Source organism: Schistocerca nitens, chromosome 1, assembly GCF_023898315.1.
Source record: "Schistocerca nitens isolate TAMUIC-IGC-003100 chromosome 1, iqSchNite1.1, whole genome shotgun sequence".
Classification (NCBI taxonomy): Eukaryota; Metazoa; Arthropoda; class Insecta; order Orthoptera; family Acrididae; genus Schistocerca; species Schistocerca nitens.
In genome coordinates this window covers 1,234,851,079-1,234,923,167 of record NC_064614.1, presented here as the reverse complement: position 1 = coordinate 1,234,923,167, position 72,089 = coordinate 1,234,851,079, and the positions used below count along the sequence as shown (strand labels likewise).

The 72,089-nt window shown below is 44.2% G+C and overlaps 1 protein-coding gene across 1 annotated transcript; it reads left to right on the top strand.

Moving 5' to 3' along the window:
- Positions 1–27,637: 27,637 nt before the first annotated feature.
- On the top strand, positions 27,638–55,114 carry LOC126233762 (snake venom serine protease pallase-like). The gene is made up of 4 exons (XM_049942883.1): positions 27,638–27,883; positions 39,725–40,020; positions 47,145–47,337; positions 55,058–55,114. Exons 1-4 carry the CDS (start codon positions 27,638–27,640, stop codon positions 55,112–55,114), a joined length of 792 nt encoding a protein of 263 aa, XP_049798840.1.
- Positions 55,115–72,089: the final 16,975 nt, after the last annotated feature.

Here is a 72,089-nt window from a genome sequence, read left to right as displayed (position 1 = left end):
AACAAATTGCGCGAGAATCGGGAATCTCAAAAACGTTGGTGTTGAGAATGCTACATCAACATCGATTGCACCCGTACCATATATCTATGCACCAGAAATTGCACGGCGACGTCTTTGAACGTCGTGTACAATTCTGCCACTGGGCACAAGAGAAATTACGGGACGATGACAGATTTTTTGCACGCGTTCTATTTAGTGACGAAGCGTCATTCACCAACAGCGGTAACGTAAACCGACATAATATGCACTATTGGGCAACGGAAAACCCACGATGGCTGTGACAAGTGGAACTTCAGCGACCTTGGCGGGTTGTATGGTGCGGCATTATGGGAGGAAGGATAACTGGCCCTCATTTTATCGATGGCAATCTAAATGGTGCAATTTATGCTGATTCCCTACGTAATGTTCTACCGATGTTACTACAAGATGTTTCACTGCATGACAGAATGGCGTTGTACTTCCAACATGACGAATATCCGGCACATAGCTCGCGTGCGGTTCAAGCGGTATTGAATAGTATATTTCATGACAGATGGATTGGTCGTCGAAGCACCATGCCATGGCCCCCACGTTCACCGAATCTGACGTCCCCGGATTTCTTTCTGGGGGAAAGTTGAAGGATATGTGCTATCGTGATCCACCGACAATGCCTGACAACATGCGTCAGCACATTGTCAATGCATGTGCGAACATTACGGAAGGCGAACTACTCGCTGTTGAGAGAAATGTCGCTACACGTTTTGCCAAATGCATTGAGGTTGACGGACATCATTTTGAGCATTTATTGCATTAATGTGGTATTCCCAGGTAATCACGCTGTAACAGTATGCGTTCTCAGAAATGATAAGTTGACAAAGGTACATGTATCACATTGGAAGAACCGAAATAAAATGTTCAAACGTACCTACGTTCTGTATTTTAATTTAGAAAACGTATCTGTTACCAACTGTTCGTCTAAAATTGTGAGCCATATGTTTGTGACTATTACAGCGCCATCTAGCACAAAGCGAAAAAAGTGGTCCAACTAAAACATTCATATTTCTTTACGTACTACACGAATATGTAATAAAAATGGGGGTTCCTACTTTAAAAAACACAGTTAATATCCGTTTGACCTATGGCAGCGCCATGTAGCGGGCCAACCATAGCGCTATCTGGTTTTCCCCTTCAAGCTACACAAGTTTCGTTCGTTGTAGTTTTTTCGTTTGACGCTTATTTCGTGAGATATTTGGCCCGGTGAAGATCAATGGACTACCCTGTATAATGTAGGTGACACAATTCATAAATGAGAACATATTCACAAAGTGTCTGTCAGAAACAGAATAAACATGTCTCACACAAATTTAGTAACTGTACCGTAAAGTTATTGTCAAAAACAGTCATTACATGTGCAGGCACCATTACTTAAAGTCATATAGATTGTACTTAAAATTTTGGGACTTGAAAATGACGAAAGGCCACAATTCTGAATGAAAAATAGAATGCCGGCCGGAGTGACCGAGCGGTTCTAGGCGGCTACAGTCTGGAACCGCGCGACCGCTACTGTCGCAGGTTCGAATCCTGCCTCGGGCATGGATGTGTGTGATATCCTTAGGTTAATTAGGTTTAAGTAGTTCTAAGTTCTAGGGGACTGATGACCTCAGATGTTAAGTCCCATAGCGCTCAGAGCATTTGAACCATTTTTTAAAAATAGAATAAACAATCTATACGGGCAAATGGCGCAACTTTTATTTAAACAGTGTTTTATGACTGTCGCCGGAAGTATACGGAAAGGTTGTGAAGAGAAGTATGATCGGGAGCGGATTGCCGAAGCACACTAAGGTCAAAATGAGGACGCAGGAGGGACTACAAATTCATTAGAAGCTTGAACCTGGGAGGAACGATGTGAATAGGCCCAAGCTTTGCATTTCCTTTCATTAAAAAAGGAAAACGCAATAAGTACCCCTGAAAGACAACAAGTGTGAATATACATCTATTAGGCTGATAAAAGGTAAAATTACGCGAAAGAGCTAGTGGTCCCCGTTGCTTACTTTCACGGTAGCGGTAATAAAAAGGTTGATTTATCACTGTTATTTTGGTAGTTTTCGTTAGTAAAAAATAGTTTGACCTCTAAGAAAGTATGTAGCATATTTCGTTAAGTAGCCTGTATGACAGGCCAGATGGATATTTCACACTTAATAAATCATATTTTATTGGTATTATTGTCTTATACGTATTTCAATAAAATTCTTGAAATGCTTGCCTTATATTACTGCAGATGTCAGAAACTATCTGCGATATAGCAGCTACTGAAACTGCAAAACAGCCACTAACGCAAATGTCTCTAGTTCGTGATAACCAGAGTGTAAACGGTGCCCTTCTTAAAGGTTTTGTAGGTTGTCTCTTAATCGATGTACCGCTTTTAAATTTTCTCCTCAGTTGCAGTGAAAAGCTAGCGCATAGCATCAATCGTCATATGGTTCAAAATGGCTCTGAGCGCTATGGGACTTAACATCTGAGGTTATCAGCCCCCTAGAACTTAAAAATACTTAAACCTAACTAACCTAAGGACATCACACACATCCATGCCCGAGGCAGGATTCGAACCTGCGACCGTAGCGGTCGCGCGGTTCCAGACTAAAGCGCCTAGAACCGCTCGGCCACATCGGCCGGCTCAACCGCCATATGTGAAAAGTTTCGGAATAACGCTAAGCGAAATCGGAGCTGTATTTAGTGAACGACATCAACGCATTTCACATATGCGTATAAATTCAGACACGTAAATTCTTCTCTTCTTTTCCGCGCAGTGGCTAGCACACTGACTCGCATTCGGGAGGACGACGGTTCAATCCCGCGTCCGGTCATCCTTATTTAGGTTTTCCGTGATTTCCCTAAATCGCTCCAGGCAAATGCCGGGATGGCTCCTTTGAAAGGGCACGACCGACTTCCTTCCCCGTCCTTCCCGAATCCTATGAGACCGATGACCTCGCTATCTGGTCTCCTGCCACAAAGAACCCAACCCAACACCTCTTCTTTTCCTATGGCATATTGCTTACTCCGTCATAAACAGTGCGCTCGTCATGCACAACTTTTATCTCTGAATATCAGAGATTAGTATCGTGACTATAAGTATATAGTTTTCTGTGTGCCAGTGTTAGCGCCAAAAATTGAAAAAATAGTGTTCATAGGCTGCGCTTGTTACCTCAACGTATTCTCTTCCGTTTCCTCTAGTGCAAACGCTTGTGTTCACTATGGAATAAACCGGGTTTAACAGATCACTCTACTTGTTTCGCGTGTGGCACAGATAAACGCACATGATCATTAACAAATGCACATACCAACAGTAGCTTAAAAATAATAGAGTTATGAGACATTACGTTAGAAATAAATACACGGGGGTCACAAAGTGACCGTCAGGCTTTTACATATTTCATTGTCCCTTCGGTCACAGTGTGGAAGAAAGATCGGTGATGGGAGTGAGACCATGCTGCTGTAGTATGTACAGTGACACTCAAGGGAAACTCCCTTTCCCCATCGGTGTAGCAAATCTGCGTATCTACGGTGGTTTCATTTTTATTCTGTTACAATTCGTCCAGCTTTTCCAGTGGCAGAGGCTGTTTTATTTTTATTTTTTTTTTTTCTTGTGATACAGGAAATGTTGGAGTGTACTAGCAAGATCATAACAGGTCACCATACTTCCCAAACCGATAAGCCAATAAGTATCTGCAACTGAGCTTAACTGCTCATAAGGTTGGCTATGCGGCTTTTTGTACTGTCTGTCCGCTAGGTGGCACCATTATCTTAGCCCGTAGCAGGTTGCAGCGTTATCAAGGGAGCCCACTTTGCCCTGTGGCGGCGTCAAGAAGACTGCGCCACTCGCCGTTTGCGTCATAGGAGAACAGCGTTACGTAAACAATTTTTTTGCGGTCTGGAGCTGTACTGGGAGCTGCAATTGACTTAAGACTTTCAGCGCTGTATGGGGACAATGTTTTGTCACAGCTAAGTTTTTATCGTCGATTGAGTAGTTCCAAAGTGGACGAACGCTCGCAATGGTTGAGGACGTCCAATTACAGCGACAACTGATTTCAATAGTCAGTGCCTTGATTCTGAATAACAGACGAGTGTCTGTTGATGATGTGGCAAACCATGTGTAGGTTAGTCACAGTTCAGCATGTGAAATTGTGCATCACAGAGTCAACTCTCACAAAGTCTGACCAAGATGGGTCTCAAAATAATTCGAGGAGGAGCACAGGCGTAACCGTGAGAAAATCTGTCAGCACCTACCGGATCGTCATGCTGACGAAAGTGAAACTGTTCCGAAACGAATCATCACTGGAGATGGTCCACTTAAAGATGATTTAAGAGGCCGTCGATTCATTTCCGATCAATAGGTGAAGGAAGTGCATACGTAGCTTGCTGCACAAGCAAAAGATTTTTTTTTTCATAGCTATCTGAGAAACTTATGCAACGGTGAGCCAAGTGCATTGGAAATCATTTTGGCTACATTGAAAAATTATTTAAATGAAAATTCAATCAAAATCGTCCAGAATTGTAATAAATTATAAAAATTTATTGCAAATAAGATCATGTAAAAAATAAATGCTTACTTAATGGCTTACCCTTATATATGTGATTTAGTGTTGCCACAGGTGTAAGGATCGTTACATGTCGGTATTTCCCATACGAAAGGGTAACACAGAGGATCAGGTAACTTAAATGGGATCCTTGACAGAAATCTCTTTAGTAGACCTGTTACATTTTCTAAGTGTTCTGCCAATAAAACGCAGTCTTTCGTTCGCCCTTTTCACTATTTAGTCGAATCTATGGCCTTTAGTTTTGACTAATTGATAGTCTAAACGAAGTTTAAGGGATTCCATTTAGCACTCATGTGGATGACCCCTCACGTTTCGTTATTTGGGGTCAGTTGCCAATTTTCGCACCATACAGTAATCTTTTCTAAATGCTTTTGCCATTTGTTTTGATCTTCTGATGACTTTCTAGACGATCAACGACAACATCATCCGTACACAAGCTAAGACGGCTGCTCAGGTTGTCTCCCAAATCGTTTTTATAGAAAAGGAACAGCAAAGGCCTCTAACACCACCTTGGGGAATGCCAGAAATCATTTCCGTTTTATTCGACAACTTACCGCCAATTACTACGAATGTGTCCTCTCTGAAAGGAAATCACGAAACCAGTCACACAACTTAGACGATTTCTGTAAGCAAGCAGTCTGGTTACAAGCCGATTGTTAGGTACAGTGTTAAAAGCCTTCTGGAATCTACAAATACGGAATCAATTTGAAATCCCTTGTCGATAGCACTCCACATTTCGTGTGAGTAAGGAGCTAATTGTGTGGTGTCACCGCCAGACACCACACTTGCTAGGTGGTAGCCTTTAAATCGGCCGCGGTCCGCTAGTATACGTCGGAACCGCGTGTCGCCACTGTCAGTGATTGCAGACCGAGCGCCACCACACGGCAGGTCTAGAGAGACGTCCTGGCACTCGCCCCAGTTGTACAGCCGACGTTCATAGCAATGGTTCACTGACAAATTACGCTCTCATTTGCCGAGACGATAGTTAGCATAGCCTTCAGCTACGTCATTTGCTACGACCTAGCAAGGCGCCGTATTCAATTGATATTTATATTGTGAAGCATGTACAGTCAAGAGCGATGTTCTACGATTATGGATTAAAGTTAAGTATTACAGCAACTGCGTCCGTTTTTCTAAGTTCTCATTTCTCTGACCTGTTCCAGACCTCACGCCAGTCTGCGTGTAATTAAACGCGTGCATTTCGGCCTCATCTAGCAACATGGTGTTGGCTCTTCTGCCAACACAGCAAATTGTGTTTCACAAGAACGGTCTTTTCTAAATCCGTGTTGACTGTGTGTCAATAGGCCGTTCTTTTCGTGGTAATTCATAACGTTCTGGCACAATATATGTTCCAAACTCCTGCTGCGTATCGACGTTAACGATATGGACCTGCAATTTAAGGGATTTCTCCTACTGCCGTTCTTGAATATTGGCGTGACTTATGCAACTTTCCAGTCTTTGGGTATGGACCCGTAGTTGAGCGAGTGGTTGTATATGATTGTTAAGTATGGGGCTATTGCATCAGCATACTCTGAAAGGAACGTAATTGGTACACAGTTTGAGCGGTAAGACTCGCTTTTATTAAGTGATTTAAGTTGCTTCACTACTGTACGTTACTCATGATGGCAGCTGCTGGGAGTGGGCAGGCCTCCGACCTAGACGTTCTGTCACGAGGCGCGACTCTCCAACACCTTGTAGGCTACTCGTAGTTCCATCGTCCTTCAACCACTTTCGGCTGGCAGACCATCCTCGACGTTCCCGAGACGTTCATTCGCAAGCGGTAGGTCATACCAGAGTGATTTTTGTCAAAGTCGCTTACGTCGGGCTATTTTGCTACTTGTCGCACGTGTAATCGCTGGAATGATTCCCCATTTATCTCTGCTCCGCTTACGTGCTTTCCTTGTCACATCAGATGCTGAGCGGCATTCAGTCTCTCTATGCTAACGTATAATAACGGGAAACCCTATCTTGACGCATTATAGCAGGAAACTTGTGTCACTGCGGAAGTTATAAATTTTGTAATAAGTAAAGCCAAAGACCTTACTGCAGTGGTAACACCGGTTCCCGCCAGACCACCGAAGTTAAGTCCTATCGGGCTTGGATAGCACCTGGATCGGTCACCGTCCAAGTGTACATCTACATGACAACTCTGCAATTCACATTTAAGTGCTTGGCAGAGGGTTCGTCGAACCACAATCATACTATCTCTCTACCATTCCACTCCCGAACAGCGCGCGGGAAAAACGAACACCTAAACCTTTCAGTTCGAGCTCTGATTTCTCTTATTTTATTTTGATGATCATTCCTACCTATGTAGGTTGGGCTCAACAAAATATTTTCGCTTTCGGAAGAGAAAGTTGGTGACCGAAATTTCGTAAGTAGATCTCGCCGCGACGAAAAACGTCTTTGCTGTAATGACTTCCAACCCAATTCGCGTATCATATCTGCCACACTCTCTCCCCTACTACGTGATAATACAAAACGAGCTGCACTTTTTTGCACCCTTTCGATGTCCTCCGTCAATCCCACCTGGTAAGGATCCCACACCGCGCAGCAATATTCTAACAGAGGACGAACGAGTGTAGTGTAAGCTGTCTCTTTAGTGGACTTGTTGCATCTTCTAAGTGTCCTGACAATGAAACGCAACCTTTGGCTCGCCTTCCCCACAATATTATCTATGTGGTCTTTCCAACTGAAGTTGTTCGTAATTTTAACACCCGGGTACTTACTTGAATTGACAGCCTTGAGAATTGTACTACTTATCGAGTAATCGAACTCCAACGGATTTCTTTTGGAACTCATGTGGATCACCTCACACTTTTCTTTATTAAGCGTCAACTGCCACCTGCCGCACCATACAGCAATCTTTTCTAAATCGCTTTGCAACTGATAGTGGTCTTAGGATGACCTTACTAGACGGTAAATTACAGCATCATCTGCAAACAACCTAAGAGAACTGCTCAGATTGTCACCCAGGTCATTTATATAGATCAGGAACAGCAGAGGTCCCAGGGCGCTTCCCTGGGGAACACCTGTTATCACTTCTGTTTTACTCGATGATTTGCCGTCTATTACTACGAACTGCGACCTTCCTGACAGGAAATCACGAATCCAGTCGCACAACTGAGACGATACCCCATAGGCCCGCAGCTTGATTAGAAGTCGCTTGTGAGGAACGGTGTCAAAAGCTTTCCGGAAATCTAGAAATACGGAATCAACTTGAGATCCCTTGTCGATAACGGCCATTACTTCGTGCGAATAAAGAGCTAGCTGCGTTGCACAAGAACGATGTTTTCTGAAACCATGCTGATTACGTATCAATAAATTGTTCCCTTCGAGGTGATTCATAATGTTTGAATACAATATATTCTCCAAAACCCTACTGCAAACCGACGTCAATGATATAGGTCTGTAGTTAGATGGATTACTCCTACTACCCTTCTTAAACACTGGTGCGACCTGCGCAATTTTCCATTCTGTAGGTACACATCTATCGGTGAGCGAGCGGTTGTATATGAGTGCTAAGTAGGGAGCTATTGTATCAGCGTAATCTGAAAGGAACCTAATCGGTATACGATCTGGACCTGAAGACTTGCCCGTATCAAGCGATTTGAGTTGCTTCGCAGCCCCTAAGGTATGTACTTCTAAGAAAGCTGGGAAGCGGGGTGAACTGAGCCCTTGTGAGGCCAATTGAGGAGTTACTTGGCTGAGAAGTAGCGCCACCATCACGAAAACTGATAAGGGCCGGGAGAGCGGTGTGCTGACCACGTGCTCCTCCGTGTCCGAATCCGGTGACGCCTAAGGGCTGAGGATGACAGTGAGGCCGGTCGGTATTGCTGGGCCTTCAAGGCCTGTTGGGACGGTCTTTGTTGTTGGTATTAAGGGCCGCTGGATATCTCTTTCGTCAGTCTGGTTCTGCAACGCTCGGTCGTAGTGGAACTAAAAAATGGCTCTGAGCACTATGGGACTCAACATCTTAGGTCATCAGTCCCCTAGAACTTAGAACTACTTAAACCTAACTAAGCTAAGGACATCACAAACATCCATGCCCGTGGCAGGATTCGAACCTGCGACCGTAGCAGTCCCGCGGTTCCGGACTGCAGCGCCTAGAACCGCACGACCACCGCGGCCGGCGTAATGGAACTAGAGGCTGTCTTAGCGAGGGGGGATCAAACTTTATATGTGCTGTTTGCACCAAGAATATGCTCCTAGATGTGTGTTTCGAACTGGGCCCAGAATATACATTATACGAGGTGACGTATTACGTCCCACACTGGATACGTATTGGAATGGCGCAAAAAAGTTTTTGTAGCTACTTTTGACTAACGTTGGTGTCCGTAAATCACTTTATGTGAATGCCATTACAGCTGTTGGACAGGGTGGCATAGCCACTAACAGTCATTGTCCAACTGTCACATGACACTTCTACAGATCTTTGAATTAACAGCGAGTTAAAATATATTATATATAGCTGAGACGTCTTAGCATGTTACTTAGAGCCGTTTTTTGCCTGAACCATTTGAGAGTGAGGCCAGTTAAGCCAGCGATTTGTGCTAATTCTGATCATGCGCTACACGTGAAACTGAGTGGCAAAGTGAGCCTCAAAATGGTTAACCAGAGCGTAGTCATGAGGAGCCCATACAGCGCCATCATATTGCAGTTTTTTAGTGGAGTGGGGAGTCATTACCCTTCTGACTAGTTCGATGCTGCCCACCACGAATTCCTCTCTTGTGCCAACCTCTTCATCTCTTGCACCCAACGTCCTCAATTATTTGTTGGGTACTTTCCAATATCTGTCTTCCTATACAGTTTCTACCTTCTACAGTTCCCTTTAGTACTGTGGAAGTCATTCTCTGATGTGTTAACACAAGGCCTACCATCTTGTCCCTTCCTGTCAGTGTTTTCCATGTTTTCCATTTCTCGACGTTTCCGCTGAGAACCTCCTCATGCGTTACCTTACCAGTCCACCTAATTTTTAACATTCTTCCATAACACCACACATCATACGCTTTCACTCTCTTCTCTCGCGATTTCGCCACAGTCCACGATTACCTATCATGGATTTCTGTGTTCAAAAAGCACAATCTCAGAAATTTCTTCCACAGATTAAGACCGATTTGTATACTAAGAGACTTCAGTTGATCAGGATTGCACTTCTTGGCTGCACTTATCTCCTTTTTATTCCTCCTTTCTTGATCTATCATGTGTCATTTTGCTCCCAATGTAACAGAGTTCCTTAAAATCGTCAACTTCGTGATCCCCAATTTTGCTGTTTGTCGCTAATTTCGTTTCTGCTACAACTAATTACTTCCATTTTTCTATAGTTTACGCAGTACTCCTTACTCATTAGACTGTGTATTCCATTCAACACGTCTTGTATTATTCTTTATCACTTTCAGTGTGGAGAGTAACGTCATCAGTAACTCTTATCATTGATACGCTTTCATCCCGATTTTTAGACTTCTTGGCTACCGACAGTACGTATTCTATGTCTAGATTTGACCCTAGGGACGAAAGAATAGGTCCCTATGTTACACCCTTTTTCATCTGAGCACTTTTTTCTTGGTCTTCCACTCTTAATATTTCCTCTTCGTTCTTGTAGATATTGTACAGTACACATCTATCTTGTTTACTGAAGACGAAACGATTATGCAAAAACATAACAGGTCATTCACCATTAGCTCTTATTAAGATGTCAATAACGCACCAAATATCTTTGATGTATATGTGTGGGACGATAAGCAAGTACCAAAACAAAATAAAAAATTTCAATATTTTTCTGTTCCTTTACATATTCCTAGAATTTAGAGAGAACTAGTGAACTGTCTGATTTTCAGAGTTATTCTTGCATCTACATGTACACGAACTTTCGTAGCCTGAAAACCACAGTGAAGACAGAGGGATTCAATGTAGCACAGAAAAGGGTTCTAGGGTTCCTTCCCGTTCTATTCGCGTGTGTAGCGTGTGAATAATGCTTTACTGCCTCAGTGCGCTCTGTAATTAGTTCAATGTTGTCTTTTCGGTCCACACAGGAGCGATATTTAAGTGGCTGAGGCGTGTTGCTAGGTCTTCACTTAATGATGGTTATTGAAAATTTGTAAGCAGACTTATACTTAATAGACGGCGTCTACCCTCAGGCGTCACACGTGACTCACTCAAAAGTTTGGCTATTCGTGATGCCCTTCTTAGTAAACATTTAACAAATTAGATACTCCTATTTTGTTCAGATTGAATACAACTGAGCATTGTTGCGGAATGGGTCACACAGACAGTTTGTAAGCAATATCCTTTGTAGGCTAACAGCGTTTTCTTAGCCCCCTACGAATGAACCGCAGTCTATGAATGAACGTGCAGCAAAGCATATGTAGTCATTCCATTGCATATCTCCAAAAACTGTTACATTCAGATGTTGGCTCGTCGACTGACTATAGTTGTGGCTCGTTAATATTGTAGTCGTAGGATACTATGTTTTTCGTCTTGTGAAATGTATAGTTTTACGTTTCCCGACGTTTTAAGCAATTTGGCGGTCTTCGTATTACTCTGAAATTTTATACAGTTATGTCAGGATACTTGTGCAGGTCTTTTTTCAGAAAATTCTTCAATATAGGTAACTGTACAACCTGCAAAATGCCTGAGCCCATTATTAATACAGAGTGATTAAAAAATGCGTGGACAAAAGAAAGTAGTCCTATGATTGCAGCAGTGACTTTATTTCAGAAATACACATATAGACTGAAAGGTTACCTCCCACAGTTTACGTTTATAGCAATGAAACAGTGGAAACTCGCCCGCCGCGCGGGATTAGCCAAGCGGTCTCAGGCACTGCAGTCATGGGCTGTGCGCTGCTCCTGGCGGAGGTTCGAGTCCTCTCTCGGGCATGGGTGTGTGTATGTTTGTCTTTAGGATAATTTAGGTTAAGTAGTGTGTAAGCGTAGGGACTGATGACCTTAGCAGTTAAGTCCTACAAGATTTCACACACATTTGAACATTTTTTGAAAATCACCGTTGTTTTTCGTCACTGATGTTAGTATTCAGAATAGTGGCATCCGCAATAGAAAAGCTGTATTGCGTCATAGAAAATGCAAAAAAACCTCATCAATAATCGTTGTTCAAAGACATTTTCGGCCCAAGTTTAATGAAGTGGCACCACACCCTCCCAACGTTGCTAGATGAGCAAAGCAGTACGAAGCGACAGGATACACATGCAAGACGAAAACCACAGAATGACCATCCATCGAGGCTGAAGTAATGGAAAACATACGTACCATCAACGAAAGAAAACCCAGTAAATCCACAATTCCTTCCAGCGGAGAACTGAATGGGGCGTACTCAGCAATGTGGCATTGTGTACCACATGCGTTTGCAGTTCAAGGCTTACAGAATTAAATTGTTGCAGGTCTTAAGACAAGCCGATAAACCGAAACGGAGAAAATAATGCATTTATTTTCAAGCTTGGGTGGAGGTGGGTGGTTTCGCGTACAGACTTGAGTTCTCTGACGAAGCCACATTTCACTTACAAGGCAAAGCGAAGAAGCATAACATGAGAATGTAGGGTACAGAAAACCCAAATGGCTCTATGAAACAGGAATGTGATTCTCCAAACTTATCGTTTTCTCAGTAATAGGCAACCACAGAATCTTCGCTCCTTTCTTCTCCGTGGAATCTATCGTTACAGGCATAACCTGTCATGATATGAGCAAAACAAAAAGGTAGTGTGAGAAAAGAGAGAGACACTCTGGCAGCGGAACATAGTTGCCAGTGACAGAACGGTGTTGGGAAAAGATTGAAGGAGGTAGTGGCACTAGGAAAGAAATAAAGAGAAGGAGAAAATGGAAGTGGGAGAGAGCCAGTGATAGTGAGAGACAGAGTCTGTAACAGAGTCAAGGGCGAAGAGAGAGATGTGACAGTGAGAAGAGACAGTGGGAATGAATGAATGAGATGGTAGCAGTAAGAGAGAGCAAGTGGGAGACAATGCCATTGAAAGGAGAAAGGAGACAGCAGTAGTAGGACAAAACGAAGGAAACTGTGGTTGTGAGACGGGGGACAGTGACAGAAAGACACAAACAAACAATGACAACGAGTCGGGCTGAATGAGTGAGTGAGAATGGGCAAGAGGGAGTGGAAGGGTATGGACAACTTACAGAGATGGACTGTTGGGTGTGAGCAAGTTACAGTTAGAGGCGCTTGTTGGAGTGAGATGTGAGTAGCGTGTTAAACAGAGCATGAATACGTTCTCACGCCACAATTTTTGGCAAGACGTTTAAAGGTGATGAGGAAGATAGAATGAGGCAGCTGGTGCACTACTTTTGAAACAGGATCATATTCGCTTTTTTTTGTTCTGATGCGAGAGTTTTCCTGCTGGTAAGGAATATGAACCTAAAATTAGAGGAATTTCAGCTCATACTTAGACTTGCTAAGAGTTGTTCTTCCCAAGGCTAGGACACTGAAACCTGGAATGGGTTAGGGGGAAGGGAGGGGGTAGTGGCAATAATATTTAATGCGCACTTTCAGATTGTAGAGGGTGACGCAGTTAAGGACAACGCAGCAAATTCTCTGATGTAAGCAAGTTATATTCAAGGTTTATGGGTGCCGATTGTGATACCGGCATTTCCTTAAATGAAACTACAGCTTTCTTCTAGCGAACAGGAAAGAGCTCTGAATAAGGAGCTCAGCACCATAACGTGTGCCGAAGTTAGACGGTGGCACGAACCACTGCTCCTCCGTCAGCAGATGATGTTGCACAAACATCTACTCCCACATTACCGACTGAAAGCAAAAGCGTAAGTCAGATACGGTTCGTGTATACACCTGAAAAATGGTTCAAATGGCTCTGAGCACTATGGGACTCAACTGCTGTGGTCATTAGTCCCCTATAACTTAGAACTACTTAAACCTAACTAACCTAAGGACATCACACACATCCATGCCCGAGGCAGGATTCGAACCTGCGACCGTAGCAGTCGCACGGTTCCGGACTGCGCGCCTAGAACCGCGAGACCACCGCGGCCGGCTATCCACCTGAACACTTGAAGCCCATTAGTATGTGATTTGCTGTGTAGCGATTAGATAACATTTTATAGTGTTTTGCAAAGACAGAGCATAGGCGCTTGAGCTGTCAGGAAACCTTTACACTGCTATTCTAACAGTTTGGTGCCATCTGCCATAGACAAAAAGAATATCTACTTTCCTTGACAGTCGTACACATTGTGAAAATCTGTCTGTCTTCAAGAGCAGATTGTCTGATGGCTATAACTGCAGAGCACACGCTGATGAACTTCAAGCACACAGGTTACAACACGAACAGTACATCTTTCCTCACACTTAGTACACTACGGCAGGCGTCTGTGGCGGCACTTCTTCCAACGGCGGGATAGTGGTCTTCGACGCTGAAATCTTGTTATTGTTGTTGTTATGCTCTTCAGTATGAAGACTGTTTTGATGGTGCTGTCCGTGCTACTCTATCCTGTGCAAGCCTTTTCCTCTCTGAATAACAACTGCAACCTACATCCTTTATTCCTTCTATGATTTTTACCCCCTAAATTTCCCTCCAGTACTAAAATGTTGATCTCTTGATGTCTCAGAATGTTTCCTATCATCCGATTCCTTCTTCTAGTCAGGTTGTGCCACAAATTTCTTGTTTCCCAGATTCTGTTCTGTACCTCCTCACTAGTTACGCGATCTACCCATCTGATGTTTAGCATTCATCTGTGGCATCACATTTGAAAAACTTCTATTCCGTTCCTGTCTAAACTGTTTATCGTCCATGTTTCAGTTCCATATATGGATACAGGTTCGAATCCTGCCTCGGGCATGGATATCTGCTACCAGTTTTCCCATTCATCCATAAAGAATTCGTTTTAATATTTTGTTAACATTATTTATCAGTCTTTTAGTTCCGTAATATCCACATCTGTCGACAACGCCTTTGTCTCGAATTTCGAATTACATTCCTTTTCAAGTTCGAGGGTATTTCCCCTGTGTCATATAACTTGCATGCGAGATGGAAGGCTGTCGTAGTTCTGAAGAAATGTCGTCTACTCGAGGGACCTTTTCTCGATTTAGGTCTTTTAGTACTCTGTCGAATACATCTCGCAGTATCATATCTCCCTTTCTGCAATACTGCTTTCATCTCCCCTGTGTAGACCCACTGTATACTTTTTCCACATTTCAAGTTTTTCTTCTTTGCTTAGCGCTGATCTCTTGATGTCCATACAGCTGCTTCTCATTTCTCCAAAGCCCTCTTCAATTTTCCTGTAGGCGATAACTATCGTTTTCTAACGAATTATTTTTCTAAATCCTTACATCTGTCCTGTAGCCATTCCTGCTTACAAATTTTGCACTTCCCGTCAGTCTCGTTATTTAGACGACTGTATTCCCTTTCGCCCCCTTTATTTACTGCGCTTTTACCTTTTCTCCCTTCATCAATTAAATTCAGGATCTCCTGTGATATGCTAGGATTCCTACTAGGCCTCGTCTTTTTACCTACTTGATCCTCTGCTGATTTCAATGATTCATCTCTCAAAGTTACTATTCGTATACTACTGCATTCCTTTCCTCTCTTCTAGCCAATCCTTGCCTAGTGCTTCCTCTGAAACTCTGAACAAACTTTCGTTCTATCACCTTATCCAGGTCCCATCTACTTCATTGCCGAGCTTCTTGCAATTTATTCAGTTTCAGTCTACACTTCATAACCATTAAATCGTAGTCAGAGTCCACATCCGTTCCTGGAAACGTCTTACAATTTACAATCTCGTTCCGTATCTCTGTCTTACTATTATATAACCTGCATTAAAACTTCCACTATACCCATATCTCTTCCACGTATAAAATCTTCTTACGTAATTCTTGAACCAAGTGTTTGCAATGATTAAATTATGATTTGTGCAAAAATTCTACCAGGCGGCTTCCTCTTTCATCCCCTTCCCCGAGTCAACATGCAGCCAATTTTTTCTTCCTCAGCCTTTCCCTACTATCGAATTCCAATCCTCTATCAGAATTAAATTTTCGTCTCCCTTAATTGTCTGAATGTTTTTTTTTTTTTTTTTTATCTCATACATTTCTTCAGTGTCTGCGGAGCTAGTTGGAACAGGTAGGTGTGGACTACTATAATGTGATCTAACATTCTACGCTTGTTATTGTTTGATCAGATTCTACTCATTTTATGTTGTTCAATTTGTTTTCGGAGGTTCTTCCCAATACCACAGCAAAAAGTACGTAATTCCATCGAAAGATAATAACATCGGTGTCAGTGAACTGCTATGGAAGTTAAAAATTAATTACGTTCGTCAGAAAACTCACCACGTTCCCGTTACTACTTAGTGAATACACCAACTGCATGTAATGTAGTATGCAAAACGTAATGAGGAAAGTTACATTCGCATGACATGACACTGCCAAGAAATATAGTTGGATGAAACTTGGACCATACATAGAAAGAAATGCTACCGTGTAGTACAGAAGGTAACTGAAAGAAATGGGCACTGATGCTAACAGAAATGACACTTTTATTCAAAGTCCCCAGGACATTACAAAAGGCGGGACATGGTTGTTAATAGGGTGTGTGATCACCACGGATGGCAATGCACGCTGACCACAACGTTGGCAAGGAGTTCTTGCGATAGGGCTTTCTAGTCACTCACTAGAGCGTTTGACAAGTGGTGCATGTTTTCTTTATATGTAGACGCGCTGTAGTACGTCTCCCCAACACATCTGATACGTACTCCGTGGGGTGGGTATAAGTCGGGGAAACGAACAGGCCGGACAATCCGCCAAAAATAGTCTCGTTTCAAAAGCTCCACCATCTGCACTGTTGGATGTGATCGCTCATTGTCAGAGCCGAGTGCATCCCTGAAAGGATGCACATGCGGAAGTAGCACAATGTCATAATAACGAAGGAGTACAGTGTCAAGATGACCATGCGGAAGGAGTACAATGTCATAATAACGAAGGAGTACTGTGTCATAATAACGTTGGCCGGTGGGTGTGCCATGTTCACAAAGAGCTGGAGGTTAGTACGCTAATGCAACATTATTCCTCACCACACCATAACACTGACTGCCCCTGTAAGTGAATGGTCAGTGGGACTAACTACCATGTAGGGGTCCCGAGTTCGATTCTCGGTGCTGCTAGGGATTTTGCCTTGGTGCGGGGACTGTTACAGGGTGCAGCACTCACCTTCCTGAGGCTAAAAGAGGAGCTACTCGACCGATCAGTGGCAGTTTCAAAATCAAGAAACCCGACGACAATCGGGAGAGTGGTGAGCTGACCACAAGACCCTCCATACCGCATCCGATGAAGCTAGTGGCACACAATGTCACATCAGTCCGTTGCGCCACATGGGCAGTTGACGCGATTGGGCCGTCTAGGGTCAGAAAGACGTGGATCGCCAAAACGATCATTTTCGACGGGTTTCCTGGGTGTATTACTCGTTCCCTCTTCTCACCACATGAGGGTCCGTCCAGGATCTCTACTGAGACAATCTTTTCACGTCCGAGAAGAGCACGTGAACTAACTCTTCACTGGTCCAGTCCCTGCGCTTTTGACACCTCGTAAACGGTTCCGCCAGTGAGCGGTTGTCAACGCGTAACAAAACGTACTGGTCGGCAGACAAAGAGACCTTCGCCATACAGTTGCCGTGCGTGCGGCGTAGCAGTGCTGTTGAATGAGAATGCACCTACAATTTGACGTGAGTCCCTCCTAGCCTACTGCACCACGCAGCAGTCATCTGCTTGTGTAGTTGAGCTTGGTCGATCAGCTCGTCTCCCTCTGGCACCAGCGCCTCTGCTACGGAAAGCACCTGATGCACCTTGAACAGTGTTGTGTGCAGTACCAAACTCCTATGCTACACCCGACAGAGTTTGTCGTTCTTCCAGTTTCCTGATGATTCTGCCCCATGTGAAGTTGTGCAAATATTGTCTCTGGGCCATGCTGTCATGAAGATCATCACCTCAGTGCCCTCTAACTATTCGCTGATTAACGAAGAGTATGTTTTTCCGTTCTTTCAGCTGCCTCGTGTTGGGATGGCAGCTCCATTTAGCGCTATAGTCGCGCTGATTTCAAACCTTTTGTGCACGACTGGGAGTAATTAATATTTTACGTTAATTTATCTACAGAGTATTCAGTGTATTTACTCGTTCTGGATGTATCTGTGTATCTGTCCCTCTATACAGGCTTAACTTCGAGTACCGAGTGGTTATATTTAAAGTGCAGTATGAGCTGTAATTATCGTATGGCAGCAAAATTCCGTATATATGCTAATGCGTCAATGTGGAATCGATTGAAGATGAAAAAAGTTCCAGTTTTGGCCACCAGGTACAAATCTGGCGCTGTGCACTATTTCTATGAGTGGATGACATCCACGCTGTCATTTGACAACCCTTAACGTGAGTAAACAGTGCGGCTATCTCGAAGGGAGACCACACGCTATTAGTGAACCATTTATGTGAACGGCAGCAGTTATAGCGGTGCATTCAGAATCGCCGACTGAAAGGCCTCAGGAAGGTCCGATGTCACTAAATGGTTAAAGAAGAAGGTAATGAAATTCGAAACCACGAGTGAGCTTGGTGAGGCACTTTGGAGAGGAAGGCATTCCATCCCGGTGGAAGTAATTGACTAAACTGCCATTGCTGTTGTGAGCAATCAACAAGTGTCCAGGACACTGCTAGTGCTCGTGAACGAAAATGGTCCATCCCATCGTCGGCTGTATGGAAAGTGTAGCGATCTAGTTTATACTGGTAGCCGATCAGTGGTGCAGAAATGAAAACTCGTGATTCGCAGCAACGTTCTGAAATTGCTCTTCGGTATGTGGCACGGATCGTAGTTGATAGCAAGTGGCCGGTCAATATCGTATGGAGTGACGAGGGACATTTTACACTAAGGGAGATGGGGGTATAGGACTGCCGAATATGGGGCTTTGTTCAGCAGCCTGTTCTGCACGAAGAGCCACTGCAGTCGCCGTATGTGACTGTGCGGTGTGGATCCCCGAGCACCTTTATTGTCGGTCCATTCTTATTTCAAGAGAATACACCCAGAGGTGAACCGTGACGGCTGCATGTTATCGAGACTTTCTTGTAAAGCATGTGATTCCTGCGTTGGAGAAGAGCAACTGTGTGGAATCACCGATTTCACGCAAGACGCGGCAAGAATTGATGTCGCTCGCTCACTGAAAGATCTGCTTAATCCATCCTTCTACGAACGTGTTATCTCCAGAGTTTTTCTAAACTCATGGCCTGCAACATCACCGGAGCTTTTGGCTCTGGCGATATCTAAAAAGAACGTGTTTACCAGGGACACGTTCGGTCTCTTGCTGATCTGAAGGCCAATATACAGGAAAACACTGCTCAGTTTGAACCAGAAGTGCTGTGAGCAACTGTTGATCAATTCGTTTTATGAATGCGGCATCTCGTTGACGTCTCCAGTGGTCATACCGAACAAATTATGTCATCGGCAGTTAATAATAAAATTATCATTATGTCTTTCTCACTTCTTTGACCTTTTCTGCTCATGTCCCGTTTCAAATCCATGATATATGGAAACATTTGTATAAGACTGTCTTGCATTCACAGTACAAGATTTGCACTTGGTACCTAGCATTGGAACTAATTTTTTTCCGTTGCAAATCAGTTGCGCATTAACGCATAAGCGTATCTGCCAAGTTCTTCTGCCGCACCACAGTTACAGTCCACACTGGACTCAGTGACTAGCTGCACTTTCATTATAACCATCGACATGTGCTCCCCATATGTAGACAGTAATGTTGTTCATAATTAGGACATGTGTCCGGAAATGCTTGATTCTAAATTACGTTCTTCAAAACAGCGATATTCACCGGAACTTTTTCCTCACTTCAGACCACAACTGCGAAACCAAGCGTTTCCGAACACCTTTTGTAATGAATGTTTTGCTGTCTACATATGGGGAATAAACACCTGAAATTAAGCCATCTATTTTGGAAAAGCCTTCATGTCTTCCGAAAAGACCACGAAGAAAGGTAAAAAAAAAAAGCCTGAGTTACAGGTCATACAGATATTTGCAAACAGTTGCTCGTCGCTCGAACCATTCACAATTACAACGGGCTTGTGGAGTATAAGTGCAGATGTATACATAACATATGCTCAGTGTGGTTCGGCTTGCTATCATGACAGATCGTCGTTCAGCTACCGAAAGAAACGCAGAGAAGGAAAAGCGAGTTTAGGGTTTATCGTCTCGAGAAGATCGAGGTGATTAGAGACGGAGCACAAGCATGGAATGTTTCAGGGATAGGGGAGGAAATCAGCCGTATTCTTTCTAAGGAATCAACCCTGCCTGCCGCTGTGGCCGAGCGGTTCTAGGTGCTTCAGTCTGGAACCGCGCTACTGCTATGGTCGCAGGTTCGAATCCTGCCACGGGCATGGTTGTGTGTGATGTCCTTAGATTAGTTAGTTTTAAGTTGTTCTAAGTCTAGGGGACTGATCACCTCAGATGTTAAGTCCCATAGTGCTTAGAGCCATTTGAATCAACCCTGCGATTTAGAGAAATTGCGGAAAACCTGAATCTAGATAGCCGTAGGCGGATTTTAACAATCGTCTTCGAGAATGCGAGTCCAATAGGCTAACCATTGAGCCACCTCGCTCATTACGCAGAACAAGGAGACTGCATGGAGCTGGGTTCCCACGTTTCGCCCATTGGTGTTTTAAATGCATCCAGTGGGACACAAGTCACGTGACTGCGTGGTACGGGGTCGGCAAGGCAATACAAGCACTATAATCCTCGTACACTGTTCGTAAAACTCTTCTGGCCTAGTTAGCGATGATGTGTTCGTGTGCGCTACATGCTGCCAGCTGGGTGCTATCGACAAAGAGGCGGACGCACGCGACCGCACAGTAGGTTGCTGTACCGCACAACATTGACAATGGGACCTGCAGAGCTGTTAATCACGGATTTTGATGAGTCTTACGTATGTTGTAGATGAACCCCTGAGTACCTGGCTAGCGGCTTCTCATGTGACGACCCTCATTCCCGACATAATTGATGTCGAAGTTTTGTGGGTACCCCCTACACCCGTAACGTTAGTCATGTTTCGACCAAGCGAGTGTAGTGCAGCAGCTAAAGTTCGCCGTAGGCGTGTTGGCGGTACGGGTTGAAGTCGTACGCATGTCATTAAATAGTATATTCCAAGCAAAATTTGTTCAGAAACAGTCATTTTCGCCGTCGTACCTCCATTAATTAATCAATCACTACAGCACACGTTCTGCAAATGTGTATTCTGTTTGCGGTTCGTACCTAAAATTCTAAATATCTGGACACCTCCAAGGAATTCACAACGATGGACGAAGAATTAGCGGCTATGGAACGATCCCACATAGAGATGAAAGTACTCACCCTCATTTTAACCTCCATTACGTAATTAATACCCAACAGTTCCAAATCCATTTCCAGTCAAAGTACAATAGATCCTCTGCAGAACAAGAAGCGAAACTCGTTTATGTCCACAAAAAAGATTTTACCTACATTTGTCATTCCTTTACAAAACAATGCACTATAACTGCGTCAGGAAAGATATTCCCATACGTTTTCTTAAGTATGCGAGAACCATCCGGAAAGTTTGGTTGGAGTGGACGAGTTGTCTCACAAATTGTTGTTGTTGTTGTTGTTGTGGTCTTCAGTCCTGAGACTGGTTTGATGCAGCTCTCCATGCTGCTCTATCCTGTGCAAGCTTCTTTATCTCCCAGTACACAAATTAATAAATAAAATTGTGAACTGCATGAAATTAGGGAATTTCACGAAAGTGCTGTGCGAAAATCTCTCATTCTTCCGTACGTGGCACAATAAAAGTTTCTTTACGTTACTGATTCGTGGGTAGAGCATACTGATGAGATATTTTGTGATCACATCTTTCTTGCACAGTAAAAATTACTCCACCAAAATGTACTCCGCTTTACCAACTCTTGATGTTTATTTTTACAGGCGGGTTAAAATTTTCATAACACTGGTTTTCTACTTGCTAAAGATACATAGAGAAACCGTTTCGAGGGAAGAGTCCATAATAGTACATTACTTAATTCAGCGCCGGCCGCTGGTGGCCGAGCTGTTCTAGGCGCTTCAGTCTGGAACCGCGCGACCGCTACGGTCGCAGGTTCGAATCCTGCCTCGGGCATGGATGTGTGTGATGTTCTTAGGTTAGTTAGGTTTAAGTAGTTCTAAGTTCTAGGGGACTGATGACCTGAGATGTTAAGTCCCATAGTGCTCAGAGCCATTTGAACCATTTGAATTTAATTCAGAAGCTATTTTGTAAACCTGCATTCACGGGAATAACGATATACGCGTGGTTCGCATCGAAGTTGGTCGAGGAAAGAACAGTCTTTTGGAATTCAAACGAGTTGCATTGTCAATAATAGGTGTTGAAAAATCCGTTTGCCTGCAAGGCAGTAGCTTTCATGCTCTACTAATTTGCGTTTCGGTTGCTTCTACGACAAAAGATCCGTTCTATCATAGCAAGCGATGCAAGCAATAGCGAATAAGTCGATTGTGTAATCTATTCGGTAACAAATGGAATACACATTTTAAGACAATATACTGTAATGGCAGATTTATTAATGGAATTACTGCGGTAAAGACGACTATTTTTGAAAAATTTTGCTCGACATAAATTATTTAATTACTATATCCTGTACGCTCAAACTGAAAAAAGAAGGAATACGTGAAAAATTTTAAACCGTACTAACAGCATGGCAGTTGTTAACCTTAACCTTGGTGCTGCGCTCACTGGGTTGAAAGGTAACTAACGTTAAGATACAGAAGGTACGGATAAAATATTCACATCGGTTTTCGTGGAAACTAGAACAGGCATGAAAATTTGCTAGCTAGGCATTGAGGACCAGTCCCTCTACAAAGTACCTAAGAATCATTAAAATCCTTGATTAAGAGATGTGATGGTACGCTGAATACGTTGGCTGATGAGGTTTATGATGTACCCATGGCACAACTTTGACCTTACAGGGAGAGTTATACGTAGTCAGAAAGTATAAGTCTGTTAGTAAAGGGTTTGCTACACGAGACGCTGCATCCACCGCACTCGTGTGTCACTTAGCATACATTTCCAGAGATGGAACAGTAACCTGCTTCCCCTTCCCTTCGCTATCGTTTCGGAGACAAGAGACGTTAGAAGGGAAATGTTTATTGTTGCACGTCGTAGGCGTTTCCCCGGCAACAGACGGGAAGGGACGATTGTATCGCAAGCTCTTGCAGTGGCAGCTCCGCCAGTCAGGTCTGCTCGACTATGGTTCTATGGTGAGTTTGGCTCATCTTGGTTGGTTGGAAGTGACGCTTACGTAAGTGAAGGTTATGTAAGTGACGGTTAAAGGGAGTTACGCTGATTATCTGCTCCGAACGTTTTCGGCAGTAACGCCGACGGCCCCGTATGTTTGTGGCATGTTATTATATTGCCAACTTGTGACGAGCGGATGCAGCTTTTTCTGTAAGGTAAGTGAATTACCTGGACAACTACTATTATGTGCTACAACTTCTGAGAGACAGGCTATTTCGGTTGGTAATAATTATATCTGGAGGAAATAAACCCCTGAAATATACATGCTCGGCTGGTTCCGGCGGAGGTTCGAGTCCTCCCTCGGGCATCGGGGTGTGTGTTTGTCATTAGTTTAATTTAGGTTAAGTAGTGTGTCAGCTTAGGGAGTGATGACCTTAGCAGTTAAGTCCCATAAGATTTCACACACATTTGAATATTTTTTGAAATATACATACTGTTGCTTTGTACAACCTGCATATCTGGAAATATGTGTGGGCAAAGATTCGAATGGAGGAGGGGCGTTAGGAATTTAAAAAAATAACTTCATTTGGAGATGAAACCAAAACGATACTCAAAACAATGTCAGTATACCAATCAAAATCGTGATGCTCCATCCTGAGCGTTGTCACTTGTCCACAAGTTTCTACATCTACATCTACACTCCTGGAAATTGAAATAAGAACACCGTGAATTCATTGTCCCAGGAAGGGGAAACTTTATTGACACATTCCTGGGGTCAGATACATCACATGATCACACTAACAGAACCACAGGCACATAGACACAGGCAACAGAGCATGCACAATGTCGGCACTAGCACAGTGTATATCCACCTTTCGCAGCAATGCAGGCTGCTATTCTCCCATGGAGACGATCGTAGAGATGCTGGATGTAGTCCTGTGGAACGGCTTGCCATGCCATTTCCACCTGGCGCCTCAGTTGGACCAGCGTTCGTGCTGGACGTGCAGACCGCGTGAGACGACGCTTCATCCAGTCCCAAACATGCTCAATGGGGGACAGATCCGGAGATCTTGCTGGCCAGGGTAGTTGACTTACACCTTCTAGAGCACGTTGGGTGGCACGGGATACATGCGGACGTGCATTGTCCTGTTGGAACAGCAAGTTCCCTTGCCGGTCTAGGAATGGTAGAACGATGGGTTCGATGACGGTTTGGATGTACCGTGCACTATTCAGTGTCCCCTCGACGATCACCAGTGGTGTACGGCCAGTGTAGGAGATCGCTCCCCACACCATGATGCCGGGTGTTGGCCCTGTGTGCCTCGGTCGTATGCAGTCCTGATTGTGGCGCTCACCTGCACGGCGCCAAACACGCATACGACCATCATTGGCACCAACGCAGAAGCGACTCTCATCGCTGAAGACGACACGTCTCCATTCGTCCCTCCATTCACGCCTGTCGCGACACCACTGGAGGCGGGCTGCACGATGTTGGGGCGTGAGCGGAAGACGGCCTAACGGTGTGCGGGACCGTAGCCCAGCTTCATGGAGACGGTTGCGAATGGTCCTCGCCGATACCCCAGGAGCAACAGTGTCCCTAATTTGCTGGGAAGTGGCGGTGCGGTCCCCTACGGCACTGCGTAGGATCCTACGGTCTTGGCGTGCATCCGTGCGTCGCTGCGGTCCGGTCCCAGGTCGACGGGCACGTGCACCTTCCGCCGACCACTGGCGACAACATCGGTGTACTGTGGAGACCTCACGCCCCACGTGTTGAGCAATTCGGCGGTACGTCCACCCGGCCTCCCGCATGCCCACTATACGCCCTCGCTCAAAGTCCGTCTACTGCACGTACGGTTCACGTCCACGCTGTCGCGGCATGCTACCAGTGTTAAAGACTGCGATGGAGCTCCGTATGCCACGGCAAACTGGCTGACACTGACGGCGGCGGTGCACAAATGCTGCGCAGCTAGCGCCATTCGACGGCCAACACCGCGGTTCCTGGTGTGTCCGCTGTGCCGTGCGTGTGATCATTGCTTGTACAGCCCTCTCGCAGTGTCCGGAGCAAGTATGGTGGGTCTGACACACCGGTGTCAATGTGTTCTTTTTTCCATTTCCAGGAGTGTATATGGCTACTCTACAAGTCACATTTAAGTGCCATGCAGAGGGTTCATTGATCCACATTTACAATAACTCTCAATTATTCCACTCTCGAACAGCTCGCGGAAGAAAATAACACCTATATCTATCCGTACGAGCTCTGATTTCCCTTATTTTATCGTGGTGATCGTTTCTCCCTATGTAGGTCGGCGCAACAAAATATTTTCGTATTCGGAGGAGAAATTTGGTTATTGGAATTTCGTGAGAAGATTCCTTCACAACGACAAACGCCTTTCTTTTAACGATGTCCAGCCCAAATCCTATATCATTTCAGTGACACTCTCTCCCATATTTCGCAATGATACAAAACGTGCTGCCTTTCTTTGAACTTTTTCGATGTACTCCGTCATTCCTATCTGGCGAGGATCCCACACCGCGCAGCAGTATCCTAAAAGTGGACAGACAAGCATAGTGTAGGCAGTCTCCTTAGTAGATCTGTTACATTTTCTAAGAGTCCTGCAAATAAAACGCAGTCTTTGGTTAGTCTTCCTCACAACATTTTCTATGTGTTTGCTCAAAGTTGGCTCACTCCGCTCTTCATTGGTGGCCCAGGGTGTAAGGAGGCTCCCTGTGACGAAGTACCGCAAATTTAAACTGCTCAGTGGTGTTCTTGTCAGCTGATAGTCCAGAACATCCTATTGGGATGAATGAACCTTCTTGGAGTTAGTGTTCACACAGCGGCAAAGAGCGCTTGCTCATACCGTCCTGAAAGATGGACTTATCGCCGAAATGTTGACTGTAGGGTTGATGGTTCAAATGGCTCTGAGCACTATGGGACTCGACTGCTGAGGTCATTAGTCCCCTAGAACTTAGAACTAGTTAAACCTAACTAACCTAAGGACATCACAAACATCCATGCCCGAGGCAGGATTCGAACCTGCGACCGTAGCGGTCTTGCGGTTCCAGACTGCAGCGCCTTTAACCGCACGGCCACTTCGGCCGGCTGTAGGGTTGAACTATAGTGGCAGTCTCCTGTCTCGATAATGCAAACTCGCCAATTAGCCCCGATCGCTGAACCATCTGCATATGATATCAACCCAAAACAAAAGCGGCCTTGCTGTCTGGGGCTGAATACTTGCACTGGTAGCCTACTTCTCCGACTCCACCCCTTTCTACGACGATCACCAGGTGTCTGGCAAAACCTCCCCTAGTTTGTGAAGCGAAACCGACACTACTGAGTCAAGCTGCATTCCAGGTGTTCTCTTGGCCACCTTCTTCGACTGCCAAGCTGCTGAGGGTTCCTCTGTTGTTCGTAATTGACCCCTACAGCCCAAACTGATAGTGTGGAGAAGTTATGCGGTGTCTGGATGAACATAAACCTCCCAGCGGCCTCCAAAAAGGCAGTGCGCAATTATGTGACGTTTTCCTTAGCTAAGCTACAAACTTTAATTTGTAGATAGCGAACATAACCTGGTGTTGTTGACCTCACTCGATCAGTACGAGGCGGATGTTCAACCTGTTGTGCTTCACAAAAGTGGTTGAATATTCACATGACGTAGCTGGCGGGTATATCAATTTGACGTGCAACTTCTTCTGCTAGAGTAACAATGAGACTTAACTTGAAATGACCCAACGCCTGGTGGCTGCTGCTTCAGTGAGGTACTTCTGGAATGTTTCCTCTGTATCCCCTCGAAAACAAAAGAAAACTTCGGAGTAGGTATTAAAATCCATGCAGAAGAAATAAAAACTTTGAGTTTCACCGATGACATTGTAATTCTGTCAGAGACAGCAAAAGACTTGGAAGAGCAGTTGAACGGAATGGATAGTGTCTTGAAAGGAGGATGCAAGATGAAAAATCAACAAAAGCAAAATGAGGTTAATGGAATGTAGTCGAACTAAGTCGGGTGATGCTGAGGGAATTAGATTAGAAAATGAGACACTTAAAGTAGCGAAGGAGTTTTGCTATTTGGGGAGCAAAATAACTGATGATGGTCGAAGTAGTGAGGATATAAAATGTAGACTGGCAATGGCAAGAAAAGAGTTTCTGAAGAAGAGAAATTTGTTAACATCGAGTACAGATTTAAGTGTCAGGAAGTAGTTTCTGAAAGTATTTGTGTGGTGTGTAGCCATGTATGGAAGTGAAACATGGACGATAAACAGTTTGGACAAGAAGAGAATAGAAGCTTTCGAAATGTGGTGCTACAGAAGAATGCTGAAGATTAGATGGGTAGATCACATAACTAATGAGGAGGTATTGAACAGAATTGGGGAGAAGAGGAGTTTGTGGCACAACTTGACAAGAAGAACGGACCGGTTGGTAGGACATGTTCTGAGGTATCAAGGGATCACCAATTTAGTATTGGAGGGCAGCGTGGAGGGTAAAAATCGTAGAGGGAGACCAAGAGATGAATACACTAAGCAGATTCAGAAGGATGTAGGTTGCGGTAGGTACTGGGAGATGAAGAAGCTTGCACAGGATAGAGTAGCATGGAGACCTGCATCAAACCAGTCTCACGACTGAAGACCACAACAACAACATCCCCTCGAATTTGTTTATAGTCTGAGTCCCCCTCCAGCCACCCAGTGCCACCCCTCTCGGCCCCCATCTCCGCCATTTCACCCAAAATTCCCAATTAAATTCGTAGAATGAAACTTTCTCGATGGAAGTGATGTTACGGTGTGCTAGAATCTGGTTTCTAAACTGATGACGTGAAAGCCATACCGAATGACTGCAGTGAGTGCTGAGGCGTCCTGGTGTGCCGACAGTGGGGGCAGTCGGCTAGTGGGTGGCCAGCTGGGGAACCTGCCCTTCATGGTGCTGCTGGTGGTGCGGCGGGTCGGCGTCTGCAGCGGCTCGCTGGTCTCCATGCAGTGGGTGGTCACGGTGGCCCACTGCATCGAGCACTCGCGGCGCTCCGACATCCAGCTGAAGGCCGGTTACCGCGAGCCCACGGACAACGACGAACAACAGGTGCGTGGTCGCTACGCTGCTGTACTACTGCCTGTATACTCAGCAAAATATGGGACGCATGAGTTCAGCGAGACAAATGTACTACCAGGTAATGGGAGAACAGGGTCACAGCAGCGTGTCAGCAAAATAATGAGACTGCAAATACTGTGAACGAACCAAAGAAGCTGTTTAATACCCTGTTCGTACATGAGTTACGTTGAATCCTTCTCTTGACTCTGTAGTAGTTACAGCTTGCTGCAGTTGCTTCGCGAGTGTTCAGGGTATTTGAAGTGCTTTGTCAAGTACACTACTGGCCATTAAAAATGCTACACCACGAAGATGACGTGCTACAGACGCGAAATGTAACCGACAGGAAGAAGATGCTGTGATATGCAAATGACTAGCTTTTCAGAGCATTCACACAACGTTGGCGCCGGTGGTGACACCTACAACGTGCTGACATGAGCAAAGTTTCCAATAGATTTCTCATATACAAACAGCAGTTGACCGACGTTGCCTGGTGAAACGTTGTCGTGATGCCTCGTGTAAGGAGGAGAAATGCATACCACCACGTTTCCGCCTTTGATACAGGTCGGATTGTAGCCTATCGCGATTGCGGTTATCGTATCGCGACATTGCTGCTCGCGTTGGTCGAGATCCAATGACTGTTAGCAGAATATGGAATCGGTGGGTTCAGGAGGGTAATACGGAACGCCGTGCTGGATACCAACGGCCTCGTATCACTAGCAGTCGAGACGACAGGCATCTTATCCACATGGTTGTAACGGATCGTGCAGCCACGTCTCGATCCCTGAGTCAACAGATGGGGACGTTTGCAAGACAACAACCATATGCACGAACAGTTCGACGACGTTTGCAGCACCATGGACTATCAGCTCGGAGACCATGGCTGCGGTTACCCTTGACGCTGCATCACAGACAGGAGCGCCTGCGATGGTGTACTCAATGAGGAACATTGGTGAACGAATGGCAAAACGTCTTATTTCCGATAAATCCAGGTTTTGTTTATAGCATCATGATGGTCGCATCCGTGTTTGGCGACATCGCGGTGAACGCACATTGGAAGTGTGTGTTTGTCATCGCCATGCTGGTGTATCACCTGGCGTGATGGTATGGGGTGCCATTAGTTACACGTCTCGGTCACCTCTTGTTCACATTGACGGCCCTTTGAACAGTGGATCTTACATTTCAGATGTGTTACGACCCGTGGCTCTACCCTTTATTCGATCCCTGCGAAACGCTACATTTCAGCACGATAATGCACGGCCGCATGTTGCAGGTCCTGTAAGGGCCTTTCTGGATACACAAAATGTTCGACTGCTGCCCTGGTCAGCACATCCTCCAGATCTCTCACCAATTGAAAACGTCTGGTCAATGGTGGCCGAGCAACTGGCTCGTCACAATACGCCAGTCACTACTCTTGATGAACTGTGGTATCGTGTTGAAGCTGCATGGGCAGCTGTACCTGTACACGCCATCCAAGCTCTGTTTGACTCAATGCCCAAGCGTATCAAGGCCGTTATTAGAACCAGAGTTGGTTGTTCTGGGTTTTCTCAGGATGTGTGCACCCAAATTGCGTGAAAATGTAATCACATGTCAGTTCTAGTATAATATATTTGTCCAATGAATACCCGTTTATCATCTGGATTTCTGCTTGGTGTAGCAATTTTAATGGCCAGTAGTGTACTTGGCGAACATGCGCTGAAGGGAATTCGGAGAACGCTAAGGCATTAAGATTTTGGATGGACCTTGACGAAACCACTACTGTGACTTATGAGAAGTTCCAGGGCTTATGGAGAACGTTACCTACACATAGTACAAGTAATCAAGCGGCACTATTCCTGTTTAGCAGATCGAGAAGAGATAGAAAACTAAGCTTGTTGCTGAAGACATCTACATCTGCATCTACATACATACTCTGCAAGCTAGCATATGGTGCATGGCGAAGGTTACCTTACACCACTACTGATCTTTCCTTCCCTTTTTCACTCGCAGATAGAATGAAGGGAAGACGACTGTTCATATGCCTACCTAAGAACCGTAATTTCTACAATCTATGTTCGTGGTTCTTGCGTGAAATGTACGTTGGCGGCCGCAGAATCGTTTAGGAGTCAGCTTCAAGTGCCCTTTCCCTAAATTACGACAATAGCGTATCGCGAAAAGAACGCCATCTTCCTTCCAGCTATTCCCATGTGAACGGTAATAGTACAAGTAATCAAGCGGCACTATTCCTGTTTAGCAGATCGAGAAGAGATAGAAAACTAAGCTTGTTGCTGAAGACATCTACATCTGCATCTACATACATAATTTCTATAATCTATGTTCGTGGTTCTTGCGTGAAATGTACGTTGGCGGCCGCAGAATCGTTTAGGAGTCAGCTTCAAGTGCCCTTTCCCTAAATTACGACAATAGCGTATCGCGAAAAGAACGCCATCTTCCTTCCTGCTATTCCCATGCGAACGGTAACAGCTAATAGCGTATCGCGAAAAGAACGCCATCTTCCTTCCTGCTATTCCCATGCGAACGGTAACAGCTACATCGTCCGGCAGTCACGGACCGTGAGTGCGGTAGTTATTCTAAACGTGTCCTAACAATCGCTGCGAGAGCGATACATAAGAGGTTCTAGTACAGTCCTGTTATCATCATTTAACGCCGATTCTTGAAACATTGTAGGCAGGATTTTATGGGACCTCTTCTTCGAGAGCCCGCCAGTTCAGTGTCTTCAGCTTCTGTGACTCTCTCCCACGGAACCTGTGACCATTCGTGCTGCCCTTTCCCGTATGCAGTCAATATCGCCCGTTAGCCTTGCTTTGTACGGATGCCACACGTCTGAGCAGTATCTAAGGATGGGTCACGCGGCTTGTTTGTAAGCAATCTCCTTTGTAGAATGAGTGCATTTCCCCAGTATTCTAGCAATAAATCTAAGTCTGTTTTACTCACAACTGAGCCTAAGTGCTCATTCCGTTTCACATCCCTACAAACTGTTACACTTAAGTATATGTATGATTAACTGATTCCAACTGGAACGTTGATATCATAGCCATACGACACTACTTTATTTTGTTTTGCGAAGTGAGCAATGTTACCTTTTTGAATACTGAAAGCAAGTTACCAATATTCGTATGACTGAAATCTTTTCAAGGTCTGACAGTACTTATGCAGCTCCTTTCATCGTATATAATTGCATTATATGCAAAAATCTATTAATGTTATCGGTTAATACACAACGTGAACAGCAGGGGTCCCAAAACACTTCCCTGAGCCACAACCGAAGTTACTTCTAGGTATTCTGTTGATGGCTCTCCATCCAAGACAACTTTTTGCGTCCTACCTTACAAAATTCTCTATCCAGGCATAAATTTAGCATGATACACCATACAACCGTACTTTTAATAGTAAACGTAGATACGGCACAGAGTCAAATGCTTTTCGGAAATCGAGAAATACTGCATCTACTTGATACCCTTGATCCAAAGCTTTCAGTATGTCACGTGAGAAAACTGTGTACTGGGTTTCACATGCTCGATGTTTCCGGAACCCATGATGGTGTGCATAGAGGAGGTCATCCTGTTCGAGATAGCTCATCATGTTTAAATTCAGAATATGTTGTAATACTCTACAACAAATCGATATCACGGATGATGGGCAATAGTTTTCTGGATCACTTGTACCAGTCTTCTTCTATAAGACGAGATAACTCAACTGCAAATTCAGTATAGAATCTAACATGGATTCCATCTGACCCTGGAACTTTGTTCAGTTTTAATGACTTGAGCTGTTGCTCAGCACCTAAAACGTATTTTTCACTATTCTTTTCGGTGGTACGAGTAACTCTCCTGGGTTTTCCATTGTAAAGGAACGTTTCAAAACAGAGCTAAGTATTTCTGCTTTCTCGTTGCCACCCTCAATTTCAGTGCCTGCATGCAAGTCCAAAGGAACTTTGCATCGTAATCACAATAAGACAGGCACTGTAATATCGTATTTATCTGCTGAAACCGGGCAAGCGACTTTCAATTACAACATCTGACCTGTACGGGAGTATACATAATGGATCTACGAGAACAGGTCATAGACGCATGGTTGACGACATATGGGGCTTTGGGGCTGCACTTATAGCGAAATGATAAGCCGAACGCTCACGATAAGCGGGAATTCTTGGTTCGACTCCCGGTCCGGCACAAATTTTCACTGTCGTCAATCCATTCTACAGATCCAGAATGAGATTTTCACTCTGCAGCGGAGTGTGCGCTGATATGAAACTTCCTGGCAGATTAAAACTGTGTGCCGGACCGAGACTCGAACTCGGGACCTTTGCCTTTCGCGGGCAAGTGCTCTACCAACTGAGCTACCCAAGTACGACTCACGCCCCGTCCTCACAGCTTTCTTTCAGGAGTGCCAGTTCTACATGCTTCGCAGGAGAGCTTCTCTAAAGTTTGGAAGGTAGGAGGCGAGGTACTGGCAGAAGTAAAGCTGTGAGGACGGGGCGTGAGTCGTGCTTGGGTAGCTCAGTTGGTAGAGCACTTGCCCGCGAAAGGCCAAGGTCCCGAGCTCGAGTCTCGGTCCGGCAGACAGTTTTAATCTGCCAGGAAGTTTATTTCTACAGCTGATGATTGTCCTCATTCGCAATTGCGAAGTCACTTAATGTATTTCATAACGGCTGTACTCGCCGCAGTGCCTGTTCCTTTGGACGTTTGGACATTTTAGGTTCTATCTTCTCACGCGATTCCTGTCCCAGAGAGCATGATATATGTCACCATCCGTCCACCCGACTGCTAGCGGCAAGCCGGCCGGTGTGGCCGAGCGGTTCTAGGCGCTTCAGTCTGGTACCGCTCGACCGCTGCGGTCGCAGGTTCGAATCCTGCCTCGGGCATGGATGTGCGTGATGTCCTTAGGTTAGTTAGGTTTAAGTAGTTCTGAGTTCTAGGTGACTGATGACCTCAGATGTTAAGTCCCATAGTGCTCAGAGCCATTTGAACCATTTTGAACCCATTTTTGCTAGTGGCATGCCAGTGATTTGTCTATCAGTCCTGTTCACGGTAGACAGGAAGTAAGGAGGACTCAGAGTCCCCCTAATCAACGGGTTCGAGGTGGTGTCTTCGTCTGAAACTGAAGCTGAGCCACAGAAAATCTGCTTTGTTCTGAGTCAAGAGGAAGCAAACACCGAAGGATTGAGGTCTACTCGTCGGCAGTTGAAACATTTGACGAATAACCGTATCCCATAGGGAAATGGCAGCAGGACACGGGAAGAAATACCAGGTGCACCGGTGAGTGCGCCCAGGGGCCTCATTGAGCATGTCGAAGAGGCTATCCTGGCAGCCATTGAGGGAACAGGGTGCAATCAACTGCAGATTATGGCGGACGTTGATACAAACATAACGGTCGTCTGGGCTCCGAGGAAATACTTTGACCGTTCCAGTGACTCGCAGAAAAGGTTGAGAAGACAAGCCTGGAGCACAGAGTTTCAACTAAGCTCACAATTTGCAGCACTGTCCCCAGAACTGATCGTGACTCCCTGGTTCTGAGTCGAGTGGAAAGATTGAACAAAAGACTTCGGAAGCTCTGTGACAAGCTAAGTCTTGCGCCATAGGCTTGAGAACTGTAGGGTCCCCCTACACGGATCATGTGAGCACTACACATCAGAAGCTGCTACCCAAGAAGCACTGTGTGTGGAGTGGCGAGTCTCCATCCAGTGCAGTAACGATAATTGTAGGAGTGCCGAAAGTGCAAGTGTACGATCCAAAGGAACGCCCCCCCCTCCCCCCCCCCACCACCACCACCACAGGTGAGAGAAGCGAGAGAATTAAAATCCTAGTAGTTAGCTGCTGAAGCATTCGAAACAAAGTGCCATAAATTGAAGTGCTCCTGAAACGCAGTGAATCTCACACAACACTGGGTACAGAAAGCTGGTGAAAACATGAAGTAGATAGTGCGGCATCGGCAGCACTTTCAAATACGCGCGCCGTCAGTTACGCCGCCGCGTTTCGCACAGCCGTCACCGCGACACCTGCCACACGAGGGCGCTACCAGGAACTTCTACGCCGCTGCCAATGAGATGTAAGCATCCCCTCTGCGGAACTTCGGCGGCGGGCCTACATAAGTTCGAACATTTATGCACTGCGCACATTTTCTGTGTTTGCCAGTTGAGTAACATTTACAGACTTTCATGGTGGCCAGGGTTCGACATCTTCTGGATATAAATTATATCGAAGAGTGACAGATTTATAATTCTTTTGTATCTGTTTATATTTCTGCATTCAATCTTCTGTTTGCAACTAACGCTGCAACTTCAGCAACAAAATTGTGTACTAATTTTAGTTTTTGATATTAGATGTTGAATAAATAAATACCTGCATACTCAGTTCATGATCAGCATCTATTCCTCGCACAAGTATCCACTAAAGAACCTCACAGCATGTACAGGAAGACATAACAGACAGCAGTGAGATTTTTGGGGAAAGTTTTTGTGTATATCGCTAAGGAAAGGATAATGGGGAATAGAAGTGGCGTTTTTGTCGTAGTAAATAAGAAACTCAAATCCATCGAGATAGAAATTGAAGCTGCGTGCGAGATTGTTTGCCAGCACAGTGTCAGCTGTGGGCATGAATCGACCACCAGTCACACCTCTAGATGTAACCGAAAACCTTAGGGAAAATCTCATTTTGCTTGTACGTAAGATTCCCAATCATACCGTGATTTAATCATCCAACAATCAATTGGGAACATTACAGATTTGTTAGTGGTGGGCGTGACAAGACATACTGCGAAACAGTACTACAGGCCTTCTTTGAAAACTACATAGAACACATATTTCGCAACACCACTTGTGATAGAAATATACTAGATCTATTAGTAAAGGAACATGTCCACATCGAAACTGGTAACAGCGACCATGAGGTGGTTGTGGCAACAATGACTACAACAGTACAAAGGACACACAAAACAAGTAGGAAGATATATACGTCCAGCAACCTAGATAAAAAAAAGCAGTAGTGTCATATCTCAATAAAGAATTTGAAACTTCTAGCACAGGTCAGGAGCATTCAGAGAATCTGTGCAACAAATCTTCGACTACCGTCTTGACTACTTCTCGAATGATCTTTGACGAAACCCAAAGAAATTCTAGTCGTATGTAAAGGCTGTCACTGGATCAGAGGTAAAGTCTAGTCACTCGTGGATGATAGCGGAACTCAAAGTGAGGGTGGCAATCAAAAAACAGAAATACTTAGCTCTATTTTGGAATATTCCTTTACAACGGAAAACCGAGGAGTGTTGCTCCATTTTAATCCTCGTACAACTGAAAAGATTAGTGAAAAATATGTTGGTGGTGTTCAACTACTGCTGAAATAATTAAAATTGGACAAAACTCGAGAACCTGATGAAATCCATGTCAGATTCTGTACTGAATTTGCACCTGAGTAAGCCCGTCTTTTACAAGGAGGTTGATTCGAGTTAATCACAAAACTACCGTCCAGTATCTGTGGCTCGATTTGTTACAGAATGTTACAACATATTCTGAGCTCAGATATAACTAGGTATCTCGAGCAGAATGACCTCCTTTACGCACCATCATGGATTCCGGAAACGCTGATCGTCTCAAACCCAACTCACACTTTTGTCACATGGTATACTGAAAGCTTTGGGCCAAGGGTTTAACTCTGTGGCATGTCATAGCTTATTATGAAAAGTGCGAACGTATGGGGTATCAAGCGAAATTAGTGACTGGATAGCGTATTTTTGGCTAGGTAGGACGCAGCAAGTTATCTTTGGTGGAGAGCCATTAGCAGAATAAATAGAAGTAGCTTCGCGTGTGGCCCAGGGAAGTGTGTTGGGACCATTGCTGTTCACGTTCTATATTAATGACCTTGAGGATAATATTAACATATTTTCGCAGATGACGCAGTTATCTACGATGAAAGACTGCAAAAATGTTGTCAGACCTTGAAAAGATTTCAAAGTGGTGGAATGATTGGTGCTTGCTTTAAATGTTCAGAAACGTAACAATGTGCACTTCATAAAAAAACAACGTAGTATCGTATGACTATAACATTAATGAGCCACAGTTGCAATCGGTTAATTCATACGTATACGTAAGTGTAACAGTTTGTAGGTATGTGAAATAGAATGAGCGCATAAGCTTAGTTGTGGATAAAGCTTACTGCACTTCGGTTCATTGGCAGAATACTGGGGAAATGCAGTCAGCCTACAAAGGAGATGGCTTGCAAACCACTCGTGTGACCCATCACAAGTGTGTGGGATCTGTTCGAAGTTGGTCTCAGGGGAGATGTTGACCGTACACGGAAAAGGGCAGCACGAATGGTCACAGGTTTGTTTGATCCGAGAGAGAGTATCACAGAAACGCTGAAAAAACTGAACTGGCGGGCTCTCGAAGATAAGACGTAAACAGTCCCGTGAAATCCTGTTTAAAAAGTTTCAAGAATCGGCGATAAATGATGACAATAGGAATATACTAAAACCCCTTTCGTATCACTCTCCCAGCGATTGTGAGGACAAGATTAAGATAATTACCGCATTCACGGTGGCACTGAAACAATCATTCATCCTGCGCTCCATACGTTCATGAACCAGGAAAAAACTCTAATAACTGGTACAATGGAACATACCCTCTGCCATGCGTTTCATAGTGGTTTTTTGAGTATAGATGTAGATACGGAGAAACGTACACATCTAGTTCAATACATTGACACTAACATAAACATAAAATTATGGCTTTCAGGGCTCTCGGGTGTCCAGCCGGATGCGATCGTTGAAGTCCCACACCTCCGATCACAAAATATAAAATTATAGTACAATGATATTAAAAATTGACCCGTTCTTCTAACAAATATGTATATACTCTGAAGTCATTCAAGCAGAGCAGTACGGTGACACATGTCGACCAACAGCAATCCGTGACTTCCAGACGTTGTAGCAGGTAACATGTAGCGTTTGTTTGGGCAGCCGGAAAAAATGTGATTGATATCTTGTTTCTCACTGCAGACGCACAATTAAAGATGGGACCAGACCAATACGGTGTAGATGCTTCGTGTAGCAGCAATGTATGAATGTAAGGTGTCATGTAATGTTCGTGCCAGGAGTCTATAACCACAATGACACAACCTTCGTCTTTGTATTTAGAGCTGTCTTGTCGTTCCATGTTCTGTCTGTAGCTGATAATTCCATGTGTCGTCTTGCTCTCTCATAGACGGCTGCTTGTTCAGATTTTCTATTGTTTCATAACATGAATGTCCGTGCTTTCACCTCAGCACACGGTAACTTGCTTGTGATAAACGCAGCTCACAGGAAACATACTCTAGCCTCGTAACTGCCCTCTATGAATTTCTGGACTCCAGTAACGAGGCTATGGACATTGGCGAGAGAACGTGCGGTTGGCATAGAGATGTGCGACCTAAGATCGCAACATTGAGGTGAACGCTTTTTGGTGAACGCTTTTTGGTGGTAGAAGTGTTGTCAATGGAGACTGGAAAAGACGCGATATTTTTGACGAAATTCTCCGTAAGAGGGAATCTTCGTGATTGGGCTGCAGTGGTTTCTAATTATGAGGTTGGCGAGTGGTACCTTCTGGTGACTAGGATCACAGAGGGTGCAAGTGAGAACCGAAAGAGACACACTTGATCTTAGGACGCGAGGGTCCCTGGTTCGACTTTCCAGTAGGACGTGAGGGTACCCTGATCGACTAGGCGTAGCAGCGCCACACCTTGGAGTCCTGCGAAGACGCTGAGAACTCCATCTTCAATAATGCTAGCAGCACTTCCCCAGCGCAAAGCTCATACTACGCCATACTATGGTGTGTTTACACCTGTGCGTCTTGCGCCTAGTCGCCGTGAGACTGTGCTTGCTCCTCATGCAAGTAGAGTCACGCATGTAGTTGCATGCCTCTTCCTCAAAATGTCCGTACGAGTGATTCAATTTTCAGCAGTGTTCACACTGGGCAAATCTACTTCCGTGTGGGGCAAGGTACAGCCACACGACAACTAGCCGCAAGGCGCATAGGTACGAGGGCTATTCGGAAAATAAGGTCTGATCGACCGCGAAATGGAAACTAATACGAAAATTAAAAATGTTTTATTTGCAACAGTTAGCTAAACCTTCCAGCTACTTCTCTACATAGCCGCCGCTCAGACTTCGACATTTGTCGTAACGTTGAACCATACTCCATTACCCTCGTCATACAGGCCAGCCGCCTGCACTTTCCGACACTTCTCTACACTGGCGCACAGCTCATTGTCTATGCCGAAATGTTATCTTAATAGCCAGCTGTTCATGCGAGCGGTCATGAAACTCGGGAGGAGCCAGTTATGTTCTGTATTGCGGGTAATAAAACACTTCCTATCGAAAACGCCATAGGAGCATCTTCATTCCCCTGCAGAGCGCGGCCGAGAATTTCCATGAAGAACAAAACGCATGGCAGTTATGTTATGCTGGCTGCATAACATCAGGCGAAATCCCTCACCAGGATTTCATGCTTGACAGGAGACGCTTTTGAAATTACAATGAAATCCAGACCTTTAGCTTCTTTCAAGCCTTGATAAATATCAACGGGGCAGCTGAAAAAGTTTGCCCCGATCGGGACTCGAGCCATCGAGAACACAGAGAATAGTGTGACAGCAGGGACGTATCTATGTACCCTCCCCGTGAGACCCACATATCCAACTTACTGTCCACACACTACATTTGTAGTGCCCCCTGCCCACTATGCTCACTACTCGCGCAGTTCTTTCAGACATGTCCGAAAGAACAAGTATCATCTTCATCTGGAGACACTTTTGTCCTTGAATATTCGTGCTCACTGTGCGCTCAGAACTGAAACGAGCGACTTGACGCCATCGAGGGGTATATAAGAGATACTGACCAACATTATATGTGAAGCTTCATCGGATTTTCACTATGGTTTCCATTTCGGGCCCTATCGGACTTTACTTCCCTCGTATAAACACTCCCTTACGGCGACCATATTTTGCAGCACCGGCAGAGTAAATGGTTCAAATGGTTCAAATGGCTCTGAGCACTATGCGACTTAACTGCTGAGGCATCAGTCGCGTAGAACTTAGAACTAATTAAACCTAACTAACCTAAGGACATCACACACATCAATGCCCGAGGCAGGATTCGAACCTGAGACCGTAGCAGCAGCGCGGTTCCGGACTGAAGCGCCTAGAACCGCTCGGCCACAGCGGCCGGCACCGGCAGAGTAGTTGAATTTCATTTCACACTTGTGGAATCCAAGTCGATCGCCTGTCTCATCTCCTTCATGTTCTGGTGCTGAATGTGTGGCTTAGTCGCTAACTTTCAGTCATTCTTCCCGTGGAGAATTACGGGATTAAATAGTTGCCAGTTATCTTGAACACCGAGGGAGAGTAAATTCTTAAGAGGGAAAGAAGTAATTTCATTGACAGGAGAGGGACACTGCTTTCCATTTTATCTTAATGCAAAAATGGATGATATGATTGTCATAGGTTTGGAGATTATTCATTTTTTTGTTGGTCCCGTAATTGTGTTTATGAATGAAGGGGACTATTGAATTTATCATTGTTTCTTTCGACCTCTTCATTTATTTTAAGTTGTAGGCGCGTGGTCTGTGTCGAGCCGTAGGGACAAAATCTTAAGCAACACGTTACTCCAGTTAGATACCGTCAGTCAGAGTGAGCTGTTTGTTTTGAGATTCCCTCACTTTAAGAGCTGTGCCTAGGGCCGTAATTTTCGAATCATCCTTTCAACTTTGCTCACAATCAATTACAGGTTAGTTCTTAAAGAGGTGAGGTGCCCACAGTTAGTTTCGGTAGGTTAAGGTAGTTCTACACCGCAAGCTTTTGCGACTTCCAGCAGTGGGAGCAGGAGCGCGGATGCAGCGAGCTCGTGGTCTTCCCGTCACACGTGCGGCTGCTGTTCGACATGGGACTGGTCAGGTCGCTCCACCCCTTCCGCGAGTCTCCGCTGGTGAATTCTCTGCCGCTGGGACGAAACTGGCGCTTCCCGCGCCGGGGGGAGCTGTGCATGGCCGCCGGTTGGCAGCGGGCCAACGCCACCGCGCGCACCACGCTCTACCTCCCGCGCTACGTCCTGGTGCACGTGCTCAACAGCCGCCTCTGCCAGCGACACTACGGTGTGCGTCTCCACAGGTACTGACAAAGCATCACACTCAGGTTACTTACAAATAACAGTTTCTCATAGTTTATGTCTAGCGTTCAGTGCTAGTCTGAGGAACTTTTCTGTGAAAATACACTGTTGTTGTTGTTGTGGTCTTCAATCCTGAGACTGGTTTGATGCAGCTCTCCATGCTACTCTATCCTGTGCAAGCTTCTTCATCTCCCAGTACTTACTACAACCTACGTCCTTCTGAATCTGCTTAGTGTATTCATCTCTTGGTGTCCCTCTACGATTTTTACCCTCCACACTGCCCTCCAACGCTAAATTTGTGATCCCTTGATGCCTCAGAACATGTCCTACCAACCGGTCCCTTCTTCTTGTCAAGTTGTACCACAAACTCCTCTTTTCCCCAACTCTATTCAACACCTGCTCATTAGTTTTGTGATCTACCCAACTAATCTTCAGCATTCTTCTGTAGCACCACATTTCGAAAGCTTCTATTCTCTTCTTGTCCAAACTATTTATCGTCCATGTTTCACTTCCATACATGGCTACACTCCATACAAATACTTTCAGAAACGACTTCCTGACACTTACATCTATACTCGATACTAACAAATTTCTCTTCTTCAGAAACGCTTTTCTTGTCATTGCCAGTCTACATTATATATCCTCTCTACTTCGACCATCATTAGATAGTTTGCCCCCCAGATAGCAAAACACCTTTACAACTTTAAGTGTCTCATTTCCTAATCTAATTCCCTCAGCATCACCCGACTTCATTCGACCACATTCCATTATCCTCGTTTTGCTTTTGTTGATGTTCATCGTATATCCTCCTTTCAAGACACTGTCCATTTCATTCATCTGCTCTTCCAAGTCCTTTGCTGTCTCTGACAGAATTACAATGTCATAGGCGAACCTCAAAGTTTTCATTTCCTCTCCATGGATTTTAATACCTACTCCGAATTTTTCTTTTGTTTCCTTTACACTAAAATAAATAAATAATAAATGAATAAAATAAAACAGACGCACCACGAAGGGGTTGTTTGAAAGGAACGTAAATCGGTAGATGTGATGTACACGCACAGACAAACAAATGATTAGAAATGGATGTTTTATTCAATATAAGAGCTTCAAAATTTTGCCAATAGCACACTGGTCCACGTCTAGCCATTATGCAAGTAGTTATTCCGCTTTGCCTTTATTGGGAGAGTTGTTAGATGTGCTCCTGAAGGATAACGTGCCAAATTCTGTCCATATGGCTCGTTAGATCGTCTAAATCCCAAGACGGCTGGAGGATCATGCCCATGATTCTCCAAACTTTCTCAACTGGGCAGAGATCCACCGACCTTGCTGGCCGGGGTAGCGTTTGGCAAGCACGAAGAGGAGCAGCAGAAACGCTCGCAGTATGCGGGCGGGCATTATCTTCCTCAAATGTAAGCCCACGATGGTTTCCCATGAAGGGCGACAATACGGGACGCAGAATATCGTCGACGTACCGCCGTGCTGTATGAGTACTGCGGATGTCAGCCGAAGGGGTCCTGCTATGACAAAGAGTGGCACCTCACACGAGTACTCCCGGTTATCAGTCGGTATGGCAGGCGACAGTCTGGTTGGTGTCCCGTCTGGACGTCTACAGACACATCTTCGGCCTGGAATCTCATTGACTGGAGTAGAATCGTCTTCAGTGATGAGTCCCGCTTCGAAACGAACTCCGATAACCAGCAAGACCCGCTTGGATTGTCATCTGCGGCACCCTTACAGTACAGCGGTGCGTCGACCATATTCTACGCTTCATGGCAAACCATCCTGGACTTACATTTCAGGAAGATAGTGGACGACCGCACACGGCGAGACTATTGCTTCTCTTTGTGCTTGCCAAACGGAACCTTCGTCAGCAAGGTCGCCGGATCTCTCCCCAGTTGAGAATACTTGGAGCATTATGGGCAGGGCCCTCCAACCATCTCGTGATTCTGACGATTGAATTGGGCACGAAATCCCTCAGGAGGACATCCAACAACTCTGTTAATCAATACCAAGACAAATAACCGCCTGTATAAGTGACAGGTGTGGACGAAGTGGTTATCGAATTGCTCTCTTGAATAAATCATCCAATTTTTCTGACGTTGTAATCATTTGTTTATCTGGACATGTACATCACGTCTGATTTCCGTTTCATTCGTATAATTCGTTGTTGGTAAGTCGTTTTTTCAGGGATGATGTATAAGGGTAAATGTATAAATTTGAGGTAAGGAACCCTGGCCTGGAAATGACAATTTTGTACTACTTTGCATTAACTTTTCATGAAATGTTTAAAAATTAGCCTAAAAAATTCAAATAATCAGTCAGGTCCCCAAAAAAGTAATTAAAACGCCCAGTAACAGAATTCACAAAACAAGCATCATTTTCCCAAAGTTTGAGACTGTGTTATGTAAATTATTTACTGGAGTATAAAGTGCCCCGTGCGCCTCCTCGACTAATGAAAATGTGGCGCGCCTGCTCGAGGGTTAATTAAGTCCGATAAAATGAAGTCAGTTTCAATTTTAATCCAACTTGGACACTGCCAAGTCGATTTTTTTGTTTGTTTTTCTGACAGAGTGTATTAACGACAAAAGGTTGCTGATCTCAGAAAATTTTCGCAATACTTGACCTCTGTCATTTTTTGTGTTCTATCACAAGTTTCCTTCTGAATGATCCTCCTTATTTTACAACGTGACTTACTGTCAGTCGGTAGTCACTATAACTCATCGTACTGGCGCCGATGTTTCTCGGTATTTGCTTCCGGAACACTGCTCAGTATTTACAGCAGAGGTTTTCGCCTTGTATCAGGCCACGCAGTACATCCGGTGACACGGGCTTTTTTTTGGGGTCATATGCTCTGATTCCCCCAGTACCCTTCAAAGCCCCTGTGTGCTGTACACTGCTCATCCCTTAGTGCAACGGGTACAGGAAAGCCGTCACTTGCTCACTCTTGATGGAGCCGCTGCGATGTTTATGTCGATCCCTGGTCACGTCAGTCTGACAGGAAACGAAGCCGCTGACACTGCCGCCAAGACTGCAGTTCTCGCACCTCAGCCCGCTAGTTCTTACATTCCCTCCGATGGTCTCTGCGTTGCCGTCTGTCAGCAGGTGGTGTCACTTTGGCATCACCACTGGTCCTCCCTTCAAGGGAACAAGCTCCGGGTTATTAAGCCTCTCCCAGCGGCTTGCATGTCCTCCTCTCGGCTCGCTAGTCGCGAAGAGATCTTTTTAACTAGGTTGCGTATTGGGCACTGTCTTTTTGGCCATCACCATTTGTGCACACTGCGATCGGCTACTGACGGTCCGCAATTTCCTGACGGAATTCGCTTTTTTTAATCGCTTACCTTCTCGTTTGTGTTTGCTGTCTGCGTTATTAGCCGTTTTAGCGAACGACGCGGTGGCTGTAGACCGATTTTTACTTTTTATCCGTCGTACCAATATGGCGAAAGTCATTTAATTTTTAGTTCTGGACCTCGGTTTCTGTATGGGATATTTTATAGACCTGTTTTTAGCTGTCTTCTGTTCCGTCGATTTGGACTCAAATGTAGTCGTCTTTAATTCCTCTTTGTCTTCGTGTTCTACAGTTTCGACGTGGGCGGTTATGACCCTAGTTGTTTTGGCTCCCTAAAACAAAACAAACAAACAAATGAACTCTTTGTAAAGTCTAACGCCTCTCGACCACAATGTGACAATGTTTGTGCACGGGTTTTGTAATACACCTGTGTGAGGGGGGCACAAAGGACGTGGAAGCGAGAGAAGGCATTTCTGCAGACAGTGACCAGATAGGCAACTATAAGCGTTATTGTCTGTGTTTCTGAGTATAGATAGCAAGGACCGGTACTCACCGACACGATTTGCAAAATCTGTGACAAGCAGTACCCTAGAGGAACCTATCACAGGGGCGTGACTAGATTCATGACTCAACAGGACATGGAGATTACACATTTGGAAAAAGTAAGTATGTTCTAGAAAGGAACATTTTTGGCTAACGGGTATTCGTTTTGTTTGGGTAAAGAGGGTGTCACACAACACCAACGAAAGTTACTAACAAATATTTATAATGGTGAAACGAAGACACTTACAGAAACATGTGCAAAACTTTGAGGCCAGATACTCCTTTGTGAGACACTAGGCCTTCTAGGCCTTAGGTGAAGCATACCAGCATCTGCCGATAGTTCACTAAAGACATTGGTCTAAGGTTAGGCAGAGACAGCCAGAGTCATTGCCAGTAGATGCCAGTAGTAGCCCAGCTCAGCACAGCCGCAGCCACCCCCTGCACGCGCCGCCTGCTGACGTCAGTCGCAGACACGTGGTACCACAGCCACCCATGACTACTGACCGACCGCCGTGTGGTGATGACAGGCACCAAAACTCTGCTGAAACACTCCATCTGCCAGTACTTTGTTCGTCTGAAAGTCATAACTAACAGCCAGATAAGTCACCCTCAGACAATTATTAACTCAATGCTAAATTGTTGTTTTTTATCTGTATGTGTCATGGAAACACGTGAATTGCCTGAGAGAAACATACTGAGTAACATTCAAACATTGCAAGGATTAACTGCAAGCCATGTTCAAAATAGATAATTTACCGCACTCTAACTACTTTCGTGCGTCTGACGTAGCTAATCGTTTTCTGTGATATTAACTGCAAAAGCCGCAACCAAATGCATTACTTATCCCTAATAAATGTATGTAATGAATCCATTACCATGTAAATTAATTTACACAGCAAATGTAACAAATTTCTCTCAGCAACTTCCATGGTTATTTTTAAATAAGTCTTGCTACTCTACCTGGGAGGCTTTCTATAGCCGTAACACAATGCTTAATTTCCTTGTTTACATTGAAGCTACATAAAAATGTTATAACTGCCCTGTTCCTTTCTGCAGAAACTTATATCCTGCTTTTGAACATATTTTTCTCCATGTGTAAGACTTAACACACGTTTTCTATCTTGAGTGGTTCATAATATGAAAACGAGGCTTTCCGCCAATTGCATTAGGCAGAAAGAAACATATTTCGTTGTATAGTTAACGCTGTTAAGTTTTGTATCAACCAAGACATTGAAACAAAAACCATTTTCTAAATGGCATGCAGTACTCCCTTCAACAGCATTGGAAAGAAGACTGCTGTGATACAGCGTTTCTTGGTATCAAAACGTTTCAGAAAGGAAGCAGAAAAGTGTTCCATAACTGAGCAACGAGACGGCAGGAATTCACTGCGGTGGTGTAAATATTGACCAACAGAGCTCCGTTCAAGGTTCCACAGTCTTTCTTGATTCACTTCTTACAAGTGTCGCAAATACTAAAATATAGATTTTCACGGGCGGAAATGTCATGTCCATTATAATTATCCAGGCTGTCAGTAGCGAGCCAGTGGGTGTGTTGGACCTTCCATCGAGCTGCAGACCCCCTTGAAGATGTCCTCCGCAGATGGGGACGAAACGATGGGAATTGACACAGAATTCATCAACCGACCACGGCATGACAGCCCGGATAATTATAATGTAAGTGTCGCAAATCTCTGTTTCCTTTATTCCCATTTGTTCCAGATCACTTTGTTCCTCGACGTCCAACGTACGTTAATTCCCGATGTGGTTGGGGGCTGTGCCCACAATGCTCCAAACATATCCCATTGGGAGACATTCGGCGACGCGGATGACTAAGGTACTATTTAGCAAGCACGAACACAAGCAGTAGAAACTCTCCCATTGTGCAGGCAGGTATTATCTTGCTGGAATGTAAGCCCTGGATGGCTTGCCATAAAGGGCACCAAAACGGGGTGCAGAATACCATCGATGTAGCGATATGCTGTAAGTGTGCCGCAGATATCTAAAGAGGTCTTACTATGAAGAGAAATGGCACCCTAGACCATCACTCCGGTTTCTACGGCTGTATAGTGGGCAACAGGTTGGAATCCCACCGCTTTCTGGGGCGTCTCCAGACACGTGTTCGGCCTGGAATCTCATTGACTGGAGTAGAACTTTCTTCATTGATGAGTTACACTTCGAAGTGAGCTCCGATGACCAGCGAAGAGTTGTCTGGAGATGTCCCAGACAGTGGTCGGATGCCAACTTGACTGTCGCCCGCCGTACTGCCTGACAACTGGGGCTGATGGTCTTGGGTGCCATAATAGTAGGAGACCTTTGGTTTTCATTTGCGAAACCTTTACAGCACAGCAGTACGTCGACCATATTCTATGTTCCAGTTTGTTGCCTTTCATGGTAAGCCATGCTGGGCTTACATTTCAGCAAGATAATTCCCGTACACACAGGGCGAGAGTTGCTACTGCTTCACTTCGTGCTTGCTAAACCCTACCTTGGCCAGCAAGATCGCCGGATCTTTCCCCAATTGAGAACGTTTAGAGCTTGGGGTTCTGACCACCTAACGCACCAGCTGGACAGAACTGGGCATGATGTCCCTCAGGGGGACATCCAACAGCTGTATCAATCAAGCCAGGTTGAATAGCTGCCTGCATAAGGGCCAGAAGCGGACCAGTGCGTTATTGAATTGTTCAGTTTGTGGAGGGCCGGCCGCTGGTGGCCGAGCGTTTCTAGGCGCTACAGTCTGGCACCGCGCGACCGCTACGGTCGCAGGTTCGAATCCTGCTTCGGGCATGGATGTGTGTTTGTCCTTAGGTTAGTTAGGTTTAAGTAGTTCTAAGTTCTAGGGGACTTATGACCTCAGCAGTTGAGTCCCATAGTGCTCAGAGCCATTTGAACCATTTTTTTTAGTTTGTGGAGGTCTTTCTCTTGAATAAATCAACAGGTTTATCTGAAATTTTAATCATTGTTTGTCCATACATATAAAGAACACATCTACTGAATTCCATCCCATTCGATTAATTCGTACGTGATGCGTCGTTTGATGCATGAGAGTGTATCGTCTAACGTGTCAGCTTCGCCTAGTCCATTCCAAATATGTGTCCGAAGAACAAGCTCCTTCTGTTCTTGATCATTGCTGAAAGCCTCGTTGCGATATCTTCCACATATTGTGATACAGGAGGGCTCCTATGTCTAGCGCGACTCGGCCAATGTACTCGATCCACACGTTCGACTACATCCTTGCCGTGTCAAGCTGGATATAGAGCGTGTGCCGAACGCCTTGCTGGCACCTCCCGTGTGTCTGCAGGAGCATGCTGTGCGCCAAGGCAGAGGAGGGCAAGTCGCTGTGCTTCGGCGACGGCGGCGCGCCGCTGGTGTGTCGCGGTCTGCTGCTCGGCGTCTCCAAGGCGCTGGTCGACGCCGAACCAGCGAGGGACGAGCTGCTCAAGAGCCCGGAGCAGCTGCAGCAGGTCGCCTGCGGCGGAAACCGCACCTTCATGGTGAGTCCCCACCCGTCTCACTCACTCTGTAAGCTAATGCATACCACATGGCAGAGCTCACTAGCTACCAATGCTAGTCAGTCACACTCTTCTTCGTCAAATGTCGTTAGCGTAAATGATTGACTGAATGTGCATCAGTGTCAGTTAGACCGTCAGCGAGAGCGCACCGCTAGTTCCTGCTACTAATAAGGAGAGTACAGCGTTCGCTTGTTACGTATTTTTACGAGTTTCAAATGGGAGCGACTTTTTTCAGTTATCTGGGTAGATCATAGATTATTTTTGTAAATTCTTGCGTGGTTACCTAGGCACAAACTTTTATTTCAATAACAGTGCAGTGTACAGTACCGCCGTTGCTGTCGACCCTCGTATCGTACAGGCTTTTGTTTGTTTTGCTAGAACAGCTCAATGTCAGTTAGACTGTCAGTGACAGAGCACTTCGATTTCCTGCTGCTAATAAGGCGAGTACACCGTTCGTTTGTTGCATATTTCTACAAGCTTCAAACAGGAGCGACTGCAGTAATGGATAGGAACTGTGATTGTACAGACGCGAGATGAGTTGGCGACCCTTCGCACACAGCTCCAGGCTGCTTTGGCGTCCATAACACAGCTTGAGGCTGCTGCCAAGGGGCATCACTGTGAGGGATCGAACGCAGGGATGCGAGGGACGTCGAACATGTCCCACGTGTCCTCCGATCGGTCCACTGCTGTGGCTACACCGGGTACTGCCTGCACTGAGGTTGACCCCTCACCTGTGGTCGAGTGGGAGGTCATTCTAAAGTCTGGCAGGCAGCGAAAAAACATTCCAAGGGGCCAATCGTAGGGCCTCCCCAGTTCGTTTGACGAATAGATTTCGGGCGTTATCTGTGGCTGACGATGCCTCAGAGCCGGATGCAGTCGTCCACACTGTTCCAGAGGAAGCTTTTCGGCATGCAAGGTCTGGGCACTCACAGAGGGTGGATTTGCTGGTAGTTGGGAGCTCCAAAGCTAGGCTCGTAATGGGACCCCTTATGCACATGTCTGCCAAGGAGGGGAAGGAAGCCAGTGTGCACTCGGTGTGAATTCCGGGGGGAGTCATTCAGGATGTGGAAAGGGTGCTTTCGGATGCCATGAAGAGTACAGACTGCAGCCAACTGCATGTAGTGGCTCATGTCGGTACCAATGATGTGTGTTGCTTTGGATCAGAGCAGATTCTGTCTGGTTTCGGGCGGTTAGCAGAAATGGTAAAGACTGCCAGTATTGCTTCTGAGATTAAGGCGGAGCTCACCATTTGCAGTATCGTCGATAGAACCGACTGTGGTCCTTTGATGCTGAGCCGAGTGGAGGGTCTGAATCAGAGGCTCAGGCGCTTCTGTGACTGTGTAGGCTGCAGATTCCTTGACTTGAACCATAGTTTGGTGGATTTCCGGGTTCCGCTTAATAGGTCAGGAGTCCACTACACACAGGAGGCGGCTACACGGGCAGCGGGGGCTGTTTGGAAAGGGCTGGGCGGTTGTTAAGGTTAGAGGGTCTCAGGGAACCACAGAAGGGACGTGTGTCTAAAAGTGGGCAGGTAAAACACAGTAAGGTAGTTGTAGGAACGATTGGTATTGTAGTTGTAAATTGTCGTAGCTGTGTTGGGATAGAACCAGAGCTCCTAGACCTAATAGAAAGTACTGAAGCTCGAATAGTTGTAGGTATAGAGAGCTGGCTAAAGCCGGACGGAAATAAGTTCAGCCGAATTTTTTTTCAACAAACGATCTAACAGTGTCCAGAAAGGATAAATGAAATTCAGTTGGTGTTGGAATATTTATTGCTGTCAGAGGTAGTTTACCTTGTAGCGAAATTGGAGTAGATAGTTCGTGTGAAATAGGAAGGGTAGTGGTTATACCTGACAATCGGCAATCGGACTTAACTATTAACTGGAGCGTTTTACCGCCCCCCCCCCCCCTCCGACTCAGAAGATACAGTTGCTGAACAGTTCAAAGAAAATTTGAGTTTCATTTCAAATAAGTACACCTCTCATACAATTATGGTCGATAGTGACTACAATTTACCCTCGATATTCTCGAAAAACTATACGTTTCAAGCCGTCGACAGGCATAAAGCGTCATCCGAAATTTTACTGAATGCTTTCTCAGAAAATCATTTTGAATAATTAGTTCACGAGGCCACTGGAAGCGTAAAAGGTTGTGAAAGCGTACTTGACCTTTTAGCAACAAATAATCCTGGACAAATAGTGAGTATTGTGACGAATATAGGGATTAGCGACTACAAGGCAGTTGCTGCTAGGCTGAATACCGTAACACTTACAACCATCAAACAGAAACGCAAAGTATATGTATTTAAAAAAGCTGATAAAAATGCTCTTAACGCCTTTTTAGGGGACAGTCTTCACTCCTTCCGATCTGATCATGTAAGTGTAGAAAAGTTGGGGAATGTTTTCAAAGAGATAGTATCGATAACAATTGAGAGATATATATCCGACATAACTAATAACTGATGTTACTGATCCCCCATGGTACACAAAACGGGTTAGATCGTTGCTGCAGAAGCAACGAAAAAAGCATGCCAAATTTAAAAGAACACAAAATCCCCAAGATGGGCAAAGTTTTACAGAAGTTCGAAATATGGCGCGTACTTCCATGCGAGATGCTTTTAATAATTTCCACAACGAAATTCTGTCTCGAAATCTGGCAGAAAACCCGAAGAGATTCTGTTCATACATGAAGCACACCAGTGACAAGACGCAATCAATACCTTCACTGAGCGATGACAAAGGTGAAGACACTGATGACAGTGCCACTAAAGCAGAGTTATTAATCACGATTTTCCGAAACTCCTTCACCAAAGAAGAATAAGTAAATATTCCTCAGTTCCAATCAAGAACAACTGCCAAGATGAGAAACATAGAAGTAGATATCCTCGGTGTAACGAAGCAGCTTAAATCACTTAATAAAGGCATGGCCTCAGGTCCAGATTGTATACCAGTCAGGTTCCTCTCAGAGTATGCTGATAAAATAGCTTCATATTTAGCAATTATATACAACCAATCGCTCACAGAAAGACTGGACAACTGCTCAAGACACACCAATACCCAAAAGGGGACATAGGGGTAGTCCGCTGAATTACAGACCTATATCACTAACGCCGATTTGCAGTAGGATTTTGGAACATATACTGTATTCGAACATTTTGAAGTACCTCGAAGAAAACGATTTATTGACAAATAGTCAGCACGGTTTCAGAAATATCGTTCTTGTGAAACACAACTAGCTCTTTATACTCATGAAGTAATAAGTGCTCTCGACAGGGATGTCATATTGATTCCATATTTTTAGATTTCCAGAAGGCTTTCGAAACCGTTCCTCACAAGCGTTTTCTAACCAAACTGCGTGCCTACGGAGTATCGCCTCAGTTGTGTGACTGGGTTCGTGATTTCCGGCCAGGAAGGTCACAGTTCGTGGTAATAGACGGAAAGTCATCGAGTAAAACAGAAGTAATATCCGACGTTCCCCAAGGAAGTGTTATAGGCCCTCTATTGTGCCTGATCTATATTAACGACACAGGAGACAATCTGAGTAGCCGTCTTAGATTGTTAGCAGATGATGCTGTCATTTACCGACTTGTAAAGTCATCAGATGATCAAAGCGACTTGCAAAATGATTTAGATAAGATATCTGTATGGTGCGAAAAGTGGCAATTGACCCTGAATAAGGAAAAGTGTGAAGTTATTCACATGAGTACCAAAAGAAATCAGCTAAATTTCGATTACGCGATAAGTCACACAAATCTGAAGGCTGTAAATTCAACTAAATACTTAGGGATTACAATTACAAATAACCTAAATTGGATCGATGACATATATAAGACTGCGATTCATTGGCAAACACTTAGAAGGTGCAACAGGTGTACTAAAGAGACCGCTTACACCACGCTTGTCAGCCCTATTCTGGAGTATTGCTGTGCGGTGTGGGATCCGCATCAGATGGGACTGATGGATGACGTCGAAAAAGTACAAAGAAGGGCAGCTCGTTTTGTATTATCGTGAAATAGGTGAGATAGTGTCACAGATATGATACGTGAATTGGAGTGGCAATCATTAAAACAAAGGCGTTTTTCGTTGCGACGGGATCTTCTCATGAGATTTCAGTCACGAGTTTTCTCCTCCGATTGCGAAAACATTCTGTTGGCACCCACCTACATAGGAAGAAGTGATCATCACGAGAAAAATTTAAGTGCTCGTTTTTCCCGCGTGACGTTCGAGAGTGGAACGGTAGAGAGACAGCTTGAAGGTGGTTAAGGTGGTTCATTGAACCCTCTGCCAGGCACTTTATTGTGAAGAGCAGAGTAATCACGTAGACGTAGACCTAGATGTACACTCACCTACATCTCCATCTTTACCTGTACACTGAAAGCTACTTTATATTATTGGACATCTACATTTATATGTACATTTATACTCTTCATGCTACCTGATATTGCATCTACATCTACATCTTCATCTTAATCTTCATATTCATATAATCTACATCTTCATCTCACATTTACGTCCACATCTACATCTTTATCTATCCACTGCAAGCTACATTACAGTTCCTCTACATCTCAGTAGGTCGCTGGAGGAAATTGACTCCATATCTACACACACAAATCACCTAATTTGAGTAAATTACGGGGGGAGACCACATTGAATCACATCCCAGATATATTCTATTGGGTTCAGATCTGGCGATTTGGGGTGCCAGCACATCGGTCGGAACTCGCCACTGTGTTCCTCGAACCACTCCATCACACTCTTGGTCTTGTGACATGACACACTATCTCGGCGAAAAATTCCACTGCCGTCAGGAAACATGATCGTCATGAAGGGGTGTACGTGGTCTTCAACCAGTGTACGATGCTTTTTGGCCGTCATACTGCCTTGCACGAGCTCCATTGGCCCAATGGCTGCCTACCTGAATGTTCCGCAGAGCATGACGGAGCCGCTGCCAGCTTGTTTCTGTCCCGCAGTACAGGCTGGAAGACGACAGGTTCGTGCTCCCACTTAGGCATGATGAAGAAGGTATCGGGATTCATCAGACCCTGCAACGCTCAGCCACTGCACCAACGTCCAGTGCCGATGGTCACGTGCCCATTTCAATCGTAATGGCTGATGTCGTGGTGTTATCTTTGGCACATATATGGGTCGTCGTCTCTGGAGGCCTGTCGTTTGTAATGTTCGGTGCATTGTGAGTACAGAAATATTTGTACTCTGCCCAGCCTTAAAGATCTTGGTTAAGACACTCGCCACAACATCCCTCGAACACCCGACAAGTCGTGCAGTTTCTGAAATGCTTGTGCCGAACTTCCGGGTCATCACATTCTGGCCTCAGTCAAACTCAGATAAATCCCGCGTCTTCCTCATTCTACACACGGACAGCATGCTCTCTGATACTAAACGCAGTACATGCACCGTGCGTGTGTCTGAGTAGCAGTCGTTCGTCACCAGGTGGCTCTGCCATCGCCTGGACGGATTTATATCGATAGTAGGTCGGTGGCCACAATGTTCTGACTGATCAGTGTACATGTCTATGTCTACATATACATTCGCGTCTACGTCTGTGTCTACCTTCTACAAGCTGCCTTACATTGCATCTACATCTGCATCCAACTCTATAACTACACCTGTACCTGCACGGACATTTGTGTCTACACCTATACCCTGTAATCTACCTTTGCATCTACATCTGCATCAGTGCTTTAGTAGTTGCTTTGAAGTAGATCTTCGTGTTCATTTTCATCTTTATCAAATTATTCATCACCACCTACACTCTGCGATCCCCTACGATGTGTTGCGGAGCAAACATTTTGTACCACCGTCATTTTCCACTCACTTCCCTGTTCAGTTTGCGATGGGTATGCAGCTGTAACCATGCAGCTGTAACCACTGTCAGAAACTATCTGTATGAGCTCTTAACAGTGTAGGAAAATTAGACCTTTACTGGCCAATAAAAATACACAAGCTGGAAACAATTTTAACTAACGTTGCGCCGGCCGCGATGGTCGTGCGGTTCTAGGCGCTGCAGTCCGGAACCGCGGGACTGCTACGGTCGCAGGTTTGAATCCAGCCTTGGGCATGGATATGTGTGATGTACTTAGATTAGTTACGTTTAAGTAGTTCTAAGTTCTAGGGGACTGATGACCTAAGATGTTGAGTCCCATAGTGCTCAGAGCCATTTGAACCATTTTTATCTAACGTTAGGTATCGCAGATAAATGTTAAATGAGTATGCAACGATGTCTGGATCGTGATAAGCTTCTAAGGACCGAAAAACCACGAAATTTTTCGACTTTTTTCAGTTCTACGCTTATGAATCGAAAACGATACAGCCTACCAAAAATTACTGAAATACCGAAATAAAAAAACGTAAAATTTCGCTGAGAATGACCTACTTAAATGTTAAAATCGGTTCAGCAGGTTAGCCACAATCGATCGTCAGAGATCGGCAATTTTTATCAACTTAGCGGTAAAGTAAAGTTGTAGAGCATCAAATTCTGCCCAAAAAGAGCTTCCTAAATTTTAAAATTCACTCACTCCTTTGCAAAGTTACAAATAATAGCGTGAAAGTATTCGTAGTGCTAAATCTCTGCTAAGACTCATTTGTGAAATGAAATTATATTCTGTCCTCAACTCATCCACATTCGTCCAAGTATTTATATTTAAGGGCAATTTGATTAGGTACCTACGTACGTAAGAAGTTAGCTCTTTGTGTTAAAATTAACTGTCACGGCAGTCGAAGATGATAATAAGCGAATTTTCAAATAAACAAAAGATATGAAATGTTTTATTAATGGAAAAATACTTCAAATTACAATATAAAATTGATGAGCGACACATTTTTACAAACATTTTTGAGGCGATTACATTAGGGTACAGTTCAAAAAAATATGTTCTTATGGGACTTAACTTCTAAGATCATCAGTCCCTAAGCTTACACACTACTTAACCTAAATTATCCTAAGGACAAACACACACACACCCATGCCCGAGGGAGGACTCGAACCTCCGCCGGGACAAGCCTCACAGTCCATGACTGCAGCGCGCAAGACCGGTCGGCTAATCCCGCGCGGCAGGGTACAGTTCACTTTTTGACGTTTCTCTGTGTTTCTAGGACGATGCTCCCGGGAGAAGAAAAATCCAGTCCTTTGTCTTCTTGTGACATGGCATCTAGCTCGACGTCCTCTTCCACGATGTCAGTCTCATTGTCGATATGCGTCGAATCAAGGAAGATGTCCTCTTCTCTCAGAGAGTTAAAATATAAAATCCCCTTGCAGTTGCTGCATATAGCCGAGCACTTTACTGACGCTTTCTTGCAGAAACAATCTGTTGGGCATGAAATCTTGCGCGTGTGGGATATTGTGATGAGCAGTTCGTGGGGTATGGGTGGTTGCGCTGCCAGATCTGAATTTGCAAGCAGACCGTTAGGGAGTTCTGACGAGCGGTGGCAAACACACCAAACTGAAGTTATTGTATCTCCACAAACCTCTCTGGCTCAGTAGCAGACGAATTTCATTGAAATGTTGGAAGGTGCCACCCGTGTCTTATCAGGAGTGGCGTAAAATTCGATTTTACTATATCTAGGAATTGTAGATGTGGTGTCACAGCCACTGAAAACATAAAGGAATAAAACATGTTTTTGACTTCTTGAGAAAGCTTACAACTGTTGCCAGTGTACATGAATGCTTCTTGACTCCCTTTCCAGGAAGCTATTGGTGCGCAGCTCTCTACGCTGACTACTACTAGCTATGTTGTCAGTTAACAGCACCAACAAATTAATACCTTCACAGCAATGGACGTTGCCTCCCTGTCTCGATTTTTCTATGACTGTATCAACAATCAGGGGGCTTGCGTCCTCATTAGGCTGTTTGACTCTTCACCACATGCTTTTGCCGTCAACACCGAAATAAGACGTGTATTGTTAAATTGGTTTATTAAGAAACATTATTTTGGCATAGTCGGTGACATTTTCTCATGAAATAAAGCAAAAGCGGATGACATAGCAGGGGTTCTTCGGGCACGTTCAACAGATTTTGTCCTTTTATCCAGCTCTCTCCTCAGCATATGCATCAAACGCTATAGTATAATCGATTCCAAAGTGTTCTTTGAGGCAGTATTTGTGTTTTTCAAGGATGGAGGAAAACACCTCATAAGTATTCCAAACAAATCGGTGTAAGGCGAACCCAACGTCAAGGACGAAGTCCGTCTTGCTCGTGATTTTAACACTGACTGGATTGGACAATTTAGAGAGATCCTATTCTCTTGTACATTATTTCGTCCTCATCAAAGAGACTTAATGTAGATGGGGTTAGTTTTGAGACGAGGTATGACTCGAGCTATTGTGGTGACTCCATGTGGAACAGGACTGACCGGAAGAATGTACCAGGACTGACAGGGAGGAGTCCAACATTCATTTTGACTGTACACTTCACGCCTCGTAGGGACGCTACTCGGTTCTTCCTCAGGAAATGGACTTCCTTTAAGGTTTCCTCGTGAATATTTTCTATGCTTCTTATCGCTTTTGTTGCATAATCCTTGCATGATTACCATAAACACAGTCAATGAACACAAAACACCGTAAATTACATACTTCAATAATTAAAGTAGTAAATAAGCTAACTACCTAGGTAGACATGCCTCTAACTAAATTGCCCTTAAATTTCAATATTTGGAGGAATGAGTGCGATTTGGGTGTCAGAAGTAATCTGATTTTACAACAAAGTATGATGAGGATCCAGCGCAAGGTATACTCTCACGTTATTCAAATGGTTCAAATGGCTCTGAGCACTATGGGACTTAACGTCTGTGGTCATCAGTCCCCTAGAACTTAGAACTACTTAAAACTAACTAACCCAAGGGCATCACGCACATCCATGCCTGAGGCAGGATTCGAACCTGCGATCGTAGCGGTCGCGCGGTTCCGGACTGAAGCGCCTAGAACAGCTCGGCCACCGTGGCCGGCACTCTCACGTTATTATCCGTATCTCTGCAAACGAGTGAATGAATTTCAAAATTTAGGAGCCCTTTTTACGGCGAATTTGATGCGCTACAACTTTCACCTATGAAACTTCTGATTTGATGTAGCCGTTTCTTGAGTCAAGGGCGGTGGAACATAAGCATAAATCACTTTTCCACCAATATGGTAAAAATTGCCGAATTACGACGATCGCTTATGGCTAAGGATAAACCGATTTGAGATTTTAAGTAGCTCATTACAGGCTAAATTGTATTCACTTCCATTTAGTGTTTTTTGGATGTATCGGCTTCGAGTTATAAGCGAGAAACTGAAAAAATGTGGTTTTTCTGGCCTAAAAAGTGTAGCGCAACCCAGAAGTCGTCGCAGACTCTTTTAACTCCTATATGGGATGCCTAACGGAAATTAAAAATATTTCCATCTTGTTCGTATTTATTGGTCAACGCGACCTTTTTCTGGTTATATTTCCTGTGCTATATATCTGGTTTTGTACTCGTGGTGCAGCATTTGGCAGGAAATAATGTGTTTCCCACCACTTCACAGAGCGTGCAATTTTGGTATTTGTGCACTTACAAATCGATCTCTTCCTGCTGTTGCTTGTTACATCTACTCCATCTCTTATGAATCATACATGTTAAGTGACCCCTATTAATGAATAAAGGCGAAGAAGCGTACAAGTGACGTGCAGTCAACAAATCTGAACTCCTGTGTGGATCTTTCAATGAATATCAGCTTAACATAAGTTTGTCCTACAATTTGTTTTTTAGGGTCATCTCCCTTTAGGTCGACTCAAACTGCTACTTATAGATATACTGCTAACAGTGATGTATTGCGTAAGCACACAGCAATCGAATGCATGGTCGATATATATGCAGTAGCACCACTTCTCCCTTTCCCTCCGCATCCACGCTGCCCATCTCACTGTACATCTCAACATTGCGTATGGCATCTTCAGGAAAAAACGCTCACGTTCACATTTGACTTCAACCCCTTGAGTCCACGTAGGAAAAGCTGTTCCTTTTACTAAAGAAGATACGTTTGGCAAGACACAGGCGGGCCGTGACAGGAGGAGGAGGCCATTATTTCTCCAATTGAGGTCAAATGTTAAGCGAGGTTTGAGGATGAGGACATTAGAAAGATATTCCAATTCAATATCACACTTGACACAGACATTCATGTGCCACTAGGTCCTTCACCACTGATATTCCTCTTGTAAAACGGTTGTGAGTTGTACCTAATACAACACAATATCAGCCCAGATATGCCACCAGAATCTTTAACTCCCCACCAAACGCCCACACTGTCCATCACACTGCACAGCATATAAATCCGAATCATACTTGAGGATATGTCACTCACGGTGACATTAGTCCAAATAAAAAAAAGGTAGTGCTTTTGCCGAAAATGGTGAGAGGAAGGCATGCAGCCTGTAAAAGGAGGAGGAGGCAATTATTTCTCCAGTATAGGAGAAATGTTAATCTAAGTTGAAGCGGAGAACGTTAAAGCGGGTACTCTGATTCAATACTGTCAAATCCCGTTAAAAGTGATGCACGCTACAATGAAGAGATGTCCCCAGGAAGCCGAAATAAGAGTAGAACCTTATTACACAGTACCTCAAGCAAATACTGCTGAGACACCTTCTGAATTAATACAAGTAAAGATGGTCTTGACATGAAGATAAGAGTATAACACAAACGTAGTAACTGTTCCTACATCTCGAAGCAGAGTTTGCTGTCTGTCCTAGTAGAGTAACACCGACGGATGTCAGAGTCCGTATACTCCATGGACGAAGCACCTCGGAGGGTTGGATGTGGTATGTGAAGACGTAAGGTCTGACAAACGTGGGGCGTGCTGCGACGAATGGGTTTTTGGGTTCAACTTACTCTGTCGGCTCTTAGCCCAGAGAACAATTACTGTGAACATCCAGTATTGAATGACTGGTGAGCGGCTGGACTGCATGCTGTGAGGCCGACCAACAGGCAGATGAGCGGAAATCGTGCCAGTGAGAACAGGCTCGAGGTGGCGAGCTAGTGCCAGAGATAACATCACTATATCTGGCGGATTTGGTGCCACCCGATACAGCAAAGGCTGCTGCAGGCCTAACGGACTGCGCCTAGAGATGGCGGAAACTGCGGTACAGAGCTGTGTTGTTGGTGGCTCGTTCCAAAGGCGCCAGCACACTTCTCTTTCCTGCGAAGGAGAGATGGTGGAGCTGTCCCAATTTATTATCACAGTGGACGTAAACTTTCGTTTGTCACAATGTGCTGCACGATCCATATTCCTCTTGTACAAAAGTTCTGAGGGATAAACAGGAATCCTGAGGCGTCCCACTTTCAGCTCAGGAATGTCAGAACTTTCACAATAACTTAAACCCACCTGACAGCCTCAACCGTTCTTCACACCGCAATTCACGACAAGTTGCAAGGTACCTGAGAAGGTGTAAGACACATTCGCATTTGACTTATCCTCCGAATTCAGTTCGAAGAAGCCATAGTTATTGCCGAAGAAATATATTTGGTGAGATGAAGGAGGGCTGTAAGGGGACAAGGACGCCAACATTTCACCTATTAAACAGCTGTTTTAAGCTGCGTTTAAAGTTTATGATGTTACTAAAGGTATTAGAGCTTCACATTACAGTGGACGCGAATTTTCATTTGTCACCATGTGCTGCGCAATTCATGTTCCACTTGAAATTTATTTCTGAGACAAACACCTGTCTTGAGACGTTCCATTATCAGCCCTGGAACTTCACAATTCTGCAAACCTTCACCCCATCTGAATTCCCAAAATGCCCATCACGACGTGCGTCACACCAAAACGAATGGTACTAGAGGAGACGTCATTCTCACTGGCATTTCAACCAATGATTTGGGATCGGAGAAGCTATTGTTATTGCCGATGAATATTCACTCTTGAGAGGAAGGAAGGCTGCAACGGAAGGAGGAGGCCGAAATTTCCCCAATAAAGGAGAAACATCAAGCCTGGGTTATCGTTGAGGGCGTTATTTACTGTATTCCAATTTAACAAAAACAGCGGACACAAATTTTCAGTAGTAACCACTTGCTCCCTGACGATACTCCTCTTGTAAAATAGATCTGAATCACCAATTCCAACCCTAACACGTTCCACTATGAGCCCACGAGTGCAATAATTCACCAAACAATAGCCCTGGATATCACCCAACTGGGGTGCAAAACTCACACGTCTCTCGCAGTTGTCTTACGTATTGTGTGCAGCCGATCCTATTCTCTGTGTAATCAGTTACATCTATCTCCCAGAAGCTTCTTCTCCGAAGACAATAGCGGATTACAGGATTTATTAAGCTACGTCTCTATTCTTGTGTATTCGTGGAACACTTTCAGTTCATTCATGGTATATTTTGAACTCTCATCACAAAGCGATATTTACTCTTTTTCACATAAGTATGTAAACTCTGGTAAGCCAACTGAGGTCTTTAAACGTCAGACTCGATAAATACAATATCATAGATTGTAACAATCCATTAAATTATGGACATCACATGAGTCCTGCCTCATGCAGAGCTAAGGCTTGAAGTAAGTTCAAAGAATACGGTCAGTTTTTTTCTTTTCTTTTTCTACAATAATCACTTTCACTAACACATCAAAGAATACTACATAATTATTCCTTGAGTTTTCATCACGTCTTCTGTGGCGCTGGCGGCAAAAACTCGTCGTCGTCAGTGACTCGCCCCTTTTAATAACAAACTTCCGACCTGCACGTAGAAACAGGTGGATCGGTAGAAACGTTCTCACTCTCCCGCACTCGTACCTAAAATATCGGGTGTTAGCGACGGTGGAAGGCCGAGTGTTTCTAGAATTTTACACCGAAATTCTTGAGGCACTACACTATCACAGATGCCAGAAATTTCCAATTCACGCTGTGGGCTTCACGATTAAGATTCCTCTTGTAAAATACTTCTGATCCCTAAATATGAGTCCTGATACGTCCCATTATTGGCTGAGGAATGTCGTAATTCTGAAAGCTATCAGCTCACTTCACACACCAAACTGCCCGTCCCACCGTACAACGGCGTACGGTGCTACAGGAGGTGTCTCTCACATTGGCATTAGCCTTTAACCAATGAGATCAGATCGGACAATCTAATGTTATTCCCTAATAAGGCACACAGAGTGAAAGGAGGAAGGGTTGTAAAGGGAAGAGGAAGATAATATTTCCGCATTTAACGAGGCAATGTTTAGATAGTTTTAAGCATACAATGCTAAAAAAGAAATTGTAATTTATTATTAGCTGTAATATACATACAAATATATTTCTTGGTCTCCATGCACACAATGATACATATTCATCTTGTAAAACATTTACATTCATCATAAACACGACTCCTGTAGCCTCCTTCTTTCTGTCGTGGAGTGTCATAATTCTGTAAATCATCACACCCCTTCTCACCGAAAACTGTTCATTGCACCGGACATGACACCAAAGCGTATGGTAATTGAGGTGTATGACTCGCATTGTCATTTGACTTTAAACTATAAATTTCCATTGGAAAAGCTACTGTCGTGGCCCACGAAGGAACATTTGATGATTGGTAGGAGGCTCACTGAACAGGAAATTTCGTTTGTCACCACGTCTTCTACGATTCATACGCCGCTTGTAAAATACTTCTGAACCATAAACACAACTCCTCTTCCGTCAAGCTATCAGTCGCAACGTATCCAACTGCTCCAAACCATCATGCGTCCTCTCACCCAAAATTGCTCATTATACCCAACGTTATAGAAAAGCGAATAGTATTTGAGGAGAAGGCATCCATGTAGGCTTTTCACTTTAGATAGGATCAATATTGTTAACGCCGAAAAAAGCACATTTTGTGAGAGGAAGGAGTAGTGTAAGTGGAGGAGGATGCCTACATTTCTCCAATTAATGGAGAAATGTTAAGCAGGGTTCTACGCTTAGCTGGCTGAGGAAAGGTAATATCACAGTGGACACGAACTTCCATTTGTCACCATGTCCACTGCGATAGATATTCCTCTTGGAAAAAATATTTATGAATCTTAAACAGTACTTCTGTTACGTCTTTGTATCAGTCGTGGAGTGTCACAACGCTCTAAAGCAGGGGTGGCCAACCTTTTCGGTAGGCGAGCCAAATTTTTGAGAGGAGATTTCCCCGTTGGCCGCATTTTGAATTTTTGTTTTCTGAACGAAAACAAGAAAAAAATATCTATTTTCAAACAAATCTTATGAAAGAAGATTTATTATACAATTTAATTAATTAAATATAATATTAGTGGGGTGTTTGGCTTTATGTGACTTATGTAATTGAGTCAGTGTTGATGTCAGCTGAAGTTGTTGCTATATGCAAACAGTTTTCCAGATGAACTTCAGTAATTCATGTTCTCATTTGTGATCTGATGTAACTCATCAGGCTAAAAATCTCTTCACACACGTGAATGTTTTCAACTAATAAAATCATTTTTATAGCATATTTGTAAAACGCTGGATATTTCTTCTTGTCCAAATATCTTTTATAGAACTCTTCCAAACCAACCTGATTAAATTTCTCTTTCAGCTGTGCATCACAATGCTTTTCTCAGCCAGACGGTAGTAAACTCATTTCTACGCAGAATGGCATAGAAAATACATAAACAAGCAGACGATGTGTTTTTAAAATCTTGAAATGGTTTTTCCAAGTAGTATTTCGAGACAGATATCAAAGAAGCGTTTTTAATCACTGCCGCCTGACTGACGTCCGATTTCTTTGATGTGTAGGAAAAGTGTAAAGTTTTTGTTCGTAACTGTTGTTCCCAAAGCCCAAGTTTCATTTGGAATGCGGAAATAAGATCATGCATGACATTAATCAGCCGATCTTTTCCTTGGAGGCGAGTATTAACATAACTTAGGAGGCTAGTTATGTCGACCAAGAACGCAAAGTCGGAATGCTATCCTTTATCTTCGAGCTCCGGGAGATTCTTTGTTTTACTTTCAAAAAAATGATTGTATTTCTTGTTCCAAATAAAACACTCTTTTCAAACTTTTCGCTCGGGTAAGCAACCCCACTTCTGTATAATAAGAAATGTTCTCATGCTCTTAATCCAAAAACTTCAGGAATTCTTGGAACTGACGGCGATTCAATCCTTTCGACTTGATAATGCAATGAGAGTTTAACATCGACGAACTGCCAACTTTGCGAGCCTCATTTTCAATCAACTGAACCAAACCATCGTGTTTCCCAGCCATTGCTGGAGCTCCATCCGTTGTTAGTCACGATAGGTTGTTAAGTTTTAACGAAAAATGACTTAATGGCAAAATAACTGCTTCCAACAAAGCTCGTTACTTCGTGGTATTCTTAAGTGGAAACGATGCCGCTAATTCTTCTGTTTTATTAGAATGGCCATCAACATCTCTCCCACCACGTGGGCGTTATCCGCGACATCTGCGCATTCATCCAAAGCTAGAGAATAAAATATAAACTCAGATGCACGATTTGTTAAATTATCTTCAATTTGTCTTCCAATGTCGTCCACACGTGTAGTAATAGTTTGACGAGACAGGCTGATCCTTGAGAAATCCTTTTTCTTTTCTGGACAGACAGAAGTAATATCCGGCGTTCCCCAAGAAAGTGTTATAGGCCCTCTATTGTTCCTGATCTATATTAACGACATAGGAGACAATATGAGGAGCCGACTTAGATTGTTTGCAGATGATGCTGTCATTTACCGTCTTGTAAAGACATCAGATGATCACAGCGACTTGCAAAAAGATTTAGATAAGAAATATGTATGGTGTCAAAAGTGGCAATTTGTCCAGAATAAAAAAAAAAGTATGAAGTTATTCACATGAGTACTAAAAGAAATCAGCTAAATTTCGATTACGCGATAAGTCACACAAATCTGAAGGCTGTAAATTCAACTAAATACTTCTTGTTGTTGTGGTCTTCAGTCCAGAGACTGGTTTGATGCAGCTCTCCATGCTACTCTATCCTGTGCAAGCTGCTTCATCTCCCAGTACGTGCTGCAGCCTACATCCTTCTGAATCTGCTTAGTGTATTCATCTCTTGGTCTTCCTCTACGATTTTTACCCTCCACGCTGCCCTCCAATACTAAATTGGCGATCCCGTGATGCCTTAGAATATGCCCTACCAACCGATCCCTTCTTCTAGTCAAGTTGTGCCACAAAATCCTCTTCTCCCCAATTCTATCAAATACCTCCTCATTAGTTATGTGATCTACCCATCTAATCTTACTAAATACTTAGGGATTACAATTACAAATAACCTAAGTTGGAACGATCACATAGATAATATTGTGGATAGAGCAAACAAAAGACTGTGATTCATTGGCAGAACATTTAGAAGGTGCAACAGGTCTACTAAACAGACTGCTTGCACCACGCTTGTCCGCCCTATTCTGGAGTATTGCTGTGCGGTGCGGGATCTGCGTCAGGTGGGACTGACGAAGACATCGAAAAAGTACAAAGAATGGCAGCTCTTTTTGTATTATCGCGAAATAGGGAGATAGTGTCACAGACATGATACGTGAATTGGAGTGGCAATCATTAAAACAAAGGCGTTTTTCGTTGTGACAGGATCTTCTCATGAAATTTCAGTCACCAGTTTTCTCCTCCGATTGCGGAAACATTCTGTTGCCACCCACTTACATAGGGACAAATGATCATCACGATAAAATAAGAGAAATCAGGGCTCGCACAGAAAAATTTAAGTGCTCGTTTTTCCCGCGTGCCGTTCGAGAGTGGAACGGTAGAGAGGCAGCTTGAAGGTGGTTCATTGAACCCTCTGCCAGGCACTTTATAGTGAATAGCAGAGTAATCACGTAGAGGTAGATGTAGATCTAGATGTAGACACACTATTTATACGACAGTCTCTTAGCATTCCTTAACCATTTCGTCATCTGAATGTGGCTTTGATTCTTTCCTTTGCAAGTATCAGAGCTACTGCATAGCTCGCTTTCACATAGCATGCTGACTCTGATGGTTCAAATGGCTCTGAGCACTATGGGACTCAACTGCTGAGGTCATTAGTCCCCTAGAACTTAGAACTAGTTAAACCTAACTAACCTAAGGACATCACAAACATCCATGCCCGAGGCAGGATTCGAACCTGCGACTGTAGCGGTCTTGCGGTTCCAGACTGCAGCGCCTTTAACCGCACGGCCACTTCGGCCGGCTGCTGACTCTGAATTCGTCCTTGTAAATATCTGCCGTTGAACAGGAAGTCTTCTTTTTAAGTCGTGTGCCTGGCGTTGTCGAAATTGTTTCTTGTTCTTATCAAACATAACTGCATGTGTAGTCTCGTAATGCCGTTTGATGTTGTATTCGTTAGGAACCGAGAGAGATTAATTGCATAACAGACATATGGGTTTTGTTTTATGTTCCACGAAAAAAAAAATTGCTCACAGTCCACTTGTCGCGGAAAGTTCTCAACTCCGCTGTAACTTTCCTCGTCTTAGGTCCTATATACTCACTAGCTGCCATACCAAGTTTACGCCATGAACTGAAACGGACATTTTTTACTGTAAGTCGGAAAAATGGCAAAGAGGCCACACGGTATTTGGAGTTTGGTAATTTTTATATATAAAGGGTGGTCCATTGATAGTGAACGGGCCAAATATCTCACGAAATAAGTATCAAACGAAAAAACTACATAGAACGAAACTCGTCTACCTTGAAGGGGGAAACCAGATGGCGCTATCGTTGGCCCGCTAGATGGCGCTGCCATAGGTCAAACGGATATCAACTGCGTTTTTTAAAAATAGGAACCCCCATTTTTTATTACATATTCGTGGAGTACGTAAAGATATATGAATGTTTTAGTTGGACCACTTTTTTCGCTTTGTGATAGATGGCGCTGTATAGTCACAAACGTATAAGTACGTGGTATCACGCAACATTCCGCGTGTTCTGAACGGCCATCATACTGTCGTTGGGTGTGCCTTTTATCTCTTGCGAACAGAAACCAGACTGTCGCCGTTGTTTTTTAATTGTCTGTCTACTAAGTTACTTGTCTGATTCCTGTGTCTTTTCTTAACGTTGCCAACCCCTTTTGCTTTCAGTTTTAACTTTCCGCATTTTTCCGCCATTTTACACTTGACGTTACCGTTTTATCGCCTGTTTTTCTTGTTTCTTATCTTCTTCCGTTCTTTAAAATAAAAGTCTGTAGGCTGTAGAGCAGTGTACTAAGCTGCTGCAAGCGTGTTAAAATTGACCGTTTACCAATTGCGGAAAAGGTCAATATCGTGGCTATTGTGATCAAAATGCCCAATGGGCGTGTGCTATGTATGCTGCTCGCTATCCTGGACATCATCCAAGTGTCCGGACCGTTCGCCGAACAGTTACGTTATTTAAGGAAACAGGAAGTGTTCAGCCACATGTGATACGTAAACCACGACCTGCAACAAATGATGATGGCCAAGTAGGTTTTTTAGCTGCTGTCGCGGCTAATCCACACATCAGTAGCAGACGAATTGCGCGAGAATCGGGAATCTCAACGTCGATCTTGAGAATGCTACATCAACATCGATTGCACCCTTACCGTATTTCTATGCAGCAGAAATTGCACGGCGACGTCTTTGAACGTCGTGTACAATTCTACCACTGGGAACAAGAGACATTACGGGACGATGACAGATTTTTTGCACGCGTTCTATTTAGCGACGAAGCGTCATTCACCAACAGCGGTAACGTAAACCGGCATTATATGCACTATTGGGCAACGGAAAATCCACGATGGCTGCGACAAGTGGAACATCAGCGACCTTGGCGGGTTAATGCATGGTGCGGCATTATGGGAGGAAGGATAACTGGCCCCCATTTTATAGATGGTAATCTAAATGGTACAATGTATGCTGATTTCTTACGTAATCTTCTACCGATGTTACTACAAGATGTTTTACTGCATGACAGAATGCCGATGTACTTAGAGTTTGATGGATGTCCGGCACATAGCTCGCGTGCGGTTGAAGCGGTATTGAATAGCATATTTCATGACAAGTGGATTAGTCGTCAAAGCACCACACCATGGCCCGCACGTTCACCGGATCCGACGTCCCCGCATTTCTTTCTGTGGGGAAATTTAAAGGATCTTTGCTATCGTGATCCACCTACAACGCCTGGCAATATGCGTCAGCGCATTGTCAATGCATATGCGAACATTACGTAAGGCGAACTACTCGCTGTTGAGAGGAATGTCGTTACACGTATTGCCAAATGCACTGAGGTTGACGGACATCATTTTGAGCATTTATTGCATTAATGTGGTATTTACAGGTAATCACGCTGTAACAGCATGCGTTCTCAGAAATGATAAGTTCACAAAGGTACATGTATCGAATTGGAACAACCGAAATAAAATGTTCAAACGTACCTACGTTCTATATTTTAATTTAAAAAACGTACCTGTTACCAACTGTTCGTCTAAAATTGTGAACCATATGTTTGTTACTATTACAGCACCATCTATCACAAAGCGAAAAAAGTGGTCCAATTTCAACATTCATATTTCTTTACCTACTACACGAATATGAAATAAAAATGGGGGTTCCTATATAAAAAAACGCAGTTGATATCCGTTTGATCTATGGCAGCGCCATCTATCGAGCCAACCATAGCGCCATCTGGTTTCCCACTTCAAGCTAGACAAGTTTCGTTCTTTGTAGTTTTTTCGTTTGACGCTTATTTCCTGAGACATTTGGCCCGGTCACGATCGATGGACCATCCTATATACACTCCTGGAAATTGAAATAAGAACACTGTGAATTCATTGTCCCAGGAAGGGGAAACTTTATTGACACATTCCTGGGGTCAGATACATCACATGATCTCACTGACAGAACCACAGGCACATAGACACAGGCAACAGAGCATGCACAATGTCGGCACTAGTACAGTGTATATCCACCTTTCGCAGCAATGCAGGCTGCTATTCTCCCATGGAGACGATCGTAGAGATGCTGGATGTAGTCCTGTGGAACGGCTTGCCATGCCATTTCCACCTGGCGCCTCAGTTGGACCAGCGTTCGTGCTGGACGTGCAGACCGCGTGAGACGACGCTTCATCCAGTCCCAAACATGCTCAATGGGGGACAGATCCGGAGATCTTGCTGGCCAGGGTAGTTGACTTACACCTTCTAGAGCACGTTGGGTGGCACGGGATACATGCGGACGTGCATTGTCCTGTTGGAACAGCAAGTTCCCTTGCCGGTCTAGCAAATAGTAGAACGATGGGTTCGATGACGGTTTGGATGTACCGTGCACTATTCAGTGTCCCCTCGACGATCACCAGTGGTGTACGGCCAGTGTAGGAGATCGCTCCCCACACCATGATGCCGGGTGTTGGCCCTGTGTGCCTCGGTCGTATGCAGTCCTGATTGTGGCGCTCACCTGCACGGCGCCAAACACGCATACGACCATCATTGGCACCAAGGCAGAAGCGACTCTCATCGCTGAAGACGACACGTCTCCATTCGTCCCTCCATTCACGCCTGTCGCGACACCACTGGAGGCGGGCTGCACGATGTTGGGGCGTGAGCGGAAGACGGCCTAACGGTGTGCGGGACCGTAGCCCAGCTTCATGGAGACGGTTGCGAATGGTCCTCGCCGATACCCCAGGAGCAACAGTGTCCCTAATTTGCTGGGAAGTGGCGGTGCGGTCCCCTACGGCACTGCGTAGGATCCTACGGTCTTGGCGTGCATCCGTGCGTCGCTGCGGTCCGGTCCCAGGTCGACGTGCACGTGCACCTTCCGCCGACCACTGGCGACAACATCGATGTACTGTGGAGACCTCACGCCCCACGTGTTGAGCAATTCGGCGGTACGTCCACCCGGCCTCCCGCATGCCCACTATACGCCCTCGCTCAAAGTCCGTCAACTGCACATACGGTTCACGTCCACGCTGTCGCGGCATGCTACCAGTGTTAAAGACTGCGATGGAGCTCCGTATGCCACGGCAAACTGGCTGACACTGACGGCGGCGGTGCACAAATGCTGCGCAGCTAGCGCCATTCGACGGCCAACACCGCGGTTCCTGGTGTGTCCGCTGTGCCGTGCGTGTGATCATTGCTTGTACAGCCCTCTCGCAGTGTCCGGAGCAAGTATGGTGGGTCTGACACAGCGGTGTCAATGTGTCCTTTTTTCCATTTCCAGGAGTGTATAAATGCAAAAAACGAAACTTGTCTAGCTTGAAGTGGGAAACCAGATGGCGCTATGGTTGGCCCGATAGATGGCGCTGCCATAGATCTATATATATATATATATATATATATATATATATATATATATATGGAACGTGAAGTTTTGAGTCAAATATCAGTGGCCTAAAGTAGTTCGATGCAACTCTCGGAAATTCCCTACAAAATCTTCTTTGAAGTTCCCCGAAGTTGTTTAACACGGTAGAGCAAGTTGACTGTTTTGATGGGCTGCGTGGTTCTGTGGTAGGATGTCCGACTGCCACATGGGAGGCCCTCGATTCCCAGCTGTGGTAATTTTTTAAACATACCTTCATGTTCCATAGGCATTTCCGTGAAGTATAGGGTACATGAAAACGGAAAAAATTAATTTTTAATGTTTTGATTCTTTTATATGTAAAGGATCTGTGATGAGTGATTTACATCTGCAATAAAAACTGGGTTTCTGTGTGTGATAAGTAATTAGAATTAAGAAGACGCACAATTTTCATAAAAATTAAAATTAAACTTGTGCTGATTAGCATATTTTTGTATGTAGCAGGTATTAGAACTGAGTGAAAAAAAAGTGATAAAGTAATGACCGGGTCTAGACTCGAACCAGCATTCCAGCTCTTACGTATCTGGCGCTGATTTTTTTGTCCAATGTTTTTGTATTTCACGCTTCACGGAAGCTTGCAGAGCATGGGATTCTGTTTAAAAATATGTATCAACTATGGACGTATGTTTCAAAGCAGAACTCTGCTTCACACCGGAAGTAAACTGCCCATCGAGTTATCGGTCTTTCATTTAAGTATTATGGCGTTAGGAAAGCTTCATACTCTGTTCACTCGAGAATTTTTGGGAGTACTATTAAAGCGCTTTAGGAATCTGATATTTTAGTTTTCAACGTAATGTATGATAAATATAAAAAACTACATATGCTTCACTTAACCTAGCAGCCTTACTTTAAAATTTCGACCCCCATGTAAACATCTATCGTTATGATTGTTTCTTAAAACTATTATACATTTCAAGCTGATAACATCATTAATTGCTGTAAACAAGAGAGAAAGAAAGGTGACTGAAGTTTCACGAGAAGTGCCCTTCCTGCCTTTCTAATGCGGAATCCTTAACGTCATCAGTAAAAGCACATTATTACAATTAAGTATTATTTAATTTGTACTAATAAGACGAAAAGGGTCTGAGGAGAACACATTGCAAATGTCGATTGGTGTACCAGCTCAGCATAAATGAAAACTTAAAATAAATATAAGCCTACTAAAATTAATGACAAGCATCACAGATTAATTCTAAAAAAGATAAACGCTGGCTTTACTTACCTGAAGCAATGATAGATCTATCGCTGTATAATGTGCACCATTAATACATCTTAAGGGCAGTAGCTTTATGGCCAACACTGTTGTGAGTTTTCAGTAAAATTAAACATGGACTGATCTGGCTACGTCACCCACTTCCCTCACCCACACAGCAAAACATACGAAACAGGTTGAGCAATTCCTACTACTACTGCTCATTGTTGGTTGCATATTGCCAAGGCGAAATATATTTTCTTCAAGATGGCGCGCCATCTTATCAAAACAAATCCAACATAGTGAATTTTTCCAATACAGACGAAAATCCAACAATAGTTGAATCAATGAACTGAGATATTGGCATTGTAATTGGGTATTGTACGAAAGAACCTTGATGAAGTGGGCTTTTGGGGTTTTTATGTGAAATAACAGATATCTTTCATACGAAACAGGGCCAAACATTAGACAGAATGGCAAATGTTGTTTAAACAGATTTCACTTCCTATGCCATAGGAGTTTAACGAACGTGTTTAGATCGCAAAAAATACTGCTATTACCGTAAAAGGCACATCTGGTGAGAGGAGGGAGGGCAGCAAGTCGAACAGGAGGAAATACAGTTATCCCGTCAACGGTAAAATGTTGATTAGGTTCTACGCTTAGTCGCTTAAGGAACGGTATTCAATTTTATTACTACAGCGGACGCAAAGTTTAATTACACTTGGAAGTAAAAAATTCCTTAACAGGAAACAGAACTTTACAGATCATATGACAGATTGGCGCAGAGTGTTTGAATGATGCTATTGCCGTCTAAGGTCTATTTCTACAGAGGAAGGAGGCTGTAAACGGACGAGGAAGCCCACAATTTGTTCAATTAACGGAGAACGTTAAGCTAGGTTCTGTGCTCACAAGGCTAAAAAGAGATATTCCATTTTAATTTGAAAGCCGACAGTTAATTATACGCATCATCAAGTGTCTGCGATGTAAATACGCATTCTTAAATATTTCTGAAGCATAAATAGTACTACATAATCTTCGTTGTATCAGTAATTCATTGCGACAACTTTCGGAAGCTTCAAGATGCTTGGAACTGACGATCTACTCTACATCCCACAAGGAACAACTGCGTATAATGTTTTACGAGTTAAAATTTGGAATGGCATATGAATTTAAGAAGCGAGATATGATAGTTTACAAATGTAGCAATTGGCGCAGAAGGATCACTCGGATGGAGGAAGGAGGGCTGTAAGCGGAGGAGGAGGCCCATATATCTCCAACTAGTGGAGAAATGTTAAGTTAGGTTCGATGCTCACAGGGCTAAAGAGAGATGTTCCATTTTAATTTGCAAGCCGACAGTTAATTATACTCATCATCAAGTGTCTGCGATGTAAATACGCATTCTTAAATATTTCTGAAGCATAAATAGTACTACGTTCCCCTTGTTGTATCAGTCATTCATTGCGACAACTTTCGGAAACTTCAAGATGCTTGGAACTGACGTTCTGCTCTACATCCCCCAAGGAACAACTGCGTATAATGTTTTACGAGATAAAATTTGGAAAGGCATATGAATTTAAAAATCGAGTTCTGATAGGTTACAAATGTAGAAATTGGCGCAGAAGGATCACTCGGATGGAGGAAGGAGGGCTGTAAGTGGAGGAGGAGGCCCATATTTCTCCAACTAGTGGAGAAATGTTAAGCTAGGTTCGATGCTCACAGGGCTAAAGAGAGATGTTCCATTTTAATTTGCTAGCCGACAGTTAATTATACGCATCATCAAGTGTCTGCGATGTAAATACGCATTCTTAAATATTTCTGAAGCATAAATAGTACTAAGTTGTCTTTCTTGTATCAGTCATTCATTGCGACAACTTTCGGAAACTTCAAGAAGCTTGGAACTGACGATCTACTCTGCATCCCACAAGGAACAACTGCGTATAATGTTTTACGAGATAAAATTTGGAATGGCATATGAATTTAAACAGCGAGTTCTGATAGGTGGCAAATGTAGCAATTGGCGCAGAAGGATCACTCGGATGGAGGAAGGAGGGCTGTAAGCGGAGGAGGAGGCCCATATTTCTCCAACTAGTGGAGAAATGTTAAGCTAGGTTCGATGCTCACAGGGCTAAAGAGAGATGTTCCATTTTAATTTGCAAGCCGACAGTTAATTATACTCATCATCAAGTCTCTGCGATGTAAATACGCATTCTTAAATATTTCTGAAGCATAAATAGTACTAGGTTGTCCTTGTTGTATCAGTCATTCATTGCGACAACTTTCGGAAGCTTCAAGATGC

Bases quoted from the DNA above. Each gene is read 5' to 3' on its own strand.
- LOC126233762 (XM_049942883.1), top strand. From the start codon at position 27,638: ATGACTGCAGTGAGTGCTGAGGCGTCCTGGTGTGCCGACAGTGGGGGC. The intron at 40,021-47,144 runs GTACTGACAAAG...GTGTGTCTGCAG, and splicing joins TACGGTGTGCGTCTCCACAG to GAGCATGCTGTGCGCCAAGG. The intron at 47,338-55,057 runs GTGAGTCCCCAC...CTCCCTTTCCAG, and splicing joins GCGGAAACCGCACCTTCATG to GAAGCTATTGGTGCGCAGCT.